The sequence below is a fragment of the Protomyctophum parallelum genome (assembly GCF_964188405.1).
Source record: "Protomyctophum parallelum genome assembly, chromosome: 4".
NCBI classification, from domain to species: Eukaryota; Metazoa; Chordata; class Actinopteri; order Myctophiformes; family Myctophidae; genus Protomyctophum; species Protomyctophum parallelum.
Genome location: NC_139700.1, coordinates 30,483,716 through 30,555,804, shown reverse-complemented (window position 1 = coordinate 30,555,804; position 72,089 = coordinate 30,483,716). Strand labels below are relative to the sequence as shown.

The 72,089-nt window shown below is 42.5% G+C and overlaps 1 long non-coding RNA gene across 1 annotated transcript; it reads left to right on the top strand.

Annotated features, from left to right (window-relative positions):
* Positions 1-35,848: 35,848 nt before the first annotated feature.
* Positions 35,849-37,065, top strand: LOC310856982. The gene is made up of 3 exons (XR_014569117.1): positions 35,849-35,939; positions 36,210-36,917; positions 36,966-37,065. It is a non-coding gene; the product is annotated as an uncharacterized lncRNA (long non-coding RNA).
* The last annotated feature ends 35,024 nt before the right edge of the window (positions 37,066-72,089 follow it).

Here is a 72,089-nt window from a genome sequence, read left to right as displayed (position 1 = left end):
TTGGGTGTAGACGGAAAAAGGCAAATATTAACAAATAATAATATGTTTTCAAATATTTCAGCGTATAAATAAATTACATGACGTTCTTCATGATACAGTATGTGACTTCACTTGGAAACTCAGCAGGCCACCATGCTGCATCCAAAGTGAGGCCAAACAATGGCTCTCCTCTGTGTCGCTCTCTTTTTGTATGGTGGTGGTACCCCCACCCCCACATCGCATGACTTCCTCCGACTACTTCCTCCACCTGCTGAGATTCTCCTCCAATGATTTAAGCAACGTTAAGCCCCCCCCCCCCATGGCAGGGGCCTCCCTGTCTGCCTCAAGCTGAGAGTTGCTAAAAGACATAATCAAACTGTTGTTGGGCGTAAACCTCATATCTCCAGTTGTTCGTGAATTAAAATACTACAGTGTCGCACAAAAGTATAGAAACATTTTAAACAACACAAATGATGTTTGGGGGGGGGGGGGGGGTGTACCCGTGGCCAAATGAATTAATTCATGTGGGGGTCCTTGACATTAAAAAGTTTGAGAACCGGCCTATAAAGTGATCTGTGCCAATGTCCTTTACTTGAGCTATTTGTTGATGTTTTGCGTTTTCTCTCTCTCTCTCTCCCTCCCTCCCTCCTCTTCTCCTTCATTAGTTCACTGCAGATTGCAGAACTCTACACACGCCACAGGGGGACCCGGCCTCGCTCCCCGTCTGTGCGTGTGAACCGTGCGAGTGCCTTCTTCCACCGAAGCTCAGGGAGCGCCAGACAGGAGACAATTACTATACTTCAAAGAGCCCCCTATGTGCAGGTGTGAGAGCCATCGCACAACAATGTATGCAATGGGAATGTATGCGCCTGCACACGCACATGCACACACAGATACACACACACACACACACACACACACACACACACACACACACACACACACACACACACACACACACACACACACACACACACACACACACACACACACACACAGCATGTGCTGCTCAACGGTTGAGCAGCTTGTCACTTGGCATGCCCCGTCAACTGTTTCCCTCCTCGTCCTCATGGTGCCATGCAATATTTTTACAACCTTGAACTAGTATTTACACACACACACACACACACACACACACACACACAGTTATGCAATGACTATAAAATGTGCACGCAATCGACTCCCATAGTATGCTCATAAAATGCAGACTTTTGAGCTGGTGAGGGCCTGCATCAGCCTTCAGGGATGAGGAGGACACACTTTTTGGACACCACAAACTGCTGCAATGGCTCCAATTACGCTGTTCTATGCAGAATGACTTAATTGCATTTTGTTTACACATGCACGTGGGGAGTGGGGTTTAAAATGTGTTGCCTGCCTCTATACAGTAGTTCTGCTATCATGCGTGCGAGTGAGTGCGTGCGTGCGTGCTGTGTGGGTAGCTTCCTTCCTGGCACTCTTCTACTGATTGCAGTTCATTCCCCTCACCTGCTCCGCCCGCACACCTACCTCCTCCCATCAAGTCCGACCTAAACTCTACAGTATCCTACTATAATCCAGATCCTACTATTAATTAAGAAACCTCTGTCTGGCTGGAACCGCGTTTTCTCCTCAGTGGGTTGACCAACTATGTGAAGCAGCCATCTTGGAAAGAAATTGGGCCTCTTCCTTACATACTACCTTCACAGCTCTTACAACAGCCAGGGTGCCGATGTTGTGCATGTTGGCTCACTGGAAACACCAGTTGGTCTCAAAGTGTGGTTCAGGTATCCTCATGGGGGTTCCAAATGGCCCCTTATGGGTATTTAACTCCTGAGGGTGTACAATGGAACCAAATGGCTGGGTCCGTTCCATTTGTACACTCTTAGAGTTATGAAGGTACTTGAAATGTAAAAGTTTGAGAACCACACAGTGCTACACGAAATATCTCAATTCATTGACTGCCATGGACGCAGATCTGCGTCATCTGGTGTTTTTAGTGATTAATTACGCTAGAGGGCGCTCTTCGCCAACCTAAGAATGATGCTATGACTTCCAGAGAAGAATAATGGTCCAAACAAAATCCACCCGGTCCACTCCAATGCTAAAAATGTGTGCGTTCTCAAAATGCATTTTGTGTTCAAACACAAAGATGTATGTACATTTATGCACAGTAGGAGCACAGGGATATATATGTCTACAAGTATATGCTATACCTTTGTCAAGGCAATTATGTTTATGCACTGACGAGCGTCAACGAGCACCAGCTGAGAAAACAGTCACACACACACACGCAGATCCCTTCTCAGATGAAACAAACTGCCCAAGGTGATGGTGCAGCACAAGTGATATTTCAAGGCAGCAACACATGGGCTATAGAGTATAGACCATAGACCGCTATGAAGCAATATAGCACTGGGCATAACGGGCAACGGATAAGGGATCTCTTAAAGGCAATGGCATGTGGCACGGTGATTGGTTTCATTATCGCCCAAACCACACCTACAGTATGCATAATGTAACGGGTAGCGGAGGTGGTAGTGGACTGTATACTGTACAGTACTTCACTGTGGGCCTGTGGTTATAAGTAGGCTACTTCATTGATGATATACTGATATCCTGCACAGGCCAAATTAAAGAAGAAAAATAACCTTTCCATGGTTATTAATACTGTCATGATGTCTCCTGCAATGCTTTTTCAGATCAAAGTTTTGTCAATGTAATCTGTCAAAAAGTTTGACAGATATCATGGAAGCAAGAAGATCCCACAATATACTACAGCAAGTGTCGTACCTGATCATCCTCTGGAAAGGACTGAAGAAGACCCACTGGTCTACTGGATATATTGTACAAATGTTTTACCTGTGTTGCTCTAGCCTGGCAGTGACATGGCCAGACTAATATCACTGCATAGATACCATATTAGTCTGTGTGGAACCTGCTTTTTAAAAATAAATTACTATTATTATCAAATTATTATTATTAGAGGAATAGTATTATTATCAATACTTTTGACTCCAAAGCATGTTTTTGGGTGGAGTTTCTTCCTTGGCCTACTGGGATGGTGCAAGTTTCACGCCTATCGGTCCAGCGGTATCCGAGATGTGCGGCACACACACACACACACACACACACACACACACACACACACACACACACACACACACACACACACACACACACACACACACACACACACACACACACACACACACACACACACACACACACACACACACACACACACACACAGCAGAGATAATAAAAAGGCACCTCTGTGCTGGAAGCTGATGACAGGGGAACATCAATAAGCTGTGAATGAATGACATGGTGGAAGGAGTTGCATAGAATTCCCAAAGCAGTTAAGCTGTGCAACTCCACTCACGTTCACTGACTTCAGCTTATTCCAAATTGATATTATCAATGGTTATTATACACGGCTTGGTTGACTGCTTCATTCTGATTGGTCAATCACTGAATTCAGCAGTGGATAATGACTGATCTGACTGATCATATCAATCTGTGCTTCATGATTTGGTGCCATATCCAACAGCGGAGCCATGCGACAGCCATGAAAACATGTAATGCAAACATTTCACGCGAGAAATAAACTATTCTAAACTATTCTATTTGATCAACACTTCCTTGTTTTCCGAGACGACCGTGTTGCGAGCCCGATCTCACCCAAACAAAGGTGAAATAGCAGATATTGGCAATTCCGCACAGAATTGACGATCCGTGCTATTTCACCGTGTTTGGGTGAGATCACGTTTACGATTCTGTGCTACTGGGTTACAACTCGGACAGGGCTGAGTTGGCTCTACCGAACTTCGCAACGTTCGACACGGCAACTTTAGCTCGCTCGGTGGTGTCTCTCGTGGCAAGTTCAGTAGAGACACAGTCTATGGGGAGGATTTCAGTGTAATATGTACAGATTTTGGTGGAGAAAACCCCAAAATGTGTGTATGTACGGAATTGCCAATCCGTGCTATTTCACTGTGTTTGGGTGAGATCGGGTTGGTGTTGCGCTGGAAGGGCGGACAGCGCAAAGCTGCCCTAAGCAAGGAAATACTATTTTGCAAAACATTTTTGAATAGTTAAAATGGCCAGTCGACAGGCTCAATGTAGATTGGCTATAGTTGAACTATTCAAAAATGTTTTTCTAAATAGTAAAAAAAGGCAAAGAAGGGATAAGGGCAGTGATGAAAATGGAGCCCTATGTGTCAAGTTGACACTGTCAACTAGGTAAGGGATAATGTGTGGCTGAGTGGATATAGATCTCACCGACAGGGTGATTAACCACCGACGTAGTGGAGTTGGCTAATCAGCCTGAAGGTGATTTATCTAAACAATAACCACTCAGCCATACATTATCGCACTTATTACAGGGCTACTTTGTATAAATTAATAAATTGACCCAAAGCGCAACAAAACAAGGTATTTCCTGTGTTGCGCTGGCCGGCGTCTGCCCAGCTGCAGCACAGTCAGAAAACAAGGAAGTGAGTTGATCGAATAGAAGGGTAGGCCTACTGCATCGTCTATTCCTCGCTCAAATGTTTTCAAAAACATTTTGAGAGAAATGTTTAGCTGTAAATTGCATTGTGTTTACATGGCTGTCATGTTGGAAACAGCAGTAAATCAGCGGGGCACAGCAGGTGCTCCGAGGGTTTGATTAGGCATCTGTCTGTTATAGAGCGGAGCGGTCATTATCCAGAAATAACAGACAGCTGAATTTGGGGATTGACCAATCAGAATCAAGCATTCAACCAAGCCGTGTAATAACTATCAACAATGACCACTCAGCCATACATTATCCTGCTTATTACATAAGTACATACAGTAATAAATTGACCCAAAACACAACAAAACAAGGTATTTCCTTTTCCTTGCTTACGGTAATGAAAGTTTCGCGCTGGCCGGCGTTTGCTAAGCTGCAGCACAGTCGGAAAACACGGAATTGAGTTGATCAAAGAGAATCCATTTACTGCATTGTCTATATTTCTCGCTCAAATGTTTTAAAAAATGTTGAGAGCTGTTGTTTTGTTGTTGAGATGTTTAGCTGTAAATTACATTGTGTGTGTTTAGTGGCTGTCATGTTGGAAACAGCAGTGAATCAAGCGGGGCGCAGCAGGTGCTCTGAGGCTTTGATTAGACCAGTGTTGTTTTCGTTCGTGTTTTTTGTACATTTTTCCACTGACGAAAACTAAACGGAAACTAAATTAAAACTAAGCTATGATCACTAAAACTAAGACTAAATATACTGACAATTTTGTCAACAAATAAAAACTATAGACTACAATGTTAGGAATGGACTAGTGCGGACAAGAGATCCAGTATAAGTCATTTTACACTTGGTTGGTTGCATGCTGAAAATAACCTATCTACAAGCTCTACAAGTGGTTGTGAGTAAAAAGTGTAATAACAGTCATTACGACGGCATCAAGGCCTGCCAAAATACATTTTTATTGACTAAATCAACTGTAGATTTAGGCGACTAAAACCCTATATTTAGTCGACTAAAACTAGACTAACACTTAAGACATTCCCAGGTGACTAAAATGTGACTAAAACTATTTCATTACATTTAATTTTATTTTATTAAATTTGCTGCCAAAAACAACAATGGATTAGACAGCGTTCTGTTATAGCCTACCTTCGGTCTCTAAGAAATGTCCTGAATACTAAATACCCTTATACCTGAAACTAGCCTGGCAAGCACAGCTGCTGTTGCCACAACTTTAAAATCTTAATTTACAAAAAAAAAAAGAATAAGTCAATAAAATGAAGCCAAAAGAGTGAGTTTTGCAAGTGAAACAGGTCTTGATTCATCATGCTCCATGTGCACATAGTTACCACATGAGGTTCCTCCTTGCGCACTAACTCAGGGCGGTCTGTTGATTAATAAAGAATGGCAGTGGATCATGCTGTTTTTTCAAGCCAGCTTGTGGGATCCATGTGGATTCATTTAGTGGTGCAGGTTGCATTTCCACAACAGAACTTACTAGAGCCGAGTTCCACAGAGACACACACACAAACAGAGAAAATGCTTTTGGCCCGTTCCGCACAAAAGCACACATACTTTGGGTTCTGGGTATCCACAGCTGTAGCTGTCATTCAATGAGTCACCAAATTGTTATGTCAAATCAAGGAATGATGTAAGTTTCCAAGCTGGCTTTGAAAACCTCACTATACGAAGCATGAGAATGCCATTGTTGAATAGTTATGTCACTTTGAATATGACGGTGTGGGTGTTGGTGGAGGCACACTGTTGATGTACAATCTGCTTTTGCAGGGCTCATTGCACGGTGATAACTGCACACTAAATGAAACCAGATACCGTACGGTCCCTGAAGAGCTAGGCTATACTTTGATTCCATGCCAGACTCCATCCTGGGTTTCTAAATCCTAGACTTGGAGCATAGCCTCGTAGGCCTGTTTGTTGTGAAGAGAATCCAGACATCTTTAATCACCGAGATGAAAATTCAAACCTGCTCGCAAGATCCCAATAAAAAAATATTTATAAAAACCCCCACTAATGATTGATGTTTACCATGAAGCGCAGTCTGCACAGCCTTGGCATTCCACCAGTCTCCAGTAATGCATTTTGCATCCTGTTCCAAAATGCACACACCCTGACTCAAGAGATATAGGTGAATGGGTTCAGACACACATTTTGAAATGATATACTGCATATACACTGGCTGCATGTATGCTCTTATAGCCTCTTACATCTGCAATTTGGTGTAATTTACATCTGCTGAGGGTCAGGGTTAAGAAAATCCTTTACCTTTGGAAAAAGGGTGCTGTGCTGTCTCCATGATTTTGGAACGATTTACTTCATAACTAGTACAATTATATTATGTTCATACTGACAGCATTTATCTGAAGCAAAAATTATTTAATGTTATGATGTGCCAGATAAGGTGCACAACTAATTTTGCATTATTATATGAAACATTTACTGCACATCTATGAAACCTGGACTGATTGAGTAAACAGCGCCCTCTGGTGCATCCATACATCCCTTGCATCACATTCCCTTGTGTCATCACTGATATCCTGTCAAATGCACCCACCCAAATACTCAGCAATCTAAAATCAGTTCCACACTACTCGATTCTAAGCAATTACTTTCCAAGTTCTACACTATTTTCCTAGGTTAGATATCATTCAATGGCAAAATAAATGATGGCCTGCACCTTAAAGCTGCTATAAGCAATATGTCAAAATGTTAATGACCTGTCATTAACATTTTTACATATTTTACATAGTTTGAAGGCAGCATAATCCGTATAATATCGGAATCGGTCAGAATCGGTATCGGCAGATATGACCCTGCAAATAATCGGATATCGGTCATAATTTCATAATCGTGCACCCCTACAAATTAGTATAATGAAACAAACTGTAAATTCGTATGTCCCCTTGTTGTCTCCACCAGGCCAAAGGCATGGGGAGAGAGTATGTTTTGCACTCGGTCCGTGTGTGTGTGAGTCCGTGTGTGAGTGCAGTGATTAGGGGCCCTAAAGATGAATACAAAATCAATATCAACATCTTAATACTGTCCAACACTTCGATAGGGAGGGGGGTGAAATTATGACAGGCAGCATGCCTTCAAAATATGACCCCTATTCAAAAAACAATTTGTGTTCCACAAATAAACTTGCCTTGCCTATATGCTCTTAGCAAATGAAAACCAGTTGCTGTGATATAGGAATAGCTATAGCACTACACATGCTCTGCTTAATAACCACATCTGGGATCACTCCCACAGCAATAGCATCATTAAAAAAAGAAAGCATGCTTCTCTGTCTTTACAAGGACCCAATGGGAGCAAGAGCCCAAGAGACTTGCCCACATGAGGAGAGTGCAAGTACTTGCATAATGTTAAATCTCTGCTCCTGTACCCACCCACTCATCTGTATCCAAGATGGACAGACGGACGGACAGATGGACAGAGAGATGGTGAGACAGGTGGTTAGAACGATAGGTTGTGTGTATACAGTAGAATAGATGAACAAAAGGACACAGGGAGTGGAACTGAGTCCTATTCACTAGGGCCATTCCACTGTGATCCTTTTACCTCATTATTCCAGTGTGTTTAAATACACTATGTTTTCCCTTTTGGTCAGATCTGTAAGCTTTAATGAGTATATCAGGTATCAGCTGGAGTCACACAGTTTGACTTTTCTGACAGTCTCACTGATCCCCTCTCGCCTGTTGACTCAAATATGTTCCCCCACACTTTATTTTTCTCTATATGGCTGCCAAGGAGTTACGTATAAGTCTGAAAGAGCTGTCTGCACTTCCCCTCTAATGCCGCCTTGTAATTGAACAATGCCAGCCTTGCATTAATCAGCATTAGGCCTATCGCTGGACTGCTAAATGTATTCACAAACAGGCTATTAGGGTAACCTGACCTGCCCTGGTGGAGACATGTGCCCCGAGGGGCACTTATCTAGTTGTTTTTTTGGTTTTAATGGTAATTGAGGGACCTTTATTTGGAGTGTGAGGCTGCATCTTTTTTGCACACCACTAGATGGCGGTGGAGAATCACACAAGTCTTTTTAGTCTTTACCTAATCTCCCTCATTTAAAAATATGATTTGCCAGAGACCCCCATAAGAGAAGATTTGTTTTGTGTTAAAAATGTTCCAACTGAATGTTCCATATTCCAAATGAAAAATAAAAAAGATAAAAGTGCAGAATTGTTTTTAAAATAGCAGATCTACAAGATCACGCAATATTATACACAAATTATAAATCAAATTATAAATCACACTTAAAGTGTGACTGGATGCAGTGGTGGAAAAAGTACTCAGATCTTTTACTTCAGTAAAAGTATCTCCTGCAATGTAGAAATACTCTACTGTTGCAAGTAAATTTAAAATGTACTTCAGTAAAAGTACAAAAGTATTGGTATCAAAATGTAGCAAAAGTAGAAAGCACTCATTATGCAGAATGTCTCATTTCACACGTTTATGTAAAAATGTATACAAATCTTTAAAAAATAGCAGATACCTGCGCCACATACATAAACTCAAGCTCACAAGCTTGTAATGTAGATTACCTATTTTAAAATGGCCAAAATGTGTCTGAAGTGGTTAGTGCGTTTTGTAATAATAATTAAAATCTACAAAGTACTTCAACTAGTAACTAAAGCTTTAAAATAATTGTAGTAAAAGTACAACATTTGCCTCTGAGATGTAGTGGAGTAGAAGTAAAAGTACAGAAAATTAGAAATACTCCAGTAAAGTAAAAAATACCTTAAGTATACACTATTTGAGTAAATGCATTTAGTTACAATACACCAAATCAGACTTGGTGTGAGTGTGACTGGATGTAGCTTAAACTGTCTGTCACAGTCTCAGTTTAGTCTTTGTACAACATCACCAAGATCTTGGTGATCAAAATACTAGATTTTTAATAAAGCATTTCTATGATATGCCTATGTTGGTTTGAGGACATAACAGGACATTTGAGGTGAATCATCTCAGATTCTATAAAACCATTAATACACTTCCTCAAAAATATTGGGAGGAATTTACCACTTAAAAGATAGTGATAATTGCGTATTATTTATTTTTGTTATAAATGTAACTTTACATTGCTGTGAAGAGAATGTTGCTTGGAGCTCTCCCTCCCTCTCTCGCACACATTCACGCATGCATGCACGCACGCACGCACGCACGCACGCACGCACGCACTCAAGAGCAGGAAGAGTTCCCAAACTTTTCAGGTTGCAAAACCACCCAAAATAATCACAATTTCACAATGTTTGCCTCTTTCTTACATAATATTTGACAAGTTTAACATTTTGGTTTTAAAAAGGTCTTACAAGCAATTACTGTAAATTGTACCTTTACTGCACATATACCCCTGGTTACTCTTATACCGTATGTTTGTTTACTGTAAGAAAACAATGTTGCACATTGAGCTAATCATCTGGGGACCCCCAAAAAATAATGTCCCGACCCCCAGTTCTGGACGACTGCTCTACAGAGGAACAGTTGGACTTTAACAGTATATACATTTCAACTTCTCATCCACTGCGACCACCTCACAATCCATGAGAACCACACACTGGATTATCTTGGTTATCAGTATTTAGGGGGGTGGATTTAAACCAATTGGCGCCTCCCCACAAGGGCCTTATATACTGTCCTGTCAACAATGCTGCCAATGTTTTTGAACTGACTACTGTCAACTCTGACTGTAACTGGGTGAGACTGAATGAGGTCATTTCAGGGGATTGTGTTACATGCCCGGAGTGTCCGTCCAGCAACAGCTGCATGCGATGTGTGGGGGAACTGCGATGCCATGGTCCAATGGAATGGACATGGTCCAACATAGGTGAAGTGAAGCGGTGTGTGTGTGTGTGTGTGTGTGTGTGTGTGTGTGTGTGTGTGTGTGTGTGTGTGTGTGTGTGTGTGTGTGTGTGTGTGTGTGTGTGTGTGTGTGTGTTTCTGCTGGGTGGGGGGGGGGGTGTCAAACCCCCTGGGGTGCAGCAGTATGCAGCATGTGCCAACAGACTGTAGGCCAGGGGCTCTAGGCTCTAAATCATTTTCCTGTCAAGGAACGTGTAGAACCCCCATCTTATGTGGCACATGGATCCCAATAACAGAACCCCACTTAATTTCGTAGTCGTTCTAAAATAGACTCTCTACAAGCAATTAACGCGTCGTGAGCTTGTAGATCTGCCATGGTCATATAAAATGGGGTTAAAGCGGCAATTAAGTAATGTTGATGCTTTATTCACTGTAATCATTTAGCCTGGGACCACTTGGAACCCCCTCAAGGACCTCTCTACAGCAACCCCAGCCTGGGACCACTTGGAACCCCCTCAAGGACCTCTCTACAGCAACCCCAGCCTGGGACCACTTGGAACCCCCTCAAGGACCTCTCTACAGCGACCCCAGGCTGGGACCACTTGGAACCCCCTCAAGGACCTCTCTACAGCGACCCCAGGCTGAGACCACTTGGAACCCCCTCAAGGACCTCTCTACAGCGACCCCCAAAACGTTGTAGACACGTCTTCTGTTGTAAAATAGATGGATGGTGTCTGATCCGTGAACATGCGACTGGGGTGTGATTCACGCGTCAAGCGGAGCCGATGACATAAGGGGGTGGGGCGGGCGGGGGGGTTTCACATTTTGCTCAGAGATTTTAAGCTTCACGACTCCAGACTCCCAAGACTTGGGTTGGAGAAACTCGAGTAACTATTGGCCGTATTTCATAGGCAGTCTGCTGATAGGCATCAGCAGACTGTCTTTTATGTCCCATGTAAGTGAAGTGACACAGAGAGAGCAGAAGTGCTGGTACAGACGGGAGGGATTGATGGCCTTTCAGACTTTGTCCAGAGAAAGTATCTAACTATGTCACGTACTCTGGACACATTTATTAGGCATTTTATCCTTGGCAGGAGAAAAAGCGAGTACCGTTTTCAGAAGGTACCAAGCAGAATATTTATGGATGCAATCTTATCAACCCATATTATTATCCCTTATTACCCTTATACAACCCTAAGTTATTAACCTATGGCTCTGTGAGGTCACACAGAGCCATAGGTTATGGGTTGGATTTGCTGTGTAAATGTATTTGTATGGGCCTGGGCCATGGCTCAGTGGTCCAGGCACCTTGGCTGTCAATCCAGTCGGGCAGTGTGCCGCGGGTTCCTGATCCCGACGGCCTTTACTGCATGTCTTCCCCCCATCTCTCTCCCCATTTCATTACTGCATGTCTTCCCCCCATCTCTCTCCCCATTTCATTACTGCATGTCTTCCCCCCATCTCTCTCCCCATTTCATTACTGCATGTCTTCCCCCCATCTCTCTCCCCATTTCATTACTGCATGTCTTCCCCCATCTCTCTCCCCATTTCATTACTGCATGTCTTCCCCCCATCTCTCTCCCCATTTCATTACTGCATGTCTTCCCCCATCTCTCTCCCCATTTCATTACTGCATGTCTTCCCCCCATCTCTCTCCCCATTTCATTACTGCATGTCTTCCCCCCATCTCTCTCCCCATTTCATTACTGCATGTCTTCCCCCATCTCTCTCCCCATTTCATTACTGCATGTCTTCCCCCCATCTCTCTCCCCATTTCATTACTGCATGTCTTCCCCCATCTCTCTCCCCATTTCATTACTGCATGTCTTCCACCCATCTCTCTCCCCATTTCATGTCAGCCTACTGTATGTCCCTCCATAAAAAATAATAAAAATCACACCCGTGTGAACTGAGTGGTGCAACTCCCCTCTCTCTCTCTCTCTCTCTCATTAGCAGGCAACAGTGCAGCACTATCTCTCTCTCTGTTTCTGGCACAACAGCGCCCCTACTGGTACTCATAGTCATACTGGTGCTCATTAACACAGTAACACACACACACATTAACGTCACATAGGTGAACACGGACATTGCTGTTCCTTGGAGTGGTTGCACCACTCAAAAATAAAGGCGACATTTTTTTATCATCATGGGGATATGTTTTTATCCCTGCTTCTGGTCAGACGGAACTAAATACATGCATTTCCGTTTGGGAATTATGTTTGATATTTAATATTTATGTTTGATAATATTACAATTAAACAATTTAGTTATGTGTATGTAAACCACATTGGCATCCCTATGTTAGTCTAAGGAAAAATCTAATCCTACATTTTCATTCATCTGGTTCTGCTACTTGTCATAAGAAAAAAGTATATAGGAAACTATACCCTGTTTTTTTTAAACAAATCTAACCCTGACAGAGTCAGAGTCAGTTGTGGAAAATACGTTCCTATTGTAAAACGGTGAGGCTGTTAAACGTCCTGGAAAATGTTCCCTGTACCCTCACTCACATTGGAACAAATGAGGCAGTGGCTCAGATATACCTGTGGCTGTGACCAATCCGCACATATACAAGATACATAATAATAACAGCAGAGAGGGGGGAAAAAAAGCTCATTATTTTTAACGGCTTAACACCACGGTCAAGTGAGCAATGGGAAGGTTTAAACACTGTTGTACTATATAGGTCATGTCAATGAGGCGTTTTTTCTGACTAACAAGAGGCCTGCAGGGTATAGTATGTCCTATCTAGATAATAACATACACACGCGTGCGTGCATGCACACACACACACACACACACACACACACACACACACACACACACACATCGCCACGATCGGTCGCCTCGATCGCCACGGTAGTGACCTGCACTGCAGCCGGTCGCAGAACAATCAGATAAACTAATAAAAGACTTGCGGTGACAATAACTGTGGATTATGCTTTTGATATTGATATTCATAGTTATAGTGATATTCATATATTTTGTTTACTATTTTGGTGTCAGTGTGTTGGCACAGGAAATACAATGTATTGTAAATTGTGTCCGTAAGGGATGGGCTGTGAAAGGCAGCCAGACACGAAAATAAATTCATTCATACAGCAGGTTAGACATAGGGTGAGAGCATTTGCAGAAGGTATACTGTATATGTATGTACAGTAGCCTATACATGTACTGTACGTCAGTCTCGAGAGGCACAAGCTTTGCTTAGTGTGGCTGTGCAGTCCCACTCTTGAAAGCTCTCCCTTCTGCTGCTGCTTGACTCAGCTCCACAAAAGAGCATCAAGGCCTTTTTACATTACACGACATTGAACAGGACATAACAGATAACACATTGGCAGGTTCACAAACCGTAGAATGGAAGATACCAAAACGCCTTAGTAATTCCCTTTGGTTTCTGTAAGTTTGCCAGTGTGGCTGATATTCATAAATAGACATGCAGGGATAGCTTTGCATGGACTACGGAGGGCAGTGTTGTCCTCAGTAAGTGTTCCACAGGATTTTCTGCATCAGCTTTAAAGCCCCTCAGTGTGTATCCCAGAGAGGAGAAACTGGAACACTGGCCAAACATGAGAGCACCAGAGGAAAGGAAAAAGTATGTATCAGGCTGATCTAAGATAAGTAAGAGCTCTGTAGGTAAGAGCATTTGGAAATGATTTACGTTACCCTTTTCTGATCCATAACCCTGCCTTTGACAAGGTTAACGCCCATCAATCACTGCTCTGAAGGGTTCTCTGCTTCAAGCACCCAATCTTTTCCACACTTTAACTCAAAGACAGGTTCTGTTTTCAGTGTTGGGGAAGTTACTTTGAAAGCGTAGCTTGTAAAGCTACAAGTAGCTCACCATGGCAGTAGCTTGATCAAGCTACATAGCTACCCCTGGAGAAATGTAGCTTGTAAAGCTACAGCTACTTGGAAAAAGTAGCTCAAAGTAGCTCAGCTACTTTTTATTTTTCAGCGTTAAATTGAGAATGTACATGCGGGAGACCCCTCCTCCCCTCTGGGAGACCCCTCCTCCCCTCTGGGAGACCCCTGCTCCCCTCTGGGAGACCCCTCCCACCCTGCTCCCCTCTGGGAGACCCCTCCCACCCTGCTCCCCTCTGGGAGACCCCCCCACCCTGCTCCCCTCTGGGAGACCCCCCCACCCTGCTCCCCTCTGGGAGACCCCTCCTCCCCTCTGGGAGACCCCTGCTCCCCTCTGGGAGACCCCTCCTCCCCTCTGGGAGACCCCTGCTCCCCAAAATTGTAGCTTGTAACTTGAGTAGCTAAGCTACAAAAAATGACCCAAAAAGTAGCTGAGCTACTTGACGAGGTACACAAATATGAATGTAGCTAAAATACCACAAGCTACAGCAAAATGTAGCTAAGCTACGTAGCTCAGCTACATGTAGCTTAATACTCCCCAACACTGTCTGTTTTCTAGACACCGTGAGACATTGTGGACTATATCCACTGTCAAAGGTACAAACTCAGAAGTGACAAGAGAAATAATCTGGAATTGTTAGTTTGCGTAGGATTTTGTACAATCTTCTCACTGGAAATGACTAAGATTAGTGTTATGATTTATTATTTGATTGTGGGTGAAACATAAGATAATTCAAAGCACCAATATTACCACTAACATCCAAGTTTGGTTTCTTTGTAGGATCAAGTCAAGTAATCTTGTATTACTTATAGCATATATAGTTAACTCAATGTGCCTCACAAAAAAGAGAATACATATGTTTACCAAATAACACATAATTTGCCATGGGTGAGTGAATTAGAGAGATTAAAAAACCTTGCACTGACTATTCAGCCCACACTGAACGGGCACCATGAGTGATGCTTAAGAAACTAACAGTGTCAAACTGGGATGAAGCTTGTCCACTGAAAATGTTTGCTGCAGATAGAGACACTGGAGTTTATCCAGGCCCAAAGAAACCAAAACACAGTGGAAAACAGCAACCTTCCGGCAGGTCACAGAATGGCTGCATACCAAATTATGAATCAAGACTACTAACTAGTCAACGTTATTGTCAGATCACAGACAGCTGTAAAGAAGTAGGTGAAATTCCGTTTCTGCGTAAGCTCCATCATTTGGTTGTTTTTCAGTAAGGGGGGACAGGGAGAGGGAGAAAAAATCAAACATTAAAGAAGCATGTCAAAGAAAACGGAAAGAAATCTAGATCTAAAACAGACAGCATAAGAGCAAGGTAAACACAAAGAGCGAAAGAAGCGAGGAAAAAAACGAACAAAAAAATGTGCATCATTGAGTAATATCAAAAATTTGTTTTACATAAATCAGCCTCCTGATGGCGCTATAAAAAGGCAAATGTGAAAAATGCAGGGCAAAGGTTTTTCCTGGGCCTCTAGGGAGGGCTACACAGATCGGTGCAGTTATACTGTAGGTTAAAAAAAAGAAAACCCTCATATAGCGTCACCATGATTTGAAAAATCCTGTCTCACAGACTAGTTTTCTTAGCTTGATATCTGGGTTGACTTTGTGCACCTTCTTGGCACCTTTTGGCAATTTAAGTAGTTGAAATTCCATTATTGATTGTCACACTGCATGCCTTGGATAATATGCAAGATCTTGATGCGATTGTTGTCTTCCACCTCGTAATCTTTAACACCGAACGATAAAATAGCTGGAATCGACATTTTCTTCGACCTGGCTTCCAGCAGTCAAGTCAAGTCACAAGTCATTGGTGTTCAAGTCCCAAGTCGAGTCCAAGTCTAGTTTTGATTTGATCAAGCAAGTCTAAAGTCATCAAAATTGGGACTCGAGCAATGCAATCTGTGGCACAAGACAACTGGATCAAGGATAAAATACCAATTTGTCAATTTAAATTATATAGTTGACAATCTATGCATACATGTAAAAGATAGATATAAATTTCAGATAATCTCTTAATTCTCTGCCAAGTAGGAACATATTCATACCCCCCAGTGTGTGTGTGTATGTGTGTACCTGCCTGCCTGCCTGCCTGCCAGCCAGAGAGCAGTGTGTAAGGTCCTCTTTCGTCTGTCTGTCAGACGATAGCTCCCACTCCAGTGCAGACAAAAACACTTCAGCAGACCACAGTACAATGACAGCCTCTTATCATTCAGCAGCTTCAGACAGAACACTAGAGCCACCATTTACCTCCAGAAGGCCTCTTATATTGTCAAATACGGTAGAGTGTGCTTTAAGTACTGTCATTTTTACAAAGACATTTGGTTTATCGCCTACATTAACTTCAAGTACGTAGACAGTGACTATCCCCTCACTCATTGTTTGGATAGAATTGTATAAGATACTGAAGTAGCAGATCCACAAGCTCAAAATCCTGAGACGTTTTGGACATGAGGTTTCCACTCGACATGACAATATGATGACCATGCAGACAGACCGTGGTCATTCGTTCTCCTGTTTGTTACTTATGCTTGTTTTTTCTTTGACCACAATATTGAAGATGGAGTGCCATGTTTTTTGTACTTTTTCAGCTGTGTCTATGGATTTAACATTACTCTAATAGACCCCCAGGTGTGGTTAGAATATTGAAATATGTCTTCCCTGTGTATGTTTGATTTCTTCCTGAAAGCTAAAAGCCTTTGAGTCAAAACGGCCCAATCAAAATGACAGTCACATCACAATATCATCCCCTCCCCTAACCCCTCCCCCTTTATCATGCTGTGGGTGCAGCTTCATTTTAACACTTTCTGTACACTTTTTTGGAGAGAAAAACAAAACATTATATATATATATATATACACACACACAATTTAGGCATTTAGCAGACTCTCTTAATCGAGAGCGATATATATATATATACTGTGTACGCACGCACGCACGCACGCACACGCACACGCACACACACACACACACACACACACACACACACACACACACACACACACACACACACACACACACACACACACACACACACACACACACACACACACACACGTTCATGTTTTATGGGGGGGGATGTAATTAAGATGGCATGTAGGCTATTTAAACAGATGTTAGGTTTGTTCTGTTCACCTGGTATCCTACAGTATCAATGTACAGATTATTATTTTGATGGTATAGCATAGCCTACCGTTTTAGACTGATGCTAGGTTCCTGGTTCACCTGTGATTCTAGTTTACATAGGCCCTACACTGTATCTTTGCATTTGATGTATGCATGCATGTGACTTTAATTGTAACTTGCAAGGGGTAATGTGGCCGCCTGTGTTCCATCAGCCTTATGTTCCCTCAGTTCAGGCTTAGGCTTGGCGTTAATGGTTAGGGTTATAGTTTTTGTAGGAACATAGAGCTGAGACAAAATACAGTAGGTATGTTCTCCTCGACGTAAGGACTGCATTATTGAAGATGTGTGAACCTTTGTTTTGGCAAATGTTCAAAATGTATCATATTTAACCATTTGGGAGGATGGATTCCAAATGACTGTTCTGGACTGGAATATGCATCTCCAGACCAGAGAATGTCTGCATAATGAACGAGAAATGGTTGTGTTTTCTGCCAACGCAATCTAAACCAAATACTGGTGGCTGTTCTGAAATTTCCAAATTGACCCCATATTACAATCCCAAATTTCCCTTTCAGAACACAGTAAATCAATCTTTTAGCTGGCACTCTAAAAATGAACCATCTAGCCACCTTCCAACCAGAAGAAGCATTGTATTGATTTCGAAGGCAACCTCAAACTAGAGTCATATGCCTTGAAAACAGACCATTGTTCCCCTTTTTGTACACAGTACAATGAGTACATAATGTACCCCTTTTTGTACACAGCACATAATGTATCCAGGCACACTATTTCTCACATCACTGTGCACTGTAGGAAAGATTCATGAGCTTCTCACAGTAACATCCTCAGTGGTAGAAGGTTATACCACAATGTAGACATAATATCTACAAACGTACTCAAAATATATACTTAAAGTACCAAAAGTAAAAGTCCTCACTATGCAGAATGTTCCATTTCACCGGTTGTTTTCAAAGGTGTTCAAAATGTGTCCAAAATGTTCGAAAATAGCCGATCTACAAGTTCCCGCAGATGCGTTGTGAGCTTGTAGTACTGCTATTTTTTAATAGACAATGTATGCGATTAATTGGTAAATATTTGTTATGAAATAAGTAATAACTTGAATCTACAAAGTAGCTTTTCAAATAACTGTAGTGGAGTAAAATGTAGTATAATATACTTTATTGAAAAATTAATTGATCAAGTAAAATGAAATACCTCAAAATGTTACTTAATTTCAGTACTTGAGTAAATGTACTTACTTTCCAGTTTCCACCACTGCCCAATGGTCATTTAACTCTATAAAAATGGACCAAACGGACCCTTATGTTATGTTATTTGGTCAGTTCTTTACAATCACAGGTTAAATAATAAAAAACACAACAAAACATTGAGCATTTTGCTGTGATCTAATTCTAATCTAATGGAAATCCTGCTGCCATGAAAGCACATCTTTCATGGCAGCAGGATTTCCATTAGATTTCAACACTCCATATGGTTCCACAACCGAAGGAGCTTCACTGCCCAGCTGCTAGGGACACATGTACTGTCTGGCACCACGCGCCGTGTCGGCGACCACTTTGACCAAACTGTCTGTCACTTACCATAAGGAGAGGATTTGACTCAAATTAATTGGTCCATATGAGCTGCTGACACATGCAAAATGTGTCACCTCTTATTCTCCATATTTTATTTCATTTTTCCAGTATGTCCTATAGACTCATCCTACAGTGTCACACAAGAGTAGCAAAAATAGCCAATATAAAAGCTCAAAACGTGGCACATCGTAATGCACTTTGAGCTTGTAGAACTGATATTTTTTAATTTGAATCCTGAAAAGTAATTTGGACATTCTGAGTTTTCCACCCGACAGTGACGAGAGATACCTCTGTACTGTGCAACGTTAACCCTAGTGCTCTTGGAAAAAAATCTTCCAAAATACATGTGTGTATTATTGCTCAGGTCTTGTTCCATTTGCGTTGCTTTGCTGTGACATAATTGCAATGATTTCTCGCCTTATCTGAACTCTGCTCATGTATGTACAGAGGGCTAAACATGTTGCTTTAAAGATTGTTTGCTGTATGAGAGTCATCCTTTGTTCCTCTAAGACCGTAAACACCTTTAAGCTGACAATGAGATTTCTGCCTCACTGCGAGAACCACTTGTGTGTTTGTGTGTGCGAGTGAACATCCCATCCTCACACATCAAAAGGACATGGTCTGAATAGCAAAGATGAAAGTCACAACAAAGACGTCAGACATAGACTAGCATACATGTCCTACAGAGTTATTTATTGTAAGTGAAGGCTTTATCTGTTTAATGTAAGGTTTTACATCGCAAAGCCATCATCATTTGCGTGTTTACTTTTCATTTTTTGAGTTTTCGGTGCAATATGGATTCTACCAACCGGTCTCCATGACGACGAGTAAACAGCCCACAAAAACCTGTCAAAACCCCTTGATCTATTCTTGTTCAATTGGTTATTGTCCAGTATGATGAGCCCATTACGTAAAGCAGAGTGAGGGGGTAATGGAGCCCACCCAGAGAGACATCTTTGAGCCGTGTGTGTTGATGTGTTCGTGCCAGATAAGCGTGACATAGCCAAAGCAAAGCGTTCTGTTGTGGTCCCGCCGTCTCACCTTTACACCTTCCTCATCTTGGACTATTGTTGTGCGGACCCTTTACTGACATGCTCTTATCCCCGCATGGATCCACAAACACAATGAGACCCGCAGGGTCCTTTTCTCTCACAAGAGATGGGCCTATAGACCGGGACAAAAGGCTTTAAACTATCCAAATTATCTCTCACTCGCCGGTTTCTTAGAAGGTATTATAGGTATCTGTGGGAAATCATCTTAAATTCTATTTTTCCAGAAACGTCAAAGCAAAACTCTAGCACGAAAAAACCCACCACAACATGTTGAAATATAGTGTGATTAGTGTGGGTGTGTGTGCGTGCATGCCATTACTTTTTAAACCAGGTTGTAATTTTGTGTTGGCACAGTATGCAAAATATCTTCCAAGAATGCTTCTGGAGTTTGATCTGTGTATGAAATGTGGAGACTTGAGTGCAGAGGATGCTTATTACAGAGGGAGGTGTGAATTTTCTTCTTCAGATTTACTGTACATCAGGTGCATGAGGCATGGCTGGGGTAATATTTAGCTGATACAAGCATTTTTATTACAGAGCTGAGGTGTTAGTGGAAATGATAGGCCTGCTTACTGTATTTGCGGACTGGAGTTTACCCCTCTTTCTTTCGTCTCCAGACGATTCGGCTGGAATGTTTGCTTAGACTCAGCCTTTGCACGGGACAGGAGAATCACCTGGAAATATGAAACAGGGATAAAGCACACGTAAGCCCTCCTTTTTCAGGACATTTTCATCAATGTGGTTGAAGTGTTTAAACGTACCATTTCATTATTAAGTCACAATTATAGACTTTACACAATCAAAACAACATCATAAAATAAAAGTCTAGCACAGTGAAACACATCATTAATCAGTGTTGATTCAGCTGAGTTATCTCTCCTATGACCACCAAGAATTGGATGACCATACTTGGATCTATAACACTGATCCGTTCACTTGTGTTATTCAATCATTACCCAGAGGCCAATGCTCTCTGCATGCCATCATTCTTATGTTGCTGATATGGCAGTGAGAACTACAGTAGGGAACCATTAGCGTTCCTCGATTTATGTCTACAAAAATGACACAAGGGGCTTGGAGGATAATCCTGCAATAAATAAGGAGAACCTTTTGCAACTGAGCGGGATGACAGCTGCAGTGATTATAAGGGCCAGAGGCTTCAGAGGATATCGCACAAAACAAAAGCACAGTGGAAGAAACCAGGCACTGTTGTTAATTTATATAATTATTATAAAGGCTGCGTTTAGTCATAAAATGGGTACAGTACAAATTACAATCAAAAGTTGAGCACTTTCTGTAAGGGAATATACATAGAATAACTACCCAGCACACCCACAGAGGAATAGGATGCCAAAGTAAATAACGTACTGCAATTAAACCTATACACAACTAACAATCAGTGAGAAACATACAGTATCTATAAAAACAAAATGTATCACAAAACTGAATGCTTTAAATAACACAAATGGGAGCTAGGCAAGACGTGTCAGATTCAAACTTAGGTCCTTAACAAGCAATAAATAGCAGACTTAACATACAAGTCCATCGGTACGAGCCGTTAGATCAACACCAACGTACCATATTGCTTAGCCGTACAGTTTATATGGACGCCTATTTTTTGCCTGGTACTGTGTGCTGCTTCTGTCCCCTGCAGATGATGAGTGATGTGTCCATAATGAGCTGCCACCTTGATGAGGCCTGATTGGCCCATGCTTGGATCCTATTGGCTAACCAGCCCTGTGGCACATCGGAGCGTGGCTACCTGGTTATAAAAGACATTCTCTGCCTGGACTCTGACGAGGAAACACTCCTAGGCGTTGGTCTTTACTCCAGCCACCTACTTCTGTTATTTTCGTCATGTACAACTGTTTCAGTTGTAGTCTTGCACTTGTTGTTCGTTAGGGTTTTGGAGTGAGGTTCGTCTTGCCATCCTCACCTCCCTTTTCTTTTGTTCACTGCATTCATCCTTCTGTCATGTAAGTGTTTCATTCAGTAATTCAGTGCTCACAGAGCCATTCATTCGCTATGCACTTGAGCCACTTTGTATTTATTGTAACTTATTTCGACTTGAGTATTAAAACAGATACTCTTTTATGAGCGGTGTTGTTCTTTCATACATGTTACGGGCAGTAAACCCCTAGACTTCAGAACAGTCCGTAACATATACATTTATAAATGTGACAATTCCCCAAAACCCAATTTACAGGAGTCTTAATGTTCATTCAAAGTAGCCCGAGCTGTCTTAAGTCAGTTGTTAACTTAGAGCACTGATGGTTGGTAAAGCTTGCACCAAAACTAATATGGCCTAATATAGTGGCATCCATAGAGCTACAGTATCAAAGAAAGTAGAGGACGGATGGAAAATACACATTAATTTCAATGAAAGCTGCTCCTCCACCACATGCTCCCCTGGAAGTATACTGTCCTCCTGGGATTAGCACCAACACCGGTGCCAATAGTTTCACAGTGGTGTCCTTTATGCACTACGCTTGCAATACCAGATTTGGCCACTATAGTTAAAAAATAAAATCCCCCCACATTCCCCCAAGTGGGGCTTGGCAGCATCTTGAAGTCACACACGTGTAGTAGAGTTGCACAACGAGCATGCTGGCTTTGAAAACAACATGTTTGGTTGGTGTGATCGGACATCCATGGGAGGAAGACTGTAGACGTCAATGTCCAACTGGTAATCACATACCGTGCTATTCTTTCATGGCTGTAGGTAGAAATATAACTGTCTATCTATCAATGCACCAAGTCTCTGTACGTCTGTCTGTGTGTGTAATCCACGTAACTCGAGAATCGTTCAAATTTGGCACATGCGTTCCACACCACCGCAGGGGGTGCAGTGGCCAGTATCAAGTCCGTCGGACCAACGGTTGTCCAGAACCGCCCCAAAAAGGCCAAGAGGCTCCAACGCATAATATCTGGGTGGGGCATGGAATTCCAACTTGCATCGTTCCAAGTAGGCCAGTGCCCAAAGGGCACCGCTGTAGAGGCCCCACGGGCACCGCTCTGTACCGTTAAATCCACAAATCCCAATTTATGGAGTACCCTGATGGCATAAATATGATGTTATGGTACTGTCATAGACTGGCATAAACCCCATAAATGGACATAAAAGGGACACAGACGGATATTACATCGTTCCAGAGTACTTCTTAATGGCAGCGTTGAGTCAACAGGCGACAGTCAGGCTCTCGGCAGAGTTCACACTCATGTCAACATTAACCCTGATGTCTGAGTGTGAGCACATGTATGAAATTGGAATAATACAGCAGCATTAAACTGGACTCCTTGGTTGCATGTACAAATAGCTCCGGGGTTTTCCTCTACATTTTCTTCCTGCCCGTGTGCAGGAGATTTCCTGCTGTGCGCATTAAGTGATTTTTGCCCTTCTAGCCGGCCAAAATGATTAAGTGATGTGGCATACTGTCAGTGGTTGGAAAAAGTACTCACATCTCATCAAGTATCAATACTGCAATATAGAAATACTCTCTTACAGGTCAAAGTATGGAATTCAAAAGTAAATAAAGTACCAAAGGTAACAGTACACAGTATGCAAAATGTCCCTGTCACGGGGCAGCCCGTGCCCTATAGACCGATTCCGTAGCGATTTCATGGTCGCAGCCTACGTATTTCCTGTAGGCGGACTCGACGTAGCTGCGGGGGTAAAACCCTCACCAGGCGCACCTCTTCCACTACAGTGAACGGCAGAGTGACTGATGTTAGTTTGCCTCAAACCTTACTCCTTTACCTGCTTTTTTACTAACACTAACATTACAAAGATGCCCAGAACATCGAGATGAACCTGTGTAGTTTATGGCTGCTCCAACAGTAGTGGCAACATAAAAAAAAAAAAAAACGGAATGTCTAATATCCACCGCTGTGGCGGAGACCAGAGCCATTGAGTAATGGTTGAGACAAAGCAGTGAAAGATACATAACGCCAGTCTTACCCAATACCAAATATTTCTGTTTTATTAACACAAGGCTGCTGTACTTTATACCTCATACTTTAAATGCTTAGTATGAGGTATAAAATACAGCAGCCTTGTGTTCATAAAACAGAAAGATTGGGTATTGGGTAAGACTGAAATTATGTATCTTTCAGGACCCTTCACTGCTTTGTCTCAACCATTACTCAATGGCTCTGGTCTCAGCCACCACGGTGGATATTTTGACATTCCGTTTATTTTAATTTTTTATGTTGCCACTACTGTTGGAGCAGCCATAAACTACACAGGTTCATCTCGATGTTCTGGGCATCTTTGTAATGTTAGTGTTAGTAAAAAAGCAGGTAAAGGAGTAAAGTTTGAGGCAAACTAACATCAGTCACTCTGCCGTTCACTGTAGTGGAAGAGGTGCGCCTGGTGAGGGTTTTACTCCCGCAGCTATGTCGAGTCCGCCTACAGGAAATACGTAGGCTGCGACCATGAGACCCGCTACGGAATCGGTCTATAGACAATAGTAGGCTAAAGGTACTGCACACAACTTGCAGCTGTTTCCATTTGATGATCATCATACTGGTCGGCTTGGAAGTGTCTGTTTGGGTGTAGCTGTTTTGAAGTGTATTTGGTATATTATGTGTATTATTGCTATCTAATGTCTAAAATATGATGCATTTAGCATCAATGTATGATGTGTTGTTCAACCTTTTGGTATAATGGTATGGCTGTTTATAGGATATCAGATAATATGGAGATTAGTTAAGTGACAGTAAATTGTAATCTGTGTTCTGGGTGTGGCTCACCCGTTATAAAAAGGAGGCTTCAGGTGAGGAGTCTCACTCGTGACTTGGAGCAGAGTATTACTATTACAACACTCAGGGAGAGCTTCCAGGGCCTTCATGTGTAAGGTTTCGCAAGTTCTTAGTTTGTTTAGTTTAGCTTCATTTCAGATTTATTTTTATTTTGGCCAGCCTTATTTGTGATATTGTCATGTACTGCCTAGGCTCTCTGTGTATATATGCTGCACTGCTATTTATTAGGTTTGTGGAGGGAAATAAACATAAAAAACCCTGCATTCCTGGACTTTGAACTGTTCTTAGAGCCTTGACCATCGATTTGAATTTCTCAAAATTAATGAAAATCTTTTGAAAATAGCAAGCTCTTTGCAACGCATTGTGAGCTAATATTTTAGAAATATAGGTCAACAATACAAATTACGTTAGTTTTGTGAATTAATTTACTTTTACTGCGTGGCCCCCTGTGCCCCCAACAAAAACCGGAACTACTTAATATTGACCAAAACCAGAGCAGAACTCCCACTATGGGATTAATACAGTTTCAACCACTATATTAATGGCAAGTATTTCATATACAGCTTAAGTTCTAAAAATCTGTACTATCCCTTTAAGTGGTACTATCCACCACTGTGGAGAGGATCTCTTCAGGGATGTGCAGAGTGTTAAAGAGGCAGGGGCTGAAATCCCCTATGGACAAAAATAGAAAATAGATCTACAAGCTCACAATGCGTCGTGCTGTGACACGTTGTGAGATTGTAGATGAGCTATTTTCGGGGTGCAACCCAGCCCTCTTTAGCTAGTGGAGATGCGGTCATGGATTTCTAAATAAATGTGTTCAATTCAATGCAAAATGCTACGTTCCAAGTTCAGGAGACTTTGGAAAAAAAGCAATTCTCCTGAATGCTGCCTTCCGGCATGGCATGGAAAGGAGTGTCATGTGCATTTCTTTCACCGTAGTAAATACTGCATTTGTGGTCTGGAGAGGGCAGTTGCTTTACAGACTGATAAAAGGGCAGGGGCTGAAGCCCCCTTTGATGTCTGTGTGCACGTCCCTGCCGCTCTTAGAGGTATACTGTATGATTGTGACAGTGAGTGTGAATAGAATAGAAGTTATAGATTTGCATCAGTCATTAATTTATTTGGCCCTGGTTTTTCCCTAATGGGACTGATCAAGGGTAGCTACTGGGACGTAAGTCGGGGCTTGATCACACCGGCTGGGTCGCCTGAGTATGATGTTGGGAGACTCGAAACCCTGATGACCTTGGGATACATCACTGAGGATACGTCCCAGCCCAGGTGCATCCATGCAATGTATTTTTTTTCCTTTTATAATATAATACTGGGCCTTGAGAACTCTAGTTTTCGCCGGCTGCCGGGCGCGGCTGCACTAATAACTTTGGGGCAGGCCTGCCTAGAGTTTAAATGGACAGGTATGAGTCAAAAGGGAGACATCGAAGAGGAAGGATGGCCTGGGCCGTGGCTCAGCGGTCCAGGCACCTTGGCTGGTAAGCCAGCTTTACAGTGTGTCGCAGGTTTGAGTCCCGGTCCTGACGAACTTTTCCCCTTTCCTGTCTACCTACTATCACCTATCAGAAAAAGGCACAAACAAATCCCCTAAAAATATCAAAAAAGAAAAAACATGTCAGCTCCATATATGGAGATCTAAGGGTTTGAGGTTTGATGTAGAGTTGCTGGCCAATATTGATGACATCAGGGATATCCATATATGGGCATTCCCATATATGGGCTTAATTCTGATGCCTGGGGTTTAGGCGGGTAAGAATATGGTTTGACCCCCAAAAAATTGCAACAAAAGGTTTCTCAACTTTTTTTTGTAGTATTAGGTGTCCTTAATAATATACTAAAAGTTTACCAAAGTTTGACCACCCGAAAGGTGTTATTTTCAAGATGGCCGCCACCAGTTCTTAAAATACCATACTCCTCCATTATTCATCCTAGAAAAATAATGTTGGTGTCTAACCCTATGTTTTGGTTATCTAGGAATCCAATTAGCATATATAAATTATATATAAAAGTACAATGATATATTAAAGCAATTGTTTATAAGGTTATAATAATGTAATAGGACATTTCCCATTTCTATAATGCCGTACTGCCCAGGATTGGTGAATTCATCACCTATACACAATTCACATTCTGTTGAAGCTTTCAGGAGATTTATTTTGATTTATATTGATAGCAATAAGGAATATATTCATTATTACTGGGTGGTACTGTCATGTGACATTTGTAAAAGCATGGCTGCCAAGTGATAGACTGCATGGGAATATTACACAAATCATGGAATAAATTTACAGAGAAATGTCTGCACTATTTTGTTTGTAAAGGTGTCCGACAATAATAATAATAATAAAAATAAGTCCCCTATAGGGAAGTGGTTCCCAAACTGTGGGCCGGGACAAACATTGTGAAAATAGGCAATCTATAAAAGCTCACAACGCTGAGTGTCTTTGCACCAAACACACTCAGTCAGTAGAACCAAATGGCCACTTGTCTGGTCTATGGGGAAGATGGACTCCTCAGTGGGGATACAGTGGAGAGAAATGGCCCCTCATGGGCCTAGAGACTAGAGAGGGTGTGTAAGTCAGTACAGAGCTATCGCACATGTATCTTGGTATATAGGCAGGTGGTGGAGTGTCGCACAGATATAGGGTTCAGTTATGCTTGTCACAGACATCTTCTTATTCCCGAGACTGTAGTAGTTGTGTGTGTAAAATTAATTTCACATTTACTTTGTGTTTGGTACTGCTGGCAATAACCTTGAACCCTGGGCTCCAGTCTCGGTCTCCCCATAGAATCCCAATCTAATCTCCCTCCACGCTGTGTCCCTGCTGCAATCCAACAAACAAGCATTTCTTTCTGCATAGACCTAATGGTCAGACTGCATGTTTGAGGGGTGCTAGGCCCTCCAATGCATGTCTTTTTAAATCATGTGGCAGCCAAGACTATGGACTTTAATGTTTGTTTAGGGTACTAAATGACAATGTAGGATGACATGTGGCCGATATAAATACAGTGGGCGCCCCTCATTTCGTGATTTTTGCATTTTTGTACTAGCTGTTCTAGAGAGGGGAGAGGACATTCTGCGCCACTGGGGGCCCCAGTAATATGAATGGTCAGCCACCAACCAGACGCCGACTCTCCTGTGAGCCAGTCCGACATAGGGACACCCTGTCTGCCTGACAAACAATCATGCACCACGTGGAGGTCTTATAACCACCACCATGTGGGTCTCACCCTCCTGTATGCCCACTCTAAGCGCCTAGCTCAAAGCCAGCAGGAGGTCCATTTGGGACCAGCATACATACATTTAGGAAAACGACTGTCTGCCTGACAGTCTTGCAACATGTGGAGGTCTTATAACCACCATCAGTGGAGACTGTCCTCACTACCTATGCTAACTCAATAGGTCCTATCTCGGGAGTAAGAGCCAGCATGGTCCACATGGGACCAGTGGGACTAGTGAGCCAGGCGACATATAGGAACACTCCTCCCAGCCTAAGCTAAACCCCAATTCCTTAGTTTCTACCTCCTCCACACTCCGTTCTCCAGCATGCCATGACTTAGAAATCGTTTGAATCTCAAATGCTAATTTGCTTTGGGAGGGGTTGAGAACGAGGAGAGTGCAGGCTCCCTAAGCCACTTGGAGTGAGATATGGCAAAGATGAAAAGATCTTTCATGTATCGTTTGCAGAACTGTCTTTGTTGAAATGTGTGGCGTATGTGGGAATGGTCCAACAATCCAACTGTGTGACATGTCATGATTGCTGTTACTTCAAAACGATGCAGGTCTATTCCCCCCTCCTGGACATGAAGAATGTATACTTGAATATTGGAATGTGGCTATTGCAATGCACAACATGGAGGTCTTATAACTACCACCACAGGGCCAGACAAGCCCCACTCTCTCAAGCTCTCAAGTGCCCCATAGCTTTAATGGGACATGTATGAGCCACCTCAGACATGCAGAGAGGAGAAGACCATGAGGGTCTTCTTAACTTTGCTCTTCTGTGCTCCAAGTCCCCAGGGAGAAATCCAGTGACCCCCACTCCCCATAATCCCCTGTTCCCACCTGAGGGGAACCCTAGGCCCACTAAACTCTAGACCGGACCCTCCTTTACCTTCTCACCCAACCCCACCTATCATACGCCCCTCTGCACCCGGTAGAGACTTAGGTTCTGACTACTCTGCACTAAGAGTAAATAGAGCGTCGCAGTCCCTCGAGAGACCCGGAATATAAATCACCGTTCATTTTCCTCATAGACTTTTCAAAAAGTATTTATTTAAAGACGGTTACGCTGCGGACAAAGCCAACTCTTGTGACAAATCATGACAATAAACACAATGTTTTGGGCCAAACAAAGAATTAGAAAGTAGAAAGAAACGGCAGGTTACAACACTTTTCTTCTTTGTAATTATTTGTTTGGTCTAAAATAGTGTTTGTTGTCATGATTTGTCACGACAAGAGTTGGCTTTGTACGACGCTTAAAAGGTCTTTAAATAAATACGTTTTGAAATGTCTATGGGAAAAATGCATTGGGAATTATTTCCTGGGCCTGGCGTCGTCATGAAAGGGGGCGGGACTGCGACGCTCTATAATGCAAGAAATTCGTTTTGGGTGGGGTGTATAATGATGAATTATTATTACTAGTCCTTACCCGTTCTGATATATTTCAACTTGTATAATATATTTGTGTGTGTGTGTGTGTGTGTGTGTGTGTGGTTTTTTATGAATAAAAACAGCAGTATAACATTAAAGTATTCTTCCAAATGCATGGTAGGGAAACGTTTTCATGGCAAGAGCAAGGACCGCAGCATTTACACTTATTAGCCCACAGAGCCCCATTTGAAAAGTATCAAGGACCCCCAGTTTGACATGCAGCTATATATGGACAGTCGCACAGATCCAATTTGCAGGTGGATTTGCGTCCAAAACGGTCTCAATTGTGAGCTTTGGCTTGAGAGAACTCATGGCTTTTGCAACCTGTGATGTTGTGAGCTTGTAGATTAGCTGTTTTCACCAGAGCGTGCGCTGTAGCCACTTCACGCTGTGTGTGTGTGTGGCTTATGTTCAAGACAGTTGCATCTCGTGTTGTGTTTATAGCTAACTGGAAAATGAAAACGGCCACGCGATGACGCACGCGCACACATACGAACATGCGCACTCACAGCTTAAGTAGTTTACACACACACACACATGCTCACAGCGAAAGTAGTCTGCACACACACACACACAACCTCCGTGTTGGCTGGGGGCGGTGTGAAAAAGGGTATAGGTGCGTGGAAGAATGCGCTAGGGTCCTTGAGGCTGTTCTTCGTGGCATGTTGTTTGTTGTATGTAGTAATTGTGTCGATGCGTAAGGGGGTTGGAAATATCCCGATCGCTCGCCCGCTGTCTATTGCGAGCAAAATTGACAGCGGGCGAAACAACTGAAGTTAGGCGGAAAACTCGTGAGCAAAATTGACAGCAGGCGAAACAACTGAAGTTACGCGGAAAACTGTGTCCCAGTATTAATCAGTGACCGTCCCAAAATGCAATTCACTGGTGACACGTGATTTCTGGGGAGAGGAGTTTTGCCGCGGGAGCGATTGGTGCAGGCAATGAGGAGATAATGAGGAGATAATGCGGTCGGACACACACTCACTCACACACTCAGACATTCGCTCTATTATAGTATAGATAAGTAGTTTGAGCCAAATTTTATCCACCGAGCTATCCAAAACGTTTCAATATTGCAATCATGTAGGCTATTATCTATCAATTGACAATATTCTCTGCCACAGCCTTCGGAATTACTGAAAATTGTGACTATTAGTTTTGTTGTGTTTTGAGGATATCTTGAAACCTTATTCCAAAAAATATATAAAGCAAAGTTAAGAAGACCCTCATGGTCTTCTCCTCTCAGACATTTATTAAATATTTAGTTTAGTTAACTTGAAACTGGTGACACAAACACAATATTGGATTTCACAATTATCTAATTGTATCTCTGCAATTTGGACAAGTTCAATGGACTCCTATACCCCAAAAACATAGGGTTAGACACAAAAAGTACTTGTCTAGGATGAATAATGAAGGAGTTAGGCTATTTTAATGGTTTTTAGGCCATCTTGGACGCCATCTTGAAAATAACACCTTTCGGGTGGTCAAACTCTGGTAAACTTTTAGTATGTTATTAGGGACACCTAATACTACAAAAAACTGTTGAGAAACCTTTTGTTGCAATCTTTTGGGGTAAGGTGCTTTTTTTCATAGATTTACTCGCCTGTCCCAAAATATGAGGTTCAAAGTGTGTCCCTTCAACAAGTGACACGTCTTTTGGTTCGAGTCCCGATCCAGACAACCTTTGCTGCATGTCACTGTGACCAACACCCCCCCCCCCCCCCCCCCCCCCCGACCCTACAGGTCTCAGACTCTGAGCTGTACTGACTGTCTCCATGGAGAGTGATGTTCTGTATCACAGGAGTGGATATAGGCAGAGTCACATTCCTTCTCCGGACTACAAATGGCAGCAGTGCTCGTGTCTTGGTCTGTCTGTGTCTGACAAAGGGCTGTTGTTTTCCCAGCCTCATTCTCTCTTCACACGCCAGCCCTTTTGGCCCGGAGCAGCTGCAGAGGCATTAGAACCAAATGATGGGAATATTTGCTCTGGGCTCCGTCGATATGGTCCGACCATTGATTCCGTCCATCCCTTCCTGTATGACCCTCTGATTCTCATTTCCTGGATACATGATAGGGTATCAAAGTGCGTTATGCATGCATTCCTATCCTACCCCACAGCAAAGCGCCACATTTGAGAGCTTGCACACCGCTCGCAGTCTGAGCAGACCTTCGAAGAAGTTGGGTTTTTACGGCGATACGGCTGATGCTATAGCTCGGACAATTGCACTGCACAAACAGTGTCATGCTCAAATTTTAGTTTTAAACCACATGAATCCCATAAAGCAGACCTCCCCCCTCCCAGGCCCAGGGGTCCATGGGGGGGTTTCCAGGGGGGTCCCAAGAAAAAGTAGTTAATGTAACATCACAATCATTTTAACCACTTTATCCATTTATAAATCTTCTTTTCTGGGGGTCCCTGGCACAAAATATTTTTAGGTGGCCAAATATATAGTAATCTGGGAGTCATTCACTTGAAAAAGTTTGAGAACCACTGCCCTAGACCTATTCTGGGGTGAACTTTCGACACAAATCTTTATAGGCGTTGTAGACTAGAGGGAAATACCACCGCACCAGAGCCCTGGGGGATCCCAGTCAACTAAGTATAGGGTTTAAGTGGTTAATATTCTTCGACATGACCTCAGAAGACCCGTCGACGCAGCCTTGTCCACACGTATAACTGCTCCTCACTTTCAGCCTGAAGACCACAACGATTCAGGATGCTCGTTTCAAGATCAACATTATAGTTTGCCTCTCCCAAAAATTATGTTTATTCAAAAAAACGTTTGCGTCTTTCGCTCGCCTTCAGTCATCCGTGACAAAACTGATAAAACTGTGCGCCTGCACATCACAGCAGAAGTGGAAGCCCTTTTGTCACGGGGGGGGGGGGGGGGGGGGGGGGGTTCTCGTGAAACCTTAGACACTATAGGATACTCCTCTCCTCCACCGTGTCCAAGCTGACAGAAGACGCAGCACTTGGCAGCGCTGGAGGAGAGAGACTGAAGGCACCCTTGTGCTCGGAAGGGGAATCAGAGAAAGAGAATCCTATTATGAAGAGGGCTTGGATGAGCCAGCATTCTGTAACCATGACAAAAATACACACACACACACACGCGCACGCGCACGCGCACGCACACGCACACGCACACATTTATACCTGGGGTTGTCATGCAATCTTTTAGGTATGCAATTGACTCCATAATAAACGTTGAGTGATTAACTGATGTCCTGAGGCATACTTGGCTTGTAGAGTAAATCATGTGTTGCAACATTACAGTACAGTAAAGTAATGGTTTTCGTCAGCTTTAATCTTGGAAGCAAGATTAGAATGTATGCCAACTCCAGAGATGCTACACATACACAGGAATGCGAGACGCGTGCACTTTCAGTGCATGTTTATTTTCCTTGATCAAACAAATCAATTGTGTTCAGGCTTGGGGCTAATTGGAACTAACATATGGTACTTTAAGTTCTGAAAACTCAGTTTTCAAGGTTTTAAAGACAAATATTGTGATTTGTTTTGTTAAAATAAGTGTAGCTCTAACTTCTGAAAGTAATCATTGCTATAGAGTGTTTGTTCAATAACAGGACTAGTCTCCATGTCTCTCCAGCTATTTATTAAACAGCAAATCCACATTCAGGTTGGGATACCAATTTTATCCAATCAGGAAAGAGAAACTCACAGTGAGAGGATACAGCTTAAACAAATGAAATTGAAAGTGATGACAAAAAGCAATTAATTAGCACTAAAAAAGGAAGCCAATAAATGGGTACTCTCTCTGATTAGCTAGAGTTTTGCAACGCAACCATGTATTTTCTGAGAGCTGAAGAGACAGGGAGACTCCTGTTACTGAGCAAACACTATAGCAATGATTAATAAGAATATAGTGCTTTTTTTTTTTTACAACTATTTGGGGTCCCCCTTGCAATATCTTCACGGCCCACCAGTGGGTCCAGCTGGCCCACCGGTTGAGAACCTCTGATTTAGATGTCACCAGACATATCAGTGGGTGGAGATCTCTGATCGTCTGGCTAGACGAGACTAGTGTTGTTGAGGTGCTAATTCTTGCTGAGGCCTGGAAAGTATTCTGCCGTCATTAAAAAAATCAATGCGGCCCGCGCTTCCTCAGCAAATTTGTTTGAAATTGATTTGGTGCGTGTCAGTCAACCGCAGACATGAGCAGAATGTAGAGTACATAAACTAAGTGGGGGTTGTAGGAAGTAGAACAAGAGAAGACATACTGTAGGCCTGGAGTGTTGACAGATAGTGTGGCTTTTGGTTCTGGATGTTTTGGTCAATAGCGATTAATCAGCTTCTCATTACAAATCCAGACATGTGTTCCAACAGGACCACAATCCCATCATCCAAAACAATTCAAGTCATGGTTGGGTTGTTTAGGGGCGGTAATCAGAAGGTTCGATTCCCTGCCCATGGCTACGTGCCTGAGAAAGAAATGTCCCACCGAGCGCTGATGCAGCCGTTTGTAACCGTGATCAGTGACGCTTGTGAATGAAGCTTGTTTTGATTAGAATCGGATCCTGGGAAAAGAATAACAAATAAAAGGAGCTCGACAGGCACGGACAACTTGGATATCGGGTCATTGCCTGTTTATGACTAGAAATCCAGAGATAATCATATGTACGACTGGGACCTAACTTAATCAAAATAAAACATTGATTGACAGAGATGTACGTCAATAGCAGTGAATGGTTGGATTTGAATTTGATGGGTAAATGCAGAGGACACATTTCACGTATGTGCATATAGTGACAAAAAACACCCCAAGGAGTGGGGACTATTCTATAGTGAAATGGACCCGAGTTGCACTGCACTTAGTGGACTCTTTTGTCCCTCTACATCAAATCTCTTTTCCAAAAATGGAAGATCTACATGCTAACAAAGTGTTGCAATCAGCTATTTGGTTCCCCCGAGAATAGGGATGCCGGGGTTTGAGTGGTTAAGTAACTATTGGAGAGAAGGCCCTGAGGTCAAGCAGTGCATAATCTGTCCAAGGTATGCTAATAGGTCATAATCAGCTCTCATATGTTTTCAGAAGTTCAGCAAATCTGATGAAAAAGGGCCACTTTCTTGCCTGGCGTCTTGATTTTCTGATTTGCTCCGTACTTATCTCGGACTTGGCACAGTCTGTGGCAAGGAGAGAACCGTAATAGGAATGATCCAACGTGTGTGTGTGTATATAAATAGTTTCCATGGGTAATTGACCTCTTTCCTGGACACACACACTCCAACATCAAACGGGTGTATCCTCTAGACTCCAAGAGCCACTGATTAAACACATTTCAGAAGTATTTCCCTTCTACTTCCAGGCAGATCTGGCAGAGCCATACTAGACGTGTTTCATTAAGTAGCGACATGAAGAATGTACATGTATTCGTGCGTCTACATGAACGCAAATTATCCACCAATGTGTAGCCTAACTGTTCGTGTGTATTTTCAGAGGCCAAGCTATGCATGCACCAGTGATGAATAAGTACTCACATGATTTACTTAAATAAAAGTATCAAGACTGCAATATAGATATACTCTGTTACAAGTAGAATAACGTAGATCCTACTTTCGGCATTTACAGTATCAGCATCAAAATATACTTACCAAAAATAAAAGTACTCTGTTATTATTTTGTAATAATAATGAAAATCTAATTAACTAATAACTAAAGTTTTCATATAATTCTAGTGGAGCAAAAGTACAATATTTTCCTCTGAGATGTAGTGGGGTAGAAGTAACAGTATACCTCAAAAATTCAAATACCTCAAGATTGTACAGTACAGTATTGAGTACATTATGTACCGAGTTACTTTGAGATACGTTATGGCGTGCACACACATTATCTGTCCGTCCCTGCCTCGGGGTGGCGTGGCGTGCCATGGCCTCGATGTGGGGGGAAGTAACGTGCAGGCATGCTGCCAGCTGAATCTCCAGACTTACAAGAAAAGATGAGTGGCATTGTTCCAGCGGTAGATCCCCAGCTCTGCTTCCAAATCCCTGCTGGCCGGACTGAAATTTCAGCCCGTGTACATAGAGGAGCAGCTAGCGGAGCAGGGCCCCGACAAAAGATGACATTGGCTTGTAAGTTTTACTTGATGACGCTCAGGGGGATTCCATTATGTGGCTGTCACACAGCGTTAGGCGAGACAGCAAACACTTTCATGTGTGGATTACCGTTTACCCGTCGGAGATAATAGATATTTGCCTCCGCTAAGCCATGCCTCTGTTGATTTCTACCACCCCCCCTTTAATAACTTCTTGCAAGCAAGCAAATTTTAATAAGTGCAAGAATGCTGACATCTAAGAGGCTGGAACAATGGCTTGTGTTTGACACAGATAAGCTGCTTAATGTATTTTTTCTATAGCCTAGACATATCTGATATATCGTATTTTGACAACTCGATTATCTTGTTCAAAAAAACCTTTATTTAAACATGTGTGATTATTTCAGACAAGCCAAGCAGTCTATTATTTCTGGTTGCTCCGTTCTCTTTATATGAAACATCCAATGTCAGGCTTGATTTTCCAACACTGCCAGTTCAAGAACAAAACATATTGCTATTTACTGTATGTTGGAGAAATGTATTTAAACTCTGACTCTTGGGACATTGTTACAGGATTTTGTTTTTGTTCTTGGATGAAGTTTTGCTGTGGAACATTGTACAAACATAGCATTGATGGATCATAATTCAGAAGTTATAATCAATATATCAATCTTATAAATCTGACAAGCATCAAAACAGAGGCTCACATGCAAGAGACAAGTATGTTTACATGAACAATTAGCCAGAAGATGGATTGCTGCCAGTCAGACAGTATAGACCATTGTTAGAAGAGAATTGTTTGAGTAATGCAGATTATTTCAAATATATATGATATAATATAATATATTTGGTGAAATACTAGCGGGTAGCGGTCCTAGAGCCCTGGGCTCTAGGCGTTAAGTGCTTAGTTTGTTGAACAGCCATGTTGGGCCAACAGAAATTACACATTTGTTCGACCCTGTGGACAAGAGAGACACTTATAACACTTTGAAGCAGCCACTAGTCCTACATTTTAAGGGTTGTGCTTCTAAAAACATTTGTCATATTTTGTGCATTTGTCATTTGCAGCGTATTCCAACTTCCCTTCTAAGAACATTAGAGAACAGTCCAAGCAACAGTTTTTGAAACCTCTCAAATGATCATCTCCGTACAGTACCAAAACCTCTTCTGGCCCATTTATTTTTGGATAAGCCAACAATATGTTATCTCACAAGCTATTGTTTTACAGTACAGAATACAAAGCAAACAGTTCAGATTCAGTTCCCTGTGGTCTGGGGAGCCTTGGTCCTGGGCTTGGGTACGGGTGAGTGTTTCTGACCTTCAGCAGCTGTGGAGAACTCCGGGGTCTTCTCTGAAGCCTGGGCTCCAGGGCCAGGCTGAGGAACAGCCAGGGTGTAGGCTCTGGGTGAAGTTTTGGGGCTAGGGGGAGGCGAGCGCTCCGTGGAGTACATGGGTGAAGCTTTGGGGCTAGGGGGAGGCGAGCGCTCTGTGGGGTGCATAGGTGAAGCTTTAGGGCTAGATGGAGGCGAGCGCTCTGTGGGGTGCATAGACTCATAGTCATGGCCGACAAGGTCAGCTGGAGTCAGCTGTGACATTTGGAGCTGCCCTCTATCTCCTAGGCTCAGTACAGCCGTGTGGCGCCGATGTCGACGACAAAGTACGATAATGGTGATGATGAGCAGAAAAGTGGCTTCCTGCTCCTGCTAGTGCCGCCAACACTATCTTGGGTTTAAAACACAACAAGGTTGGAGGAGGTTGAGGCGGACACATTGGAGGTTCAGGCGGACATGTTGGTCGGATGCCGATACTGCTTTCCTTACCAACCTTGTTGGCTGCACTGCAGGCAAAGTCGTTGTTCTTCACACCCTTCAACGAGGACTTCAGTGTTTGCCCAGTTTCACTAGGTAAGGGTTTTCCATTTAGAGCCCATGCAAAGATCAAGCCTTGAGCTTGCGGTACATTGCAGGTTAAGGTGACCACGTTGGCCTTCGAGTCGCAAATGAACGTCACCACAGGCTTTGGTTGTGGTGCAATCATGCACAGACGAGTGGTCTGCCCTTTAACTAATGTCTCATTTTGATCATGCACATCTGCTTTGTAGACCCCTGCATCGGAGAACTTTAAGTCGTAAAGCTGCAGATCTCCGGTCGCAGTGACATCCTCTGGCTTGCCTATGGACACCTTGCCAGACTGTTTGTGGAAAATGATGGTGCCGTTGTGGGTCCATTTCAATGAATCTGTGGCTGACAGTGCCTTTTCGTCAAAAGGCAGCGTCAGCTTCTTTTGACCAACTGCAGCAGGGTCACAGGTTTCCTTGTTAGCAGACAAGGTGATAAATCCAAACAGGAAAAGGACTCCCAGGGTAGAAAAACATGCCATGATATGTCCTCTGAGTATAGTGTATCCTTGTAGACGGTAAATGATCCTTCAAATTGTCCTGACACTTCTTAGAGTTTCACTTCGCTTCTTTTGAAGAATGCAATTATTTTGAAGTAGAAAATGGTTATTTTGGGGATACTTCCAAATTAAGAGCGGATTCTCTGGAATCAGGTTGAAACTGAGAACAAATGGCAACATAAATGCCTTTCAACTAAAAAAAGGAACATGATGGGGAAGTGAACCCTCAGCAGAGAACTGTGCCGGTTCAAGAGTCTGCTTTCAGATGTTGTGGTGTGATGTGCCAATCTCCTGTCACATGACATCTAATTTCACAACATCGGTCAAATTTAGCAACAACATCACTGACTCAAATCACTGCTATTTTGTTCATGGGCTCCCAAACTGTTCAACTTGAGACTTTAACGATACATTTTCCATCTCCCCAGGACCTAAACTTACGAAAATACACTATAAATTCACCACTTGAGTCCTATTTAATAGTCAAAACCTGTTCTGAATCTACAAACCAAAAATGGGTCCCGTCCCACTGTTTTGAAATCACTGATCTCCACCAGGTCAGGAAGGTTATTGTGGCCTCCTGGTGGTACTATAAAAGGTCAATGTGAAAAGGGTATAATTTATTCTTGCGCCTTCTTCTTCGAACGGCAATTGGACGTTCAAATTCATGATTTGACGCATTTTGTTCCAAAAATGTGTTTTGCTAAAATCCACCTGCTGGTCGCGCTATGTAACAGGCCGATGTGAAAAGGGTGGGATTTATTCATCTGACTAGTAGCAAAATGAAATATTTAGTGTAAATTACCCAATGATCATGAAGTGTGTGTGCAATCGCCCAAGAAGAGTTTGAAAACATGACTACGTTAATGACAAAAAAACTGGTGGTTATATGATAACCATGGTTATTTAACCAATACATTTGCGATAGATACGCATGTGAAAACATCCCAATTGTTCTTATTTACAGAAAAAAACTCCCATATCTGTTCGGCGAAGTACAACAATGTGCAACCACAGCATCAAGATTCATGATCTGCTGTGATAGGGGAAGGATATGAAATGGAACTCAACCACCCTAAGCACTACTAATCATTGTGTGTGTTCCTGCAGTATCTGCATCAAGAGATCTCGGTATACATAGAAAATAATTCATTGGAAATTCTGACTTTCAATTGTACATACATTTTGTTTTGATCGTATTGTTCCACTTTTTGCTTTGGCAATGTAATCGTATGTTTTCACATGCCATAAAGCCCTTTGAATTGAATTGTAAACCACTAGAGGAGCATCAAACCGGTATGTTGCTGGTGCCAGGCCCATTTCATGCAGCGTTCACACACTGGCAATGCCAAAACCTAGAAAACGACCTAGAATTACCACATTGCTGCAATGCTGCTCCATTTAACGTCTACTCTGCCTTTTCTGTGCACCCCAGACAGTCTTTAGGTTGCTTCATTCAATATTTAGATATTTGATATTAATTTGATCAGACATGCATCCCCCATCCAATATTAGCCCATTCAACTTCAAACTCCACGTTAACTATGTTGTACTCATTGAAAACACATGTCTCTGGTTCTGGTGAAGGATATTGTACTTCTAATACATTATTTTATTTGTTACTGTATTTCATTATGTTCATATTTTCTGTACAGTATGTAGACTAATTTTACCATGCATGAAATCCATTAAATTCATGCACGAATTGCATGAAATAATATAAAAATTATGATCTGTTCATGCATTAGATTAGAAGAATTTCAGTCACCACCAGAACCAGGGTTTCAATGAGCGGATGTGGTTATTGTGAGTTTAAAGTTGAATGGGCTTTTGTGAAGGACAGTCTGATCAAATGAATATCAAATATCTAAATATTGAATTAACCAACTTGTCTTGGGTGAACACGGCACACAAAAGGCTGGGTGGACATGATGCCCAGGCCAGAAGTGTCTTAAAGTGAGATTTAAACTGTATCTGTGTACTTTTTGCAAACTGTTAATAAAGTAATCAATCAATAAAACCAATGCAGAAATGCAATCTGATCACTTATCAGATAACAGTGTGGACGGTCAATCCTGAATATTGCCTTTGAGAAACAATTCCAATTTGTCTGCAGTGTGAACAAAAGCCAAAGTGTATTGCTCACACACAGCTGACCTAGAAAAAAAAAAGAATATGTGAATCATCTGCCCTAGAATTCTTATACCACAAGTTAAGGTTAAGTTAACTTCCCCAGACAGTGATGACGTTTGTATAAATGCAGCCAAGAAAAAGCCTGTCACATTGTTTTAACATGGCAAACCAACATCACATATGGAATGAGGTGAGATAATTAACGTCATTTCATGAGATAAACAAAGCTGGCGCAACGTTCATAGATCATACACTAGTGGTTTCGCGGAAGGGTTCACGCTGAGTTCTGTTGTGGGCAAAGAGTTGTGCTGACAGCACTATTCATGCGAACACAATAGGAGAGGAATAAGCCTTTTTAAACGAGAGTCAAGAGCAACTGCAATTGGGTTAATAGCCTATAAGCTGTTAGCTAGAATTGTCTCAAGACACTGCAGAGATACAGGATGCTCACAGATGCCTCCAATACATAAACTCTTTCCTCCATGTTTGTCTCTCTGCTAAAGTAAATAAATAAAGAAACTAAAAAGAAAAGACCAATCTGCTCTCATTCTATCTGTGGTGGTTTTGGATATGCAGGGAAGGCCGTATTTTTGCTTGGCCTTTGGAGAATGTTTTCACAAACCTGGCACACAGAGCATGTAAGCCAGGCCTCCACTATCCCCACATGAATCCTGAGCTTGGCCATGGTTACCATGGTTGGTGTTGGGCCCCCCCGCAATGTCACATTTTCCTGACCCATATTTCATTGTTGGGCCACATTAGCAGGATATTTGGCATTTTTTATTATGAGGAAAAACAATATTCTAGAGCAGGAAATAAAGGTATGCTGATTCAATATTTCTACATTTTTCTTCGATTAACCACCGTAAAGTATATTTAGTTGACTAAGTTCAAGGGGTCAAGTGTCTTGCTCAAGGCACTTCGACATGGGTTTTGCTTGATTGATTGAACTTAATCAACAAGATTATTAACAGTACAGGAAGCAGAGTCAAAATGCAGGGGTTGAGCCGGGAACAAGGGTTCAGGTCGTTCGTTTTTGACGCCGTTATTGGGAACAGAAGGAAAAGGCTCAAAGGATACACTTCCTTCATGTCCCAGAACTGGTGTCTCACTTTCCACATGGGGGATTTCTTTTTCTCATTTGTTTATTGTTCCTACCTCGGTCTCTCTCTTTTAGCAGACTATAAAGTAAGAGGGTAGCGTATCATTAGATCAGCAATGGTTCCAAGGTCTCTGCCTCCACAGCATGTTGAGTCCTCACTCATATCAGAGACAACACTGCATTCCACACCAGGGCCGTGGAAGACACATATTTCAACTCCCCACACCCCCCGTCCCCGTCACCCCCTCCCCTCCCCTTCTGCAAGATTTACTAATGCAGTCATTATCTGTGATTTGTAGGTACAAACCACAGAAAAATTATGCTATGATTGTTATCTCTTCCTGCCTCTTCCTCTCTACAGCAGGTTGAATGAGGCATCTTAGAATATAGTTGGTGCTCACCACTGCATTCCCTCACTGTCCTGAGTGTCCTCGCTGTTACTGTTAAGTGCTGAGGAGAAGTGTTTTATATTCTGTATCCGTGAGTTTTTGAGTGGTGCAACAACTCCTATAGACAGCTATGTGTGTCCCTGGCTGTGTCCCTGGCTGGCTGGCTGCCTGTGTCCGTCCCAGTCATATGAAGGTGTAACAGGCTGAAAATAGTAGATCTACAAGTTCATCTGTGACGTATTGTGAGATTATAGAATGCCTAGTTGCCTACTGTATTCACAGCGAGCGACCCTCGTCGTATGATGAAGCATAAATTGGGGATAAGAGCCATCTCTCCAATCTCCGTTCTCCTCGCTGACAATTCATTGTCGAAACAAGGCTGGGAAAAAATCTATAGGCAATATTACATTCTTCAAACTTAGCCTTCAAGCCCTACCTGGGCCCTCATCAAACCCTGTAGTGTATACTCAAGAGACTGCCACTGCTGGCACCCTTAGATCTCCATATATGGAGCGGAGCTGACCAGTTCTGACTTTCCATATGTTGATCTGACCTCATCAAAGGCTGTACACTCAAGACATGCTCCATATATGGCCAGTGCCCTTTAGGGCGAGGTCACTTCTCGCCCTTTAGGGCGAGGTCACTTCTCGCCCTTTAGGGCGAGGTCGCTTCTCGCCCCCAGGCGTCTTACTGGTATTAACATAGTGTACTTACTAGAGTAGGTAGATACTCTATAATAAATTGGTCTGAATTATGTTTTATTCACAAAAAAGGTTATGGATTGGATTGCATTCATGTAAAAAGAAGAGAAAATGCTGAGATACACTCAGAGAGATCTGTTCTGTAACCTGAAGGGGTCTCGCATCTGGTTCTGGTGTACAGTTCATCCCTCGATGTGACTCTGACCAAAACCAGGGAAGTTTCGGCTCTCCCCTGATGACTCAATTAGGGCAGGCAATCCGGCACACTTCCTTCTTGAGATTTCCCTTCTCGCAACATTGACCAGGGCTCTCCACCATGCCATCTTGTGGTGGACATTTTCTCAAAATTAGATGTTTGCCGGACAAACAAAATAAGTGGTCAATAATATTACCAGGAAGGTAGCTATCTGACCAACTATTATACCACTATAGTCTATTTGTTTTAAGGACCAAATGGTCAACGTTATGATGTAAACATTATTTGACAATTTGCCGATGTTTGACAATTATTTTAGTATAGTTTGTTGACTCTTGTGATGCAGTAATGGTGCTTTTTAATTTAAAATGTATTACTTATTTTTTTAGGTATTAGGACAATTATGTACAAAATTAAGTCCTTAAGTTGTCACTTTACTGTCATCATTCTGGAGACCCAGCCCCAAATGCCTCTCTCTCTCTCTCTTTCCCAATAGGTTCAAAGACCACCAGTTGAAAACCCCTGATATAGAAGATAGGAGCAGTCCTCAACAACCAGAAAACAACAACATGCACACTCTCCCAGGCAGCCTACAAGTATTGAAGTTGTAGTGTTGAGCATTGAAGACTGCAGAGTGTAACAACAGCTAGTTTCTTTCAGCTCACTTCCAAATTACAAATTAGCAAGACAGCACCCCATAGCATAGCAGCAGACAACATGAGCATGCAGAATCAATGAAAATCCATTCAGCAAAAATTACAATTCAAGTATGACCTTTGATGTCTTCACTCAATCATGTAGTAATCCATAATCAAGGGTGGACGCTGTTGTGGAGTTGCCCAGTAAAGCTGAAGTCCTCAGGATACAACTGTTGTAAAGTATAGGCTAGCTCCTCTAGGGACTGCTGACTTCCTCTTTCCAAAAACTTTGCAATAGACGTTTGACCTTGTGAGGCTAACATTTAGGATACTCTCAGAGATGCCCCTCATTCATATTTAATCATAAACAAAGTGTGAAGAAAAACAAATCTGCATTCTAGAAACAAGCACATAATGATCAGGCAGGCATGACCAATCAATCTATAATGCAGGTACAGTTGGACAAACTACAGTAGGCAGTGCCAGTGGCTTTGGATCCAAATAGGAAAAGATGAATAATAATACTGCCATATTTTGCTAAATTGAATGCAGTGATTGCATTCACATTATGTTATGCAATGACGCTACTGTCATCATAATACCTAGAAATACCTGGGCCTAGGACCAGGTGTGGATACTCCCCTGGTATACTCATACAATGAACCACGCTTGGCAAGACCTACGTTGTATAGACACCGACAGTATCATTTTTTTGGGGCGGAAGTTGCGGGATTTTTGGCAGAAGTATCGCTCAAGGAAATGACGTTGACGCTTTACAAATCTGTTTACATCTCTGTGAATGAAACAAGTGTTGTGATTGCTCGAAAGAAATATCGTATCCGGGGGAAATACATCTGGCGGATGTTCTGGCACGACACTTCCACCGATACCGTCTCTGCCTTAGGGTGTGACCAGGCTTTTCTCTTCGTAGATGAGCGAGGCAAACAATGAACCTCTCTTCCAGGATAGACCCAGTGCATCATCAGAGCTGGGATTCTACTGTAATGTCTTATCACGCTGGGTGACCCTGTGTACAAATGGAAACAAATGGGCCTGGGCCGTGGCGCAGCACTCCAGGCGACTCCCGATCCCGACAGCCGTTACTGCATGTCACCCCCCCCCCCATCTCTCTCCCCATTTCCTGTCAGCCTACTGTCTATCCCTCTAAAAAATATATATAAAACTAGAACTGCACTCTGTCGAGTGCATACTTGCTTGTTGCGCACTAGTAGGCCATTTATTGTTGCACACTAGTAGGCCATTTTAGTAGGCCATAAATGGCCTACTAGTGCGCAAGCAGAGCGCGCAAGTACTTTCGACCGCTACAAACTGTCAAATCTCAGTTTCTCTGTGAAGGAACGTTTGAAATGTTGATTAGGTTTAACTATTTGCTACTTACATACTTTATGCATGTTACGTAATGACTACTTGTGCCTGATATGGCAGTGGTGCCAGATTACATACATGTATACACATTACGTGGTGATTACGTCACCATCGAAAACCAATTACACTCTGGCATTGGGTCCTTTAATCCACATCTTTATTACGTCATCATTGAGAGCTAGTTATACATATATGTAATTTGTAAGTTGATTAGAGGTATACTGTGGTTACTTTGCGCCAAAAACCGTCCCAGCCAACCCGCCACATTTGATGCGTATGCAAATAAAACAGCAAATTGTGCCTGATTTGCTGGGACCAGATTACATACATGACCATATTTCTTACGTCATCATGCGTATGCAAATAAAACAGCAAATTGTGCCTGATTTGCTGGGACCAGGTTACATACATGTATACACAGGAACATTACCTTTAATCCTCCCAACACTAAAACATATCGTCATTACGTCACAATCGAAGACCAATTACACTCTGGCATTGGGTCCTTTAATCCACATATTTCTTACGTCATCATTGAGAGCTAGTTATACATATACAAACCATGTACTCTGGTCCCAGCAAATCAGGCACAATTTGCTATTTTATTTTACATGTATTACTAGCTCTCAATGATGACGTAAGACATAATTATGGTCATGTATGTAATCTGGTCCCAGCAAATCAGGCATGATGTAGGATCCTGCAACATTATGAAAAACAAAACGTGATGAGTCAACACAACAACAGGCTCATGAATTAAATTACGGAAGATGACCGGTTTCTGCAGTGACATCATCACCGCTGACTTCCTACTGTTTGTGAGCACAAACAACACTGGAACATTCATGTCATCATCATTATTCCTGCCTTCAGGTCTGATCTGCCTCATCGGGGTAATGTGACCAACATGTCGTCTTCCCGAGCACATTGCATTTGACAAGGAATCATTTGCGTTAAACCTCATCACCACAAACCACAGCTGTGCTTTTTAACCACATCATATAACCCCAGCCGTCCCTGTTCTGGGGTGAACATTATTGTGCAAATGGAACAGAGCTACAAGCTCAGAGTGATGCGCTGTGAGCTGAGTTGAGCTATGCAAAGAGATGCGTTGGGATAATAGGAGTAGAGCAAGAGCCCTGGGGGGGGGGCCTGATCTACTGTGTGTGTGTGTGTGTGTGTGTGTGTGTGTGTGTGTGTGTGTGTGTGTGTGTGTGTGTGTGTGTGTGTGTGTGTGTGCGCGACTGTGCGTACACACACACACACACACACACACACACACACACACACACACACACACACACACACACACACACACACACACACACACACACACACACACACACACAAGTTTGATTTGATTGAGAGACCCAGGGCAGAATCATAACCTCCTCTGTGAGGTTGACGTTATAGGCAGATCGAGTTAACAAACCATCCCAACCCATTGTAAAACATTTTAGAGCAATGATTAATCCTGCCATTTGTTGAGATCTCTGTGTGTCTTTCCTTAGCGAGAACCACCCGACGAATCGACTTCTACGATGTGTGCGTATCGCCATCTGTCAGTCGACGCAGATTGATAGACAGAAGTTACCGAAATAGGCCTACAAATTGCTAGAATGTTTATTTATGTTGTAACTATTTATGATTGGTACCATGATAGCGACATAGCCTATACTTTTATTTTGTACTTTCTTGAACCACAAGCAGTCAGATATAATGGAGCCTACATGAGAGAAAAAAAGCGTCATATAATAATAGCGTCATAATCTGTCTGCCTATTTCAAATGTCAGTGTCAAAACAGAGTCTCGTTATTAGATATTGATATTGAAGCCAAGATACCAGCTGCTGTTGTTATGCACATAATTTCCCAGTAGCTAGGAATTTTGTTAGCTGTGTTGGTAGCTCCTTAATAGCTGATAGAATCCCGATTGTCTCTGTAGAGACCGACAGTCCAACGGATGCAAAAGCAGCAACAGGCCCGGACCTCTGGTTCTCCCCCAGCGCGCCGAGTGCAGGTGGTGGTGGTGGTGAGCTGGCCAGTCTGATTGCTGGCCATTCGCTGTGTCTCTGCTCTGCTTTCTCAATAATCAAATTAAGACAGGACGTGTGTGTGGTGTTTATATGTCGCCACATGAAAATGGGTTCTGTGAATGGGGGTATGCCATGCAGGCACCTGGCAGACACCCCCTCCAGACACGCAGGACACAGAGAGATGTGTATTCTTCGTCTGATACACTGTCTGTCGGCCCAGACAGAGTGGCAGGCAGGCAGGCAGAACGAGCACTCTGACAATGGGTACAACGGGTTTGCACCGTTGTTTTTTCTTCACTATTACTGTACTACTAATAGTACCTGCAGGATATCTTTCTCTTTCTCATTTTTCTGACTTTACCCTCCATCTATATACGCACAGAAGGGTCAGGCATTCAGGGAATGTCGGGGCGAGGTGGAAAGCCACAAGCCTGATTACTGTCCACGAGCAAGAGGATTACCAGGACCTGAGAGAATGGCCTTCATCCTTAAGTCCCTCTTCCATCCTCACTCCCTTTGTGTCTGGAGGCCATGCAGTCTCCACTGCCAGAGTCAGAGGCACCACCATACCTGAGCCTGCTGGTTAGCATAGAGTCGCTGTCGGGTGGAAAGCTTTCATGTCCAAAAACGTTATCATGGATCACAAGCTCTTGTTAATACTTTACATTAGATTAACATGTATGAACCCCATAGGCAGAATTAACAACTTCCACTGTAAAATGTTTAAAAAAAGATAGCTGCAAATTGTCCGATACTTCCTGGGTGTACATAAATATGCACCAATGGCAGCAGTCTCAGGAGATATGGGATGGGAACCTTGTGAGGTTCGGTGGAAGGTCTGCACTGCTAGGTTGTGGAACAGATTAGTAAATATTAATGATAATACTAACAAAGAAAGTATTTAACTGGGACAAACAACAGAATGGACCATGGATAGAGGACATGCGTAATATGTTCTGTGAATATGGAATTGAGAATGTGTTTCTTGGATTGGAGCAGGTTAATATTGTGGGGCTAAAGGAGATACTTTTTGATAAGGTCAAACGTACTTGGACAGAAGAGATCTGGAGCAAACCAAAATTACATACATACAGTATAGGGAAATCAAACATGAGTACTATACTGAAAACTATGTTTTGTTTAATCTGCCAAAGTAAAAAAGATCACTTTGTGCCCAGATTAGAGGAGGTATACTGCCACTTTATATTTAAGTGGGTCGTTATGTTGGGCTAGAGCCGCTAGATGAAGAAGATTGAATCTGCCAAATGTGTGATCTCAATGAAATAGAGAATTAGTATCATTTTGTGTTGTATTGTCCTTTTTATGGTGCGGTTAGAGAAGCGTTGTTTAATAATATAAGCTATGTTAATATGATGGATTTGAATGATGCACAATTTATTAACTGTTTATTTGAAAAATACTTATTTAAATTGGCAAGTTATCTAGAGAAAGCCTGGTACCTGAGGAAAAAGGCCATGTACAACCAGTAAGGAATATGTATGCTAGTTACGGTGTTTTGTTGTATCTGTATTTATGTTGTATGCGATCGGTACGGTAAAGAAGTGTATAACCGTTTATTGTAACTTGTGTGAAAGGGTGTCATATAACCCCATGAGGGATGGGATTATATGTTTTATTTATTGTGTGCCATATAATCCCCATGAGGGATTATATGGCACACAATAAATAAAACAATTCATTCATTCGTAGCAGCTTGTACAGTAGAACGCCTATTGTTGCATAACACTGTTGTATGAAGTAGGGCATTAACTTAATAAAAATAAATAGAAATATGGCCCAAAACACTATATCCTTCTAAGGTCTCATGCGAGGCTGCGCTCTGTGTTCAAAACATTTCTGCTAAATTTGTGTGTTCAGATTTAAGGCCTATTCATACTCCAGTGTTAGGTGGTAAGGTGACCACCGAAACGGTGGTTAGTAAAAACAGAGAGATGTGTTGGGATGATCGGCGAGTTGCTCATCTCCGCGGCGTGATGTCATGTTGTAGTTTTCGGTGGTCACCTTATCACCTAAAACTGGGAAATTAATAGGATTAACGTGCTGGGTGTGTGTGTGTGCAGCTGTGTATGAGATGCTGGAAGCCAGTTGTTCCCAAATCCGGGTGTCGCGGCCCCCCTTGAAGGGCACCAAAAAAATGCAGATTTACAAGTTCACACAGCTTGTAGATCTGCCATTTCTTTGCATTTGTAGTACAAGAAGTATATCAAGTGGTTAACCTGTCTGAAAAACACATGTGCGCGCGTGCACATGCATGCACGCACATGTAAGACGGGGGGCTCCGAGGGGGGAAATAAATGTTGGGAAGCACTGCTGTAAGCTGTTGGGATGTTGGCAAGCAGCAGCAGAACCTCAGCAGACAATGAAGAGTCTCCATCTACACATGCACATCATCTATCACTTCTCCTTGCTCTCTCCTCCACTTCCTCCTGGCTTGGATTAAGCGCTGCAGGAGGACAGGATGCCGTGTTCCCCGCCCGCACCGCATACCTTCCAAAAAAAAGCCTTTGATGTGGATTCAAGTGAGAGGAAAGATGAAGAGATCAGAAATGTCTTAGTCACGTTTGGCAGATACAAACGCTTGGTCACACGTCTGTCATGTTGTCAACTGGAACTGAATCTGAACGGAGCGATACGCAATACAATGTTTGTCAGATAGTTCAGTCCCAGGGGGTAACAGAACAGTAAAGGATCAAGGCCAGACAGACAGACAGTCAGGCATTGTCGGGTGATATTTCGGGTGTGGTCCGAACTAATCAAATACACGCAAACAGCTATTATATATGAGACATTCCAAAGTCAGAACGGGATAAGCCAAAAGGAAACCGGTAATTCTGGAGGTGATTGTTCTCCTCCCTGTGCTTTGAAGCCTTTTAGCCTCTTGTCTGTTCATGACCTCAGTGCCAGGACAAGTGGGATGGAGGGCCCAGTCCTCCAGAGATTAGCTTGTATCTGATCCAAGCACCATCCAACCCCTCACAAGCCAGCTGCCAGCAGCAGCACACTTGGCTGGAAGCGGGGAAAAGATCCAGGCGATCTTATTCTTGACTTTGCTCAGGCAAATGGATGGCAGCAGCTATGAGAAAAGTGCCAGATTTAATATTAGTTTTTTTTTTTTTCATTTTCTGTGGGATTCAGTTAAACAAATCATAAAGATTGATCAACAAAAAAGGTTATCCTGCATATGGTTTATATCAAGCAACAGCAACTGGTTCAACATTTTTCTCTTGTATATACACACAAATACAAAGTCCGCTGCAAAACGGGGAAAATTATTTGGCTTCGACCTCGAGCACTACACTAAGAGTCCCGGAAAGTCAATGGATTTATTCACAGCCGACTTTGTGAATATTGGAAAGCAGTCCTAGAATGGATTATGTGTTCTGTCACCAAACAGACTAGAGGATAAAGTGTTTGAGTTTGTAGTCTATGAAATAAGGAGACAAATCGTGGCAGAAATTACACACGGAACCAACCAAAATGTATAGGTCTCACATATCATATACAGCAAAATACTCTGAAAGTGTAAGAATTGACAGATAGGGGTTAAGCCAAATGATAATGGCTACACTGAGAAATTATGCACAATGTGGTATCAGGTCACATTTTCAACATATTTTTCACTCATTGCCTATGATACTGTACGAGTCTAATATAATATGTGACACAAGTTAATTATTTGCTCCATTTCAACTAAGCCAATAGAAAAACAAGATCACAGTGAACACCCCTGTTCAACAAACCATTTGTTGAGCATCAGCTAATGCTAAAAATATCAGTGAAACAAGGAAAGGGAAAGTCAGAGGGATATAACACCCCTAAGGCTATACGAACGAAAATGGGAAGATTTATATTGGCGATGACAACCTGGGTAAAGGAATGGGTTTTAGCCTGCTGTGGTTCTGTAAACGTGTGCCTGCTTAAATCATTGTGACTATTAACTATGTTTCCATTTAAGAAAGTACCAGGGCCTGGTACTGTATTGTTTACAATAGAAATGTCTTCTGTGATGATATAGTCTACACATAAATTAAACATGAGGTTATAAATTGTATACAGCTCCAATGGTTTAATCATGTTAACCACTTAAACAGTGTAGTTAAGCTCCTCCAGGCTCTATACTAGGCCCACTAGTATATGTCCCTCTCCAAATCTCTTCAGCAAAAATAGAATAGGGGGGTGACACTCACCAAAACTGGCAGATCTACAAGCTTACAACATGCAATACTGTGACGGGTTGTGAGCTTGTAGAACGGCTATTCTTGGAATAGACAGAACAAAAGCGGTCCAAGTGCAGTTTGACTAAAGAATAGAGGGTTTGAGTAGTTCAAGAATCTCTTCTGGAGAGAGTAGCAGCGCTGGAGTACAGTTGACCTGAATTGTAAACGACTTTTGTGTTCATGTACGTTGTCGACACTATAAAGTGTCTATATTATATATATATATTGGGTATGTGGGCTCGTATAAAGCCTCAGGGAGCTGGACGCCCCTGCCTTACATAGTTCCGGGTCACCCTTGGGCAAGGTGTAGCACCCGTATGCCTCCCCCATCAGGGTCACGAGACTACTGCCTTGTAGTAGAGGCCATCCAGGGTCAAAGGCTAAGGGACCTCCCCTGAATAGAAAAGGGTGTCTGAAGAAGTTGGCTCTCAGTACACATTTAGCAAACGACAAGATCATGAAGACCCCCCCCATCTCAGTTGTGGTGGCAGAAAGAAGACTCCGCTTTGCTGGACACTGCCACAGAGCAAAAGACCAGGTCATTTCGGATATTCTTCTGTGGAGACTACCCTGCCCATCAAGAGGAACACGACCTCTCACTTTTCCAGATGTCCTGAGTAGGGACACAGGACTGACTGTGAATGAACTTGGTGTGGCGATGAGCAACAGAGACCAGTGGAAGCAGCTTGTGTCGCAGATCTCGAGGGCACTCGAAGGATGATGATGATGAGTATATGTCCCTCTCCAAATCTCTTCAGCAAAAATAGAATAGGGGGGTGACACTCACCAAAACTGGCAGATCTACAAGCTTACAACATGCAATACTGTGACGGGTTGTGAGCTTGTAGAACGGCTATTCTTGGAATAGACAGAACAAAAGCGGTCCAAGTGCAGTTTGACTAAAGAATAGAGGGTTTGAGTAGTTCAAGAATCTCTTCTGGAGAGAGTAGCAGCGCTGGAGTACAGTTGACCTGAATTGTAAACGACTTTTGTGTTCATGTACGTTGTCGACACTATAAAGTCACCCATTTATCACTGCGGTGCCGTTGTAGTCAGAGCGCACTACAGTATTTCTCACTTCCAGCTGTGGCGGTGATTTATGGCCTTGCGTCTGTTTTGACCGTGCTGTCACGACAGTGTACTCCAGTGTGTTGAACAGCGTCGGTCGAGCAGACAAATATAGTGTTAAATCACAGGCATGCCAGCGTGACCCCCCGTCACCCCTGTCTGTCACCTCGGCAAAACCACATCTCTCGCCATTCAAAACACTGAAAACGCTCTTGTTTCCTCATGCAAACACGTTTCCCATCCCTCATTCACAAGGGGGGGGGGGTGTAAAACCTCACAACACACAGTTTAAGCTGGCCCACAATATAAAAAATGTACTGTATGATAGTGTCGCCGGTTCGAAACCTTGCATGTCCGAAACCGTTACTTTTGAGGAAATCGAATGTATAGTAAATATTTAATCACTAGTACTTTTTAATACTTTTCAGTGGTTAACTCTTTAAGAAGAAACACACAGGCTTGATCATTTTCAACTCGGTCTCTCTATTTTGGCATACATGTCGTGTGCCAAAAAAAGTGGAAAAAAAGGTGGGAATAGCAGATCTACAGTACATTCTACAGTACAGTGGGACGTGTTGTGCAAGATTGTAGATCGGCTATGCTACTTCACTGTCATACGACAACGTATTAAATAAAACGTTCATTTATGAGGGAAAGAAATATAAAAAGATCAATAATGGAGATACAACTTTTCTGCCCAAAAGAGACAATATAATGGCCATGATCCCACGAGCAAAATGAGAAAACGTCAACGTCAAGAAAAAGTCAACATACCAGCGGTCGACCCCGTCAACTAGAAAAATGGTCCTTCTTTGTCATCGTGAAGTTTGGCGCCATTGTTAGGCCCGAGAAACAAAAGAAAAATGAAAGGAGCTTCATCTGGGGCCGATTATGTGTTCATTAAAGTCATAGACCGCAGCATAACCTTCAGGCGAGGGACAATGACCTCATCACTTGGTGAAGCCTCAGAAACAAGTGTATGGATCGTTCTCACAGCAGTGCTCTCAGAACTCCTCCGTGGCGCTGATGGACACAGAGATGCTTGGCTTTGATCTCCCCTTCCAAGAAGCACGTCACAATGATTGCCGAGCTAGGCTTTTGCTGTAAACTTGACTTTACATGTACAGTACTCTCCTCCTTCCTTCCTTCCACCCACCCCGTCAGACACCACTCGAGTGCTTTATTCAATTTCATTGTTGTCGGGTGGAAATCTCCAAAACGGTTGCTTTGTTATTTAATATTTGCAAAAGAAATCAGGGATATCTGCTGTTTTCTTGTGACACCAATAGTATGAACATACACAAATACGTAAAAAGTTGAAATATGGATAAGGTTTCTGCCTGACAGCGAATTTTTTTTAGTGGAAATGGGGGAAATCTGTTTTTTGGTTAATACGTTTTATATGGGGAAATATTTCATACGTGCTTTTGGTCAGACTTTTGATTAAATATTGCCTTTTAGGATACGTTTGATTCTTATTTTTTTTAATTCTATTTCAATTTAACAATTACAATTCTCAAATTGATTTCTATGCAATGTGTTGCTTGTAGAACGACTTATAGAACGACCATTTTCAGTATTTGTCACACAGGAACACATGCAAGTACGCTATGTAGGGCTTAAGTGGTTCGGAAATGCTTGCCCTCTGTTTTCTCTTTACAAGTCCGCCCAGTCATATATTGTACACCACTAACACTTAATTCACTGCCGAAGCATTATCAACTCATCATCGTCAGCCACAAAACATCTTCCTTTAATGTCTTCCTTTAGTTTTTATTAGCTAGTCAAAACAGATGTGAAAAGGGAGGCGAACGGAGAACAGATGCCTAGCAACACAACAGCTACAATGAAAGCTGGGGGACGGACGGACGAAAAACAACCAATCTTTTCCAGTTCCATTTGTTGTGTTTCAACTTGAACTCTAATAGGCTGATGGGAGATAGGTTATGGGGGTCAGAGTGATACAACTGCGCTGCTGCGCCTCTCATTGCACTTCAAAGAGCATCAGCCTCATCAGCAGATAGCTGGTTAACTCACTGAGCAGAAACAGCTGGGAAGAAGAACCCGAGCTGACATGTACTTAAGAAGTGAAAGTACAAATACCACGATAAATAGATACAAATAAAAGTCCTGTATTCAACATTTTTTAAGTACAAAGGTAGCAGCATCAAAATATACTTTTAAGTACCAAAACTAAACTCATTACTACTCATTATGCAGAATGTCCCCCAGTTCTTTCTAAAACCTTTAAAAGTAGTCAAACTCTACAAGTTCACAACGTGTCGCTCTGCAATGTACAGTATTATGAGCTTGTAGATTGATTCTTTTTAATGAATGATCTTCTAGTAACTAAAGCTCTCAAATAATTCTAGAGGAGTAAAAAGCACAATATTTGACTCCAAGATTTAGTGAAATAGAAGAATACCAGTAAGACGCGCCCTAAAGGGCGAGGTCGCATCCGCCTGGGTGACGGCAGACTTCTGGGCGAGCGCTGGCGCTTTGGCATGGGGGGTCAGATCAACATATGGAATGAATTCTGTACTGGCCATATATGGAGTGTGTCTGGAGTGTATAGGGTTTGATGAGGTCAGATCAACATATGGAATATCAGGACAGGTCAGCTCCATATATATGGATATCTAAAGCCCTAACCACACCAAAGGGTCAAGGCGGTTTTAGCGTTGTCCATGCGGTGTGATATGTCTTGTTGCAAGTTGACCCACGTTGTCCCTAGTGATTCAACGCATGGAATTCAATGGCCCAAACCACACCAAAGGGTCGAGAAGGTTTTAGCGTTAATTCCTTGCAACCGTTTGGACCCAAGGAGTTGCATGGTGACCGTTTGATGTGGTTAGGGCTTAAGGGGGGCAGCTGGGGCAGTGTCTTGAGTGTACAGGGTTTGATGAGGGCCCAGGTAGGGCAGGGCCTTCATTTTCGGGCCTGTTGAGAACTAGTTTTTGCTAGCTGCAAGCGCGGCTACACTAATACCTTTGGGGCGGGCCCATCTAGAGTTTAAATTGACAGGTATCAGTAAAAAGGGAGACATCGAAGAGGAAGGACGGATGGGTAAGGATCAACATATGGAATGGCCGAACAGGTAAGCTCCATATGGAGATCTAAGGGTTTGAGGTCAGATGTAGAGTTGCTGGCCAATATTGATGACATCAGGGATCCCCATATATGGGCTTATTGATGAGGATCAGGGATCTCCTTCCCTGATGATGTCACGAGGCATAGCCATGTATATGGAGGCGTGGGGTGATGGACTGACTGATGGGAAATACACGTTTTCATAGTAAATGAGACCCGCTGTCCTCAAGTACCAACAAAAACTGCAAGCTTGTATTTGGGGGTGCTTGGCACGAAAAAGTTTGAGTACTAATGGTTTAGGATGGCATCGTAGAAGTATGTAATTGTTGTTCCGGGCTGGCCTAGCGGTCCGGGCACCAAGGCTGCTAATCCAGCCCGACAGCGTGTTGTGGGTTTGAATCCTTTGCTGCGTGTCACTCCACATCTCTCTCCCCCCATTTCCTGTCAACTGACTGTGCACTATCTAATAAAAGGCAGAAAAAGCCCCAAAAATATGAAAAAAATAAGTAAGTAATTGTCGAGTAAATGTACTTGGCTACTTTCCACCACTAGATAGTCGGTTAAGCCCACAGTGAACAGAAACAGCTGGAGTCTGAGCAAAACAAAAGATGATATAAGCAGCGTCCTCGGCGCTGGCGGCACCAGAGCAGTCAACTATGATAAGTCTCTCTGCCCAAAATTGTGTTTGAAGCACTGCATCCCCCACCATACCACCGCTACCACCAAAACCAGACAATTTAGAATCCCTTGTAATGCAAGAGGAAATATAAACTGTGATCTCTTGAACCCTGTCAAGAGGGGAAAAAAGGGTCTGGGTTTTGTCTCCACTAACCATTTTTTTGGTTGGTGTTTAGTGTGGGAGTGACATTGACTTGTATGGATGGGGGCAATGTTGCCATGATTTTGCGAGAGAAACTGTGCAATTGGGTTCTATAAACAAGTAAACAAATAAACAAGTAAAATAATATTTGCAGATGGGGGTCCGTGACGCGAACAAATATATATTTGTTTGGAAGGGTCCTTGACATGAAAATGTTTGAGAACCACTGGTTTAAACAACATAATAGTAACCATCTCAAATTAGCAACTACACTTTAGAAACAGGCCTAAAAACCTACCAATATTCACAAGCGACTTTACTGGAAAAACAAGCCCAAAGTCGGGGGGGGGGGGGGGGGGGGGGGGGGGGGGGCTTTGAAGCATTTCATACTGTGCTGCATTATTCGCTAATGCAGAGTGAGGGGGAAATATGATGGGTTCGAACAGGATATGATTATGCATTAAAACTGACGGACATGTGAAAATATTCAGGGAGTTGAAAGGGTGACATTATTATTTCCTTCTTGTGGTGGATGTGGAAGATTAGGAGACCCGAAGTGAATCATCTGTAATGAACCCCCCCCCTCATCCCCACCTCCCGGGGTGTCATTGTTCAGTGAAATATCACATTAATAAGCAACCCAAATAAGCAATTTCCTCTTCTTACAAGGAAGACAATTGATCAGTGTTGTAGTCAAGCCCACAGAACCGCGGAGAACGATCAAAGCCTCAGAATTTGGCCTGCTGGCCAAATCTGGTATTGCAGGACTTACGCATGCTTCCGCATACTTTTAGCGTCTGAAAACGCAGCAACAGCACGGAAAATTTACACTTCACTGGCACTTTTCTTGCAGCGATAGTTGAGTGTTTTTTTTCTTCACTTTCTTCCCGCCGTTGGGTGTCCCCCTAGCTCTGTTCCATACCCTTCCTGCTTTCGATTCTGCAAATTTCTGCCCTGCAGTAAGGCTATGGGACAAACGGGGTTAAATCTCAAATCGAAATCAGACCAGCCTCTCCTCTTTTGTGGAAATCTCACGAACGTTTGACCTACTCACCAATACAAACACGGGTTGTATCAATAGAAAACGCACTCTGAGCCCCCCACCACACGTATAAACTGTACTTTTTGGCCAAAAGGGGCCAAAAAAAAACATTTTTAGTTACTCCGCTGCGCCCTCTACTGATATTGCCCAGAGAACTGCCTCATAGAGAATATTTTTCCTCCGGTGGGAAAAAATCCCTTTCTGGCCAAAAAGTACCATTTATACGTGTGGTGGGGGGCTCAGAGTGCTTCCACTAAGGAAAGTAGGCTTTCTATTGACACAACCCGTGTTTGTATTGGTGAGTAGGTCAAACGTTCGTGAGATTTCCACTAAAGAGGAGAGGCTGGTCTGATTTCGATTTGAGATTTAACCCTGTTTGTCCCATAGCCTTACTGCAGGGCAGAAATCGCAGAATCGAAAGCAGGAAGGGTATGGAACAGAGCTAGTGTCCCCCCAAACTTGGTGCCCTTCCATTAAGCTGGCAAATGGCAATGCCTGTATTGTTTATGAGATTCAGGCAGTACTACTTGTCAACTAGTAGGTGTCCTACCCGACAGCTGACACCAGGGTCCACATTTCTCAGAGTAGTACCATTCAGTACTGTACATGTCCTAGTTAATATATTGTATCAACATACTCTACTATACTGATTGTGATTGGTTAAATACCGTAATCATTCAAAAACATTCTGGATTGCAGCTTTAAGAAATAAAGTATTCCCTCCCTCTAGCATTTTGCAAAATGACACACAAGCCCTTTCTGAATGCATTCAAATGAATATCCAGCAGCACACCACTCTACAGTATACTACACTGTGCTGCCAGATGCAAATGATTTTCAAGCTGGCAACGCAATGCGAGTCAAATTGATTGATACACATGAACTGTATACTGCAATACAAGTTTCCAGTAGTAGCATTGAGTGACACTGTGGTACCAGTGCCACAAGTATGGATTAGGCTCAAGTTAGGACACAGACTTCCCTTTCAAAGTTCAAAATGCATTTATAAAAGCCAAAATATCTGACATTTAGCTGACAGTTTCACAAAAGGATTGTGTTCAACTTCAGAAACAAGGTAGACAGGCTGCCTTGTTTCTTTTTGCCAGGTGTTAAACCTTGGCCTACAGTCACTAGTGGTTCTCACGCTGGGCAAGACCTACACTGTAGAGTGCATTGATGGAAGTAGTGGGATTTTGGCGGAAGTATACCGTTCAAGAAAATAACGTTGACGCTTTACAAATCTGTTTACATTCTCAGTGAATGAAACAAATGTTGCGATTTGTTGGAAGATATCGTATAATCTGGGGGAAATACATCTGACGGATGTTCCGGCCCGAGGCTACGTGGTTCTATAGTAGCAACCTAGCAGACACTTTTTCAAGATTGGCTGCCTCTAGCGCCTCTAAGCCAATGGGAAACTTACCCAGTAAGTAAAAGTACGGAATTGAAAATGTACCTGAGTAAGAGTACAAAAGTATCGGCATCAAAATGTACTTAAAGTACTAATAGTAAAAGTACTCATTGTGCAGAATGTGCCATTTCACAAGTTAAAAATGTGTACAAAATCTATTGAAAATAAGTTAGGACACAGACAATGCGTTGTGTGAACCATTGTGAAAACATCTAAAAGCTGCTGCAAACATTGCAAGATGGATTTTGCGTGGGAGCACAAAAGCACAATGAACGAGCATCTGAGGCGAAAGCACGTTTGCGTTTTGGGACCAGAAGAAGACTCGCCTCGGTAAGTTAGCTTGTGAGCTTGCTTGCCAGGCTTTCCGCTGCGGAAAGCCTGCTTTCTTTTTAATGCTCACATTGGTCAGAGTCAGACTAGTAATAGTCAATCTGCTGTATTTAATAATAATAATATAAATAATATTAATAGATTACATTTTATAGTGCTTTTCTATGCACTACGTGCTTACTCAAAGCGCTTTACAATGGTCCATTCATTCATACTTTGGGAGGTTAATTGGAGGTGAACAGTCAATGCCAGCATCCTCACTTCCCACATTCACACACCAATGGTGGCAACCTGCACTGGAGGCAAGGTCCACCAGGAATGTTTTAGTGTTAGTCTAGTTTTAGTCAACTAATATATTATAAATAATTTTAGTCGACTAAATCTACAGTTGATTTAGTCAACAAAAATTTATTTTGGCGGGCATAGGTTGCCGTCGTAATGACTGATTTTACACTTGGTGAAAATAGCCGATCTACAAGGTCACAACGCGTCACACTGTGACACGTTGTGTGCTTGTAGATCTGCTATTTTCAGCATGCAACCAAGTGTAAAATGACTTGGATCTCTTGTCCACTAGTCCCTTCCTAACATTTTAGTCTAGTTTTTATCTGTTGACGAAATTGTCAATACATTTAGTCTTAGTCATCATACTGTAGCTTAGTTTTAATTTAGTTTTCGTCAGTGAAAAAAGGTAGTCGACGAACATTTTTCGTCTTAGTTGACAAAAATAACACTGGTGCAAGAGTCCTGTCTGCACTCCACAGCAAGCGACTGCCCTCACCCAGTCACACCAGAGCACCTAGACATGCTGCCCTCACCCAGTCACACCAGAGCACCTAGACATGCTGTCCTCACCCAGTCACACCAGAGCACCTAGACATGCCCTCACCCAGTCACACCAGAGCACCTGGTCATACATTCACCCAGTCACACCAGAGCACCTAGACATGCCCTCACCCAGTCACACCAGAGCACCTGGTCATGCATTCACCCAGTCACACCAGAGCACCTGGTCATGCATTCACCCAGTCACACCAGAGCACCTAGACATGCATTCACCCAGTCACACCAGAGCACCTGGTCATGCATTCACCCAGTCACACCAGAGCACCTGGTCATGCATTCACCCAGTCACACCAGAGCACCTGGTCATGCCCTCACCCAGTCACACCAGAGCACCTGAACATGCTAACTTTCCTCATTTTGAATAAACTGTGAATTTGACATCATGCAACAGAGTTGTGTTGTGTCTGTAGACCACAAAGACAATGTGCAGTGTTCACAGAATGCACTTTTCTTTAATTGAGTTTTGCTACATCCTTGGTTTAAAGACAAAATATGGTAATATTTTGCTGCTACTACAAAAAAATGTCAATGATACATTTTATATCAGCACTTGGTTTGCCTACAGAGTTTTCTATTCAGCAGCACTTTTTTAATTTGATTGAATACTTCATTAACAGCACTTTGCCTGCTTTGTTTATATTCAGCAACTTGATTGACTGAATACGTTATTAACAGGTTTGTTATGTACTTAAACAGTACAGTTGTTGTGCAGTCCAGAAAGCTGTAATATAATATTATTTTTGAAGGAACTATTAATTTGTATTGTCTTTATTGTTAGAACATGCCTAAAACAACTTCAAGCTACACTTGAAAGGTAATTGCAAAAAGGGGTTTTAACACCCTAAATACACTTTATAAAATTTTCTATTTTTAAGAGCTCCCTTTATAATTTGGCTGGAACTGTAGGCTATATGTTGTTATTGTGCTTATTGACTAATGACTGCTTTTGCTGAGTCCATACAATACGGTCAATAATGTTCAACCCAATATTAACTCTTGTGGAGAGTTATTCAAAGGTAACCACTACTGAACCGAAGTATGTGTATAGCGCCTCTTGTTCTCCGTCATCGGGGTTGGATAGGGGGCGCTACAAGAGCTTGTGTCAATTATCTAATTTAATCCTGGGCGCTACACTTCCTCTGCCAACCTGGGGGGGGGGGGGGCAGCGGACTGACCTCATGCTTCCTTCTATGCATGAGGAGTCCAAGCTGCTTCTTGTCACCTGACAGTGGTGAGTTTCCCCGGCCAGACATAGCACGTGGAAGGAATACGATATTCCAACCAGTTCCTTCCCCCTCCATCAGGCGCCCCGGCTGGCCAGGGGGATAGTGTGGTACGATGCGTCAAAAAAACAGCTCCCGTAGGAGTTTTGTGCTAAAATTGATTTTTTTGCAGATCTTGGTTCTATAGAGTCCAAACTATGAGAAAATGATGGGGTTCAAATTTTCCCGACCCCCACCCCGTTTCTGGGGGGGTCATCTATTTGGGACCTCCCAGAACAGTATGCCAGCCAGTTAATGTCCGATTTTCATAATATTAGAATAGTTTAGTATGTTTTAAAACATTCTGAGTTGATTTCTTAAACTTTGAAAGTGGTCAGAAGATTATTTGTTTTACTTTTGGTAGGGGTGTTTCCTCACCTGGGACCTCCCGGACTGACCCCTGGGCCTATCCCAGTTATCATTACATTCCTTGCTCTGCTCCTGTTCCAGAATAAGGTCAAATTAGATCATAAATGAAGCATAAAAGTATTTGTAGCTGGGCTCTGATATAAAATAAATAGTAGTAGCCAATACCAGGGGTCTTCCACAAGGGGGCCTATGACCCCTAGGGGGTCCTCAGAGTTACTATACAGGGGCCCACCAAATCATTGTGGGATAGGAACTTTTATTCTTTTTTTACATTAAACCACTTGAATCATAGCATCCCTTTTCCAGGGAGAACTTTAGCCAACAATAGCTGATCTACAAGGTTGTAGTTTGAGCTTGTAGATCAGCTATTTTCAAAGTAAGGTGCCTCAGACCCAAGTGTAGCAAATATTGCTGCTAAATAAAGATCAGCCAAGATCAGCCAGGCTGCTGCTGTCTTTCTCTTTGTCTTTCTGTTGTCGGTCAGGTGACTGGGAGGGCTACTTGTCATCCTTAGAGGAACTCATCAAGTATTTCTTTGCTCGTGATCTCCTTAAATATGCTTGACTGATGCCAGTCTATCTTGCCCAAATGAACGCTCTTGAACGGGATGACCCAGAAACATGGAACGCACTGAAGTCAGGTGAATTTGTTGTGGCAAAGTCAGAGATACCGTTCACTCATCTCTTCACAGATCAAGCCCTTGAGAAGGAAATCAAGAAGCTAAAGGGACATGGTGGGATGGTTGGAATCAGTAGAGATGAAGCAGCTCTGGACCGACTAGTAACTACCACACCTCATCTTTCTGGTCTAGTGAATCAGTACCTCAACATCTTCCCAAAAGCTTCCAGGTCTTCAAGGAAAGAACATTATCAGCTCTCAGGAGAGATTGCATTGAGGTCAAGAGAAAATGCTCTCAAGCAATGTAAATTGATTGAGTTGCACTGTGGAGGCAATCTGTTCAAAGAGAACACACCATTGAAGAGTCTGGTTTCATCAGCGCTTGTGTCAGATGGGGCATTCTTCCTGGGCCTACACAATTTTCCTGGGCCTACACAATTTTTCTGGTGCTGACTGGGGAGGAAAATTAGTTGGAATCTCCAAGAAGACATGGGTCAATGCCTACTTGAGGCTTGATGATGATGATCCTGCCATTAACTGCTTCAAGGACCTTGGAATGGGTTCCATTCCACCTGAGCTTGTTAACGGCAAGCTTTCCTCACCATTGGAGTCATTGGAGCATGGAGGTCCAACAACCTTGCCATTACTATTTCGGTCAAAGAACTTGAGGGTGAGATGCTACCTCCAACTCGTGCTGCACTGCTACCACATATCCTCTGTGCCAACTACGTCACAATGCGGGATAAGTCATTCATACCTGGCAAATTGCCCTGAGCTTCCACCAATCGAACAAAATGGATGGAATTCAGATAGTGGAGGGTATGTTCCAGTCAGGTGTCTTGCCCTCCCTGCTCCAAAGGCAGTACTTGAGCTCATCAAATGTGGTTGCAAAGCAGGTTGCAAGGGACGGTGCAGCTGCTCAAACAATAACCTGCCTTGCACTCCTCTCTGCAAATGCTATGGTGGAGACTGTGTCAACACAGTATCAGGGAGGACATTCAAGATGATGGTGACGAAGATGAATAGATCCTACAAATAATGTATTGTAGGCATAATTTACCATGGGCTCTTTAAGAGGATAGGTGTGTGTGTGTTGTGTTGTTAGTGTGAGCGCAGTGTGTGAAATAAATGGACACGTTCTGCGTGCCCAAAGTGAGAAGTTGCAATACCTTTATTCCCTGCAGTGTCAACAATAATGGTAGAATACTAATAAACTATCAAAGTACTTTACATAAACGCAAGATACTCTAATACTATTCGAAATACTTGCAAATCACATATATGGGTGCAAGAATAGGGGCAAAACTAGTCCCGGACCCCCTGTGGAAGACCCCTGGTATTAAATACTACTCATGTTTGTAATCAGTGCCCAGCTACAAAAACTTTTAATGCTTAAATTATTATCTAATTTGACATTGTTCTGGAACAGGAGCAGAGCGAGGAATGTAATGAGTACTGAGATGAGTCCGGGGGGCCCCGGGTGAAGAAAGACCCCAACCAAAAGTCAGAAAAGATTATTCTGGCTACTTTCAAAGTGTAAGAAATCAACTCAGAATATTTAAAAACCTATAAAACAACCCTAATATTATGAAAATCGGACATTAATTGTCTGGCATACTATTATGGGAGGTCCCAAAATATATGAGCCCCCAAATAAGGGGTGGGGGTCGGGAAAATTTGAACCCCATCATTTTCTGACAGTTTGGTCCCTATGAAAGCCAAAAAAGCAAGAATCCTACGGAAATACACATCGTACCACACTAGGAGGTAGTTTAGAGACCAGGATTACTGCATGTTTTTTGTGGACACGGGGAGAACATGCAAACTCCACACAGAAAGGCCAAGTGACAGCACTACCGACTGTGCCACCGTGCCCCAACTTTATCATTTTATAAAGGGGTTCTCTGTTCTCACTCCCAAGGAAAAGTTGCAAGGTTAACTGGATATACGCATTGTGAGAGATTATTCATTCAGTATTATGTAAATTAGGAGACTAATGTGATTATGATGTGCGCTTACTGTAGGCTGGTGGGATTACTTTGGGTGTTTAATGGCGGATATGTTTAATGCTCTTTGGTTGGTATAAACTGTTGGCTCAATTACATTTGACCTGTGTCTTTTTAATGTCAAAGACCCCCAGTTTGGTATGCCACGGACTGCCATTTGATTAAAAAAAAGTGTATTTATTTGTGTGTGTATATATATATATATATATATATATATATATATATATATATATATATACACACACAAATAAATACACTTTTTTATATATATATAAATATTTTTTATATATATATATATATATATATATATACGAACTCGAGAGTTACAGACCTGTTTTGATTGATTGAATACTTTATTAACAGTTTATTAAACGCTAAAAGGATAACACAAAAAACCATGAGGGCTTATTTCCATTGTGGTGCTCTGTATTCTATTCGTCATGACATATATACGAGAAATCATAAATACTAGGAGCAGAAAAAGTATGCAGAAAGACAGTGGGGGGGTGATTTCTCTACAAGCTAGAGGAAGATTTGTCTAGGTCCAGTTGTAAATTGCCTGAAAGGGAACATGTGGACCCCTGGTGGTCCCGGGACCTGACAGGAAGAACCAGTGCTTCTCAAAATGAAACGTTTGACTTTATTATTATTTTCTAAATGCACTGTGGCCACGCGGACCAACCAGGCGCACGCGTTCAGTCATGAGGTCATGGACTGCCACTTTCGGGATGAGTGACTGACGCATCCTTTGTTTCCACCACATTCTCATCTGTCATCATCACCCAGACCACGTGGAACCACCACGGCCTTTCGGAGTTGACAATGAGACAGACAAAAGAGGCTAGTCTGCATGCAGGCCGGATCCGACATTGAGAGGGTCTGAGCCCAGAGAGGACGGCCGGGGGCCATGGTGAGATGTTGATTCTGCTGTGAGGGGAGGTGTTAGCAGGGCTTCCGCTTACCCCCAATCCAAGGGACCAGCGCCTGGCAACGGGTGACATCATCTTCCCCCAAAAGTACAGTGATCGGGGCGAGGGGGGGGTAAAAGGAGGAGGTTCTGCATGCCCCCGCTAAGTCCACGCTGATCTACCCAACAGGACTGGTGGCAGTGTGAATCAGGGATTAGACTCTCCCACTGCTGGCCTGCTTCGCCTCCATCTGGGGCCCTGAATTAAACATCAGCTAAACAGAAGGGCACCCTGCCTGAAAGCTGGAGGGGACCAGGGATTGAGGCCAATTAACCCAACGCCTCGTCCATTCAGACCTTTCTTTGTAGCCTATTAAGAGGGCATAATACAGAAGGGGATCAAAGGAGATGGCCGCAGGGCTCTGGGTTTTTGAAGGGATGTGATGCTGCTGAGTGCAGTTTGCGTGATATCATAGTAGCTTGGGGGCAGGCACATTGTCCTTGACGGAGGTTGTAGTCATTCTAAGTACAAGGTAGGTAAACGCACAAAGAAAGCCCTGGGTAATCATACATTTTAAACGTCTCCCTGAGCCTTTCGTTTTACGTAAAGTTTCCAAAGAATGAAAGTGATAAAGCGAATGATTCGAGAATGTGAGTGGCTTTTCCACTTGATGCTTTTCATCAGTTAGAAGTACTAAGAAATTGAAAAAGACCCAATAAGGTGGCCCCTATGCGTCAAACATTACGGATGATTAAGCTCTCATCAACTGCAATTACCCAGAACAAAGGTTGCGTTGGTGGAGACTCGAGTGGTACTATTAAAGTGATGTGCCAAGACTCAAGGCTGCTTGATTGCTTCTGTCTTCGGCTGTCTACCGTACTTTATTTATTTTACACCTAGTACATTATATACACTATAACTGCTCACAAAGTGGCAAGCAATCAGCTCTCCAAAACATGGACTTTGTCCCCCCCTCCCTCCCACCATTGAATACTTTACTCGTTAACGGGCAGTAATTCATCAGCGAAAGATGTTTGTTTTGTTCTGATCGAGGCATGGGACCCGCAAATGAATTAATGGGGTCCAGATGGATCATTATATAATGGCATCTACTATGGAGCCATTGATGGGGGCGTTTTATTTGATGAGCAGTCCTGTGGCTGCCGGGAGCCGCCCTGCCCCGGACGGCACTGCACTGGGTCCTCCTGAACACTGCAGGAGTTTAACAGTACTATACGTGAAGCTCTGCCTGCATGGTGGACAGTAGCATAATACATTTACTTGAGTACTGTACTAAACTAAATCTTTTGAGTATCTGCACTTTACTTGAGTATTTGAATTTTTGGACAATTTTTGACTTTCACTCCACAAATCCGCTACATTTCTAGGAAGGGAAAAAGTTGGAAATTATTAATTAAGCACTATAGTGAAGATACAGTAGCAGATCTACATCTACAAGCTCATAACCCGTCGCCCATTTATATTTTGGGAAAATGAATGTCTAGAAAAGATCTATCTTTTGGATATGAACACATTTTAGTATTGTATATAATTAAAGTATATTTCATACATTTTAATTCTTACGTCTTTATAAAAGCAAGTACTCCGGTACTTTAAATCAAGTACAATTTTGACCGGGCAACTTTCAATTGTAGTGGAGTAATATACAGTCCCTGTCAAGGAGTATAGATATACTTTGACTCAATACTGGGTTTGAGCACTTTGTCCACCACTGTTCTTTCTGCTGAGTGCTTTCTTTGCTGTCCAGGTGACGTGCTGTGTCTTTGTAGCAGAGTGCAGTCAGTCAGTGATCAAACGGATGAAGCTAGTCTCTATAATAAAACACGATACGATGCCATGTGCACTCAACCTCAGCTGCACTCCGGTAGCCTTCATGAACCCATGTCGGCCCCAGCTCCTCTCTGAATGTCTGCATAGACACGTAGAACAACAAACACTCATACAGTACACGCACGCGTCGCACACCCAAACATGCACTCAACATATACTGTACATGGCCACATCAATGAACACACAAACATGCACTCACACAGACATACTGTTCACATTTTCACTTTTACATGTACAACCACGACTACATTCATGCATAATTGCATATAGACACACAAGTCTGCATGCACACGCAGTCACGCACACACATTTACAGCAAATATCCAGTACAATGCATGCAAACATACATAGGCCTACCCATTTGTGAGCTAGCAGGGACAAGATTCCTGACGATACAGTCTTTACGACATTTGTAACTAGAAATTCATTGTGTACAGCTGTCAAGTACGCCCCATTCTGAATAGCTCACATTCTACATCAATCTTTCCCCCCCGGGGTTATACAAGAGTGTAATGATGGTGAAACTAAGAGAAACAGGTGTTCCCGTTGGTAAGGGTGCTCTTTGAAGGTGCTGAGAGTTATGGAAAGACTGCGCATCGCCGCTAATTGCACAAAATTATACGTGTGGGGTATGAAATGAACTCATTCTCGTGCAGTTCAAGCCAGTCCTATTATAATGGCACTCGGGGGAGCTGGTGATGCCATGAATTATAGAATGACAAGGGTATTTCTAACCGTTAACTGAACAATGACTCTCATTTACTGGCAATGCTGTCGGGGGTTTACAGAAAGTTCACTCTGTGGAATGATAAAAGTGCTTGGGAATTCATTTCTGTGGCAAATTGTTGTTAATTAATGTGATTTACAGCACAAAAATAAGATGAACCAATATATTATCTTGAGCAAAGGGATCTTTTTTGCGCGTGGGGGGATTTTTTTTGCCACTTTTGAAATAGAATTAGTTTGAACATGTACAACACATAACTAATTTCTATAATTACGCCCAATTCTTCAGATCCACCAAACTGAAGGCAAAGGCAGATAAGCTATGTGTCACGTGGAGGTTTGTTGGACGGAAAGCACCTACCCAAATGCGCTGCATATTATTACTGCATGCAGGGCTTGGCTGGAGACCCTGTTATTGCTTGTTAAAATGTGAAGGACTGCTGTAGTGCTTGTGTGGCTTTCTGCACAAGGACTCTTTCACTTCTCAAGAGAAGATTTATTGAAATAATTTAATTTCACCTCAGCCCATGTTTGTCTGAGTCGACACGGTCTCTAATTTCAAAACACGCGCGCACACACACACACACACACACACACACACAAGCGGACACACACACACACACACACACACACACACCACAAGTGGACGTGCACACACACACACACACACACACACACACACACACACACAACACAAGCGGACATACACACACACACACACACACACACGGCCCAGGGCCTCAAAACAACTGCATTTGCAACGGATATTTACATTAGGCTGTGGCGACTCATTATTCAATTGCTTTATCAGAAAAGACAGCCGTGACTAAACCAATTGACTTTGGGCGAGCAAAAGTCATTCATATTCTAGGGTGGCCAAAATCCAATAGCCAGTATAAATAATGCACATGCCAGCCTGGGGAATATTTGTCATGGTAAACCCTTTCATATTTCAGCAACGTGTGTCTGAAAATATGTCGTTTGTCCCTAGCTGACTGTGCACAAATTTTAGAACACATGCTGAATCAGTTATAGCCTTTTGTTTATTCACTATAAGTTGCTTACTTATTGCTTACTCTAAAGTGTTCATAGAGGTATGAAGCCTGTACAATCTGCAGTGTAGACTGTAGAGCATGCAGTGCATCTCAAATCCATGCAAGTCATCTTTCCAATAAGCATCATGTCTCTTATCTCTCCAAAACCATTCAATCTGGCTGCAGGTAACTCTTTGTCAAATTAGGAACTCATGAATTCATTTTTGGCGATCAGGAACAGTCCACCACCTGCAACATACACTACAATATATTGCCCTGATATATTGTCAGGAAATCACACATAGGTCTACAGTTTGTGAAATACGGTGGTACCTATACTGTATATCAGCCACATATCGGTATCGGATGATATTTGCAGTTATCGGTCATCGGTTATTGTCATATAAAGCTGACATTAACCAATGGCAGTAGCCAATATTGATCCGTTATTGATTTTTCGCTTGATATGTTAGTGTGTTGGTTATCTGCGCCTACAAAGCTGTAGATTCTGAACAGTTATTTCTTAGAGGACATGAATTTGTTATTCATGGCACAAAAGGGGGAAATGATAACACACAAACTATCGGTACCAGTATCGACTATCGGCTAAATTGTTATTTTATACATCGGTACCGGCATCGGTAAAGAATTTCCATATCAATGCATCCCTAATGTGAACAATATAGTACAGTACTATATACAATATACAGTTTATACTGTATGTTTGTACACAGGGTTAGGGTTAGTGATAGCCAATATTAATGGAATAATTATTTAATTCATCACAATGTGAATCTGTCTGAAACATCCTATTTAAACAAGTGCATTATCGGTACAAAGGCACAAGATTACTATACTGTTACGGCATGATAGTGCAACCATATCTGATTCTGTGGATTCACAATATCGCCGTCATAGAGACAGGCTACAAGTCATAAAGCTACTCATGAACTCCCGTCACGATTGCTACAAAAACAAAAGTTGAGCAGGCTTCAACCTTTTTCATTGCTCCAGTGACGTAGTGAAGAGCCAATCAATCATGTGTTCTTGTTTCACCATCTCCACTTTACCATCTTATCTCTCGTCATAATTTAGGCTCTGCTAATTGTTGCTTGTCAGTTCCCTCTGCTATTAAAGACTTAGGGTTACCTACACCACCACATCTCTTTACCCTTATCTGTATCTTGTGATTCATGCTTACTGCAGTGCTGCCACAGAATGCCAACGACGCTACTACAGATGATGAAATACTGCATACAGTACATACACTATAATATATCTCCTCTGTCGGGTGGAAACCTCATACTGTATGTCCAAAACTAATGTTTCAGGATATATATATATTTTTTTAAAGTAGCAGATCTACAATTCGCACCGCGCTTTGAGCTTGCAGATCTGCTACTTTTGACGCTTTTGTAGGGCAATCATTTTTGGAAAAAAACACAAAAAGTTAGAATATATACAGAGATAGGAGGTTTCTGCCGGACAGCAACGAATCAGAATCACCAATCCATTCCAGTCCTCTCCATCCTGCATGACAGCTCTGGGCTCACTGCAGTGTTGTGCTCACTGCCTCCATGGGCCAATGAGGCTGCATGCTGTCACAAGACACTCTCTTTATTTACCTTCCATTTAGTCAGACACTGTCAGCTCTCGTGGCTTCTGCGGGACAGTGTGGTAAAAACAGAGCTATTATTATTACATATTTCCTGTCAGTCAGCTCACAGTCCAAAACACTTGTGGGCCTGTATTTCGCTGTGGATTATAGTTTCCTGTTGATATACACAATATAAATGTGTATACTGACGATGAATGGCAGCTGGGCAAACTGAAGGCAATAATTGTAGAGCGAGCGAGCAAAACGGGCCGGGGACTGAATAATTATGTGCCTCATTTAACTACAATGGGGATGCTGTTGATTATGTCGAGGGTGTTTATTCCCTCGCAAACAATGCTGAGTTAAGACTTTTGCGAGGCAAGCCAAAGATTTATGTGGCAGAGTTGCTCAACAACACGTCATGTGTGAGACGTGTTCTTTAACAAAATTGATTTGTTTGCAAAATTCAGGGAGAATATTGTGAACTCAAAACAGCAGTTTGTGGCAGAGGTGACGTCCAACCTATTCGAACTTCTAGAAAGCTAACGTTGAATTGTTATTAAATAAAGTGAAACTGCTACTTCTCCTCCATATTAGTGGCATATAGTCAAGACTGAGAGCCAGTGTAAAGCCCCAAGTTATAATTAGTTGTGCGCAGTTGTCACGTAATAAAGAATAAAAACACAGCAGATGTACAGTATAAGCTCACAGCATGTCTCAGCATTAAGTGTTGTGGGCTTGTAGATTGGGCTTAACTCAGCCGTAACAGTGACCTCACCTGACCCTTATAAATGAAGTCCTTATCTTAGAAAACAAACATCACGCAATCAACAGAAGCTCAGCAAGCCTCTGACTGCCAGGGCTCCAAGCAGTGGTGGACAGTAACTAAGTACATTTACTTGAGTACTGTACTTAAATAAATAAATAAAAATCTTCTTTTTTTAGTGTTATGGCAAGCTGACGACTTTCACTCTGCTATGTTTCAAATAGAAACATTGTACTGATACAAGAATGAGATACAAAAATGGGAGATCCGGGCACTCATAGTTAAAAAATACAGGGAGCCTTTACAGTATACCAACATGTTTCACTCAGTCTTCATCAGGAAGAAATATTGTACTTTTGACTCCGAAAACATACAAAAGTACATTATGAATGAACCACTTCAGCCCTATATTTTAGTCTCAGTCTCTGAGAATTTCTGAACATGTATACATGTACACAACTACTCTCTACCATTACTATTCTTTTGAATACTCGAGTATTTGCTTGAGTACATAATACTTTGTCCACCACTGGGTTTCAAGTGCGTTGACTCCACGATGACCCCGGGGCATGTTTGGGTGAGGAGTCACCCTCGCTTGCTCCATGGGCTCAGGGTGAAGAGTGCATCAACCAAGCAGTCCGAGGGGTCAAAGAGCAGCCTGTTGATTTCATGCTCTAATTTAGATTGTCACGCACAGATTACGACTGGAGACAGCCAGATAGTGAACTCCAGAGCGTTGTTTTTCCGGCATTCATTCTCCTCTAACAAGGGTTGAACAACTCAATGGATTGTCTGTGACCCTGACATCACCACTGTTTCCCAACCTGGGGTCCGCGGGGGCTTGGCGGAGCGCCAAAGACCACAGGGGGGGGCACATGTGGCCTTTTAAAGCAGTAGTTCTCAAACCTTTAACCCCAAAACCCCAATAAAAAAAAGCTAAATGATTCAAAGCTTACTTTTAGATTTTTCAACATTTTTCTGAAATAGCATGCGTGCCCATATGGATCTGCTCAGAGCTAAAGTGGCCCTTTCTTCCCGCCCCGTCTGGCAGTGAGTTTAAGTGTTATTTTAGCACCAACATTAGGACAATTCAAACAGTGTAAGTAGCAGATCTACATGCGCTCCTTCGTCCCATGATACATACATATTTGCTATATTGTAATAGCAAACGTATAAATATGGATAAAGTGGTCAATGATCGTGATGCCATTGTGCACTTTGAAAACCACTGATCTTCACACCTTCGTTCCACAGTATTAGTTGATGTATACATAATTCCATACATGCAACATACAGTACTGTATGACCTCTACCTCTAGTGATCAGCAATGCAAAAATAATCATTCATTTCATAGATTTCGCCAAATTAAGGGTGAAGCAACACCTGTGTTTTTTAAATGTATGGCAATATCATTGAGGGAAAAGCACTAGAATCAAAGGGAGATAGTGTTTTCATTTATTATTCATTTGTTTGAGTCCTGTGAAAAGTGCTTTATAAATGAACTGTACGGTAATAGTATTAAAAGTATTATTTAATCAAGCAACTGAATTGAAGGAAACAGCTTCTTATGCCATTTCCTATACAGTCTCTCCCTAATTCACCACAAAAGTTCACATTTGTCAGAATGGCGTCGAGTCAAATTCGGATGAGGATTAAATAAAAAGCTTCTGAGATTTTATCTGAGACTACTGGAGGTTCCCATATAATGAATGG